Raw genomic sequence first — 72,089 nt, forward strand, 5'->3', positions numbered from 1 at the left:
ACTCATTTATAACAAATTTATACATGCAATAATTTCATTCATTCATTTTCTTGTCGGCTTAGTCCCTTTATTAATCTGGGATTGCCACAGCGGAATGAACCGCCAACTTATCCAGCATATGTTTTACACAGCAGATGCCCTCCAAGCTGCAACCCATTGGGAAACCCCTACACACACACACACACACACACACACACACACACACACACACACACACACACACACACACACACGCACTACGGACAATTAAGCCTACCCAATTCACCTATAGCACATGTGTTTGGACTTGTCAGGGAAACCAGGAGGAAACCCACGAGAACATGCAAACTCCACACAGAAACACAAACTAACTCAGCCGAGGCTCGAAATAGCGACCTTCTTGCGCCCCGGCGCTGCGCCCTTTCAACACTATTTCAGTTAATTTTATGCATTTGGCAGCGTCTAATTTTAAAGACATTTTTTTTGCTTTCTCTGAGCTTTTCAGCACTGTCTTTCCTTTTTTTACGGTCCATCTCTGACATTTAGCTTGTGTCGCACTTACTGTTTATTTGACATTCTTGCCAGATTTTGATTACATCTGCGTAAGCTCTAATTGGGTCAGCCCATCTCGAACACAGCTGATCATTGTTGATTGGGCCAATGCTTAACATTTATTATTATTATTACTAGTATCATCATCATCATCATAATACTCATATCTTGAAAGAGATAAAAGCTGCCTGCATGTAAAAACAATACATATAACAAAATAAATAAATAAATAAAATAAAAAAAAATAGCTGACTGGCCCACATTTAAAAAATGGTCCGGCCCTTCTGGCATTTGCCAGAATTGCCAGATGGCCAGTCCGCCCCTGCTGGATAAGTTGGCTGTTCATTCCGCTGTGGCGACCCCAGATTAATAAAGGGGACTCAGCCAAAAAGAAAATGAATATATTAAACAAATTAAGGAACCATTTCTGATTAACAGTGTTAAAAAATAGTATCCGTTTATTAATAGAGGTCCAACTTGCTGGTTCGTTACTGCATAGAATGCAAAACTAAACACTAATCTTTCCCCCTTTAAAACAAATTCAAAGAAAGCACACGCTTGATGAAAGGCTTAATTTGCAGTAGGGTATAAATAGCAGAGTCAGCAAATGAAACTGCTGTTGACCGGATTTATAAGACTAACGGAGGGAGGCATTCAAAATTCATTTCACCTTGCACCAAAGCAGACGGAGCACTCTTACGATTCAGCTAATTTCCCAGCCGCCATAAACAATCATTCACATTCAATGTAATCCTCCATAAGGAATTTATTAGGGTGGCTTTTACAATGCAACAGTAACTTGCAGAAAACATGGACTGAAAAAAAAAACATTTAATGACAGAGAATGACTAAAAACAATATGCATGATACACCATATTGCTAGTATTATACCACTTACTATTCAGTTACAAAAAAAAAAAGTATGGGAAGAAGGATTTAAGCCTGAAGTTTGACAGAGAAAGTGTCTCACTCCTTCCTGCGTTTCTTCTCATGGTCATAGTCCTTGGAGCGCCCACTAGTGGACGCTCTTTTGGAGCCTCCGTGCTGCTTGGCTTCCTCCAAGAACTTGTCCAGACCGAAAGGATCCTCCTCAAACTGTACAGGACCATCCCGGCGGGGGCCATGGTCAGCACCTGAGAAGTCTCGGTCGGGAACAAACCTGAATAGAGAGAGAAATACTTAAATTAACCAAACACCAATCTGTTACGATACTACCCATATGCAAAAAAAAAACATTCAAAAGAGCATAAACATGTTAAAGAGTACCTATTATTTATTACTTTTCACAAGATGTCAAATAAGTCTATGATCTCCCTAGAATGTGTGTGAGGTTCCAGCTCAAAATACCCAACAAATAACTTTTATATATCTTAGAAACTGCCCCTTTGAGGGTTTGATCCTAAAGGCTCATTTTCACCGACTGGTACAGTACGTTACGGTTCCGATAGGTACGGTTCACCTTTGTCAGGCTTGCATATCTACTACCAAGGGTCCCCTTTTGGTGGGCTTTACGACAGAAAATTTAGGTCGACGTCATTCTCACTCGAATAAATGTCTACAGTAAAGCCGTACAGGTCGTTCCCATATCATATGAGAAGCACTTCTCACAAAACATATAAATAATCTGCATATTATAAATATGCAGATCAAACTGAATAAAATCTTACATCAACTACACAGGGTGAGCAACGAGTTGATAAGAACAAACAATCATATTGGATTACAAAAAACCCAACCTATGCTTTGAACATAAATACACTGCAAAAAATGCTTTTCTTGCTTAGATTTTTTGTCTTGTCTCTAGTCTAAATATCTAAAATTTCTTATATCAAGAAGCATTTTCAAGACAAGCAAAACATATTGTCTCGTTTTGAGAAATAATATGCCAATAATAAGTGAGTTTTTCCTTAAAACAAGCAAAATAATCTGCCAATGGGGTAAGCAAAATAATCTTGTTTTTTCTTTTGACGTAAGATTAATTTGCTTACCCCATTGGCAGATTATTTTGCTTGTTTTAAGGAAAAACTCACTTATTATTGGCATAATATTTCTCAAAACAAGACAATATGTTTTGCTTGTTTAGAAAATTCTTCTTGATTTAGGAATTTTCAGATATTTGGACTAGAAACAAGACAACAAAAATCTAAGTAAGAAAAGCATTTTTTGCATACGCAGCGCACATGAATAGAAAAAAAATTATAAAAAAAAAACGAAGGGTCTGACAAATGACTATGTGTCAGCATAGTGGTAGATTCAAACGCAGTTTTAACATCCTATCCCAATGAGGGAGAGATCATCACTAATGGGTGGGGCTTTCCCACTCTGATGACACGTACAAAGAGAGAATGTTAGTGAAAGTGTTTCTGCAGACTACTTTTATGAAGTGTAATTATAAAATATAAAAATCAAATACATTTTTACCATGAGAAACTAGTTACATGAACAGAATGTTGCCACACAACTGTTTAAAGCTCTTATAAAAGTATTTTTTGCATAATAGGTTTCCTTTAATTTAATTTCTTTAAAAATATATTTTTATTTTGGTTTTGTCTGTAGTCAAAGTGCCACTGTACCTGTTGTTCTGCATGAGTGTGTCCAGGTCATCTCCATACATGTCTTTATCCACATTCTTACTGGGCCTGTAAATATTCTGTGCCATGTCTCTGCCACCTCTGAAGGGCTGATCGTACACATTATACATCTCATCCTCTCCCCCAGCAAAACCGCTGTCCATTCCCTGAAAAACACAAACAACGAGTTTCAAACCTACTGGAAGCACAGCTATGAAACATACATCATGCAGTCATACACGATTGCTGAAAGTAGATATTTTAATTATGATATTTTCTAAATTTGCTGAGATTTGGGCAAAAATAAAGGTCAGTACAATCAATTTATAATTTCGTATCCTTTAGTTGAATCATTAAGATGTTAATTGACATCAAAATATTTAAGTCAAAACATAATATTCAGTGGAGATTGATGTAGACCTGAATTTGACGCCATCCAATATTTAACTGAAAGATATAAAACAGGCTTTAAAACTAAAAAGGTCAAGATACGAAGACAGATAAAGATTTTGGGCAGGGTATTTTTATGCACATTTTCCTGCACAAGCCGGTTCTATAATCAGTAGTAAATCTCAAGCATATGCTTTCCAATGTAGCATAATTTGCTACACAGGGTCATATGTTGTATCCAAAATCACCACTATGTCTTCATTCACTACTCGCTCCATTAATCCACTAATATAGTCCACTTGAAGGAGTGAATGAAAAGAGAGAATGAATTGGAGCACTCCGTGGACCAGAACGAATGGCATTTTTTTTTTGTGATTTGCTGGATTACATCCTCAGACGGATTAGATTTTACACTTCTTGGTCAGACCCTGAGATGGATATTCAATATATAGCGAGCTGCCTATTAGTAATGGAACTGTATTTTGATTTTGGTGATGCATACAAACGTTACTGTAATTAAATATATTTTATTTTAAAACTTACACTGAAATGATTCTACTGTAGATACCATCTTGTGTTCAGATGCACAAATTCATTTAATTTGCAAACTCACAGCGCATTAGGGGTATCTTCTAGTTGTTGAGTGTACATAGGTTGTACACTCGTTATTGTGATGCATTGTGGGATGGATTGAGTCCACTTCAGAATGTTCACTATAGTTTATGACTAGAGATGCACCGATATGGATTTTTTGGCCGATATCGATAACCGATAACTCTTACAATTTGGAGTCCGATAGCCAATATACTTTAGGCGATAATTATAAATATTTCAAAATATTATACTTTTATACAGCGAACAACTGATTTCATTTAAAAACTTCATAAAAAAAAAAGTTTTAACTGATTTTATGAGCTGACCAGCCTACTCAAAGCTATAATTTAAAAATTGCAAGGTGATTATATAGACCTATATTCATGATTTTATAGCATGCCGAAAATTACTTATTTACTTTTCTTCACATAGCAAATTAACTGATGTATAAAAACAATTGGTTAGATAACGAAATGGCACTTAATTGACAAAGAAGTTCAATAAATATGTCCTAAGTAAAATGAAAATGAAAGAAACAAGAACTGAAACCTGCTCAAATGTTCTTGAATTAAACGTGTTACAGTATTGTACATACGTACAAATATACAATGTCAGAAAAGGCATTTTAAGAGCTGTTTTGACAGTTCAGAGCCACCTTACAAGCGAAAAGCTAAATACAGATAGCATTACTTTAGGAATTGCTTTTGTCCTATTTGGCGTTTTAGATTCTTCTGTACACTTTTGTGCTGCTCGTCAATGCTTCTATGTTCGTTCTTGCTGTCAATTGCGGGGAAAATGATCGATGAAAGGTTTATGATAAACAGCTGTGAGTTTCAAACTAACTGAAGGAGCTGTATGAAGCGGAGTCAGATTAGAAAGCCAGATTTTGATACAACACTTGAGCATTGAGCACAGACGACTATGACAAACACAGAGCATAATATAAAGACAGAATGTGACGAACGGTTGAGAACCCCTATGCTGGATTAAGTGACTGGCGCACCTCTCCCCAGCTGCTGTGAAGAGTATGAAGTTAAGGGGCTACTCACACTATGCCATCCGTAGCGTGCCCAGGCCCGCTTCCTCAATCGTTTGAGAAGTGTGAGTGCGCTGAATCAGGCTCAAGCACGGTTCACTTGGCCGGCCCTGGCCCGGTTGGAAGAGGTGGGCCTGAGCGCGGTTTACTTGGGCTTTGGCGAGGTACGCTTGTGTGTGAGTGCAAAACACTCCAAAGCACGAAACTGAAAGCGAGACGTGACTTTAAGGGACTGTTTCATATGCATTTATTAATCATTCTTACTGTTAAGTGAACGCAAACTGCCGTAGTTTATTAAAGACGCAAACCCCTCACTGCACGAAAAGCGTGCTTTGGCCCGGTTCGAGACAACTGTACCTAGTGTGAGTACGGACTAAATCAGTAGCAAAACTTGGCTCACTATGTGTGTGCGCGCGTGTTAATAGCCATCACGAGCGCTTGTTATATTCATTACAAATATGCAGATCAAACTGAATACAATCTTACATCAACAACACAAGGCAAGCAACGAGTTGATAAGACCAAATAAGCATATAGGATTACAAGAAACCCAACCTATTTACTTTGATACTGTTATAAGCTAATTAGTCATGTTGAATCAATGAATGGAATTAAATCTAAAAGGTTATCCTGCACTATAGGACAAAAGTCAGGTTATGTTTACTTATAATTATATTTTAATTTTGATATATTGCCCAGACCTAGTTTGAGCTCAAAAAGTTTCTACTCTAACCAAAATATTTCTTTAGTGACCTAAAATCAGTTAAGTGACCAATCCGAGATTAGCAAAGCCTGAGGTTTGATTACCTTGCTCTGATTGAAGAGTCTCTGGTCATACTGAGCCTCACTAGAGGTGCGCGGGTTCGGCTGGCCGAGAGCAATGAGCTCACTGATGTCCCTGTCTTGGTCCCTCTGAAGCTTCGACCTGGACAGAGCAAAAACCACACTGACATTAGCCAACACCACAATAACACCTCATACAGACAGCCAGACAATTCATGCTACATTACACACGTCTCAAACTGAGTGTTCAGGGTATTCTCACACGAACATCTTTTGAGGAAAAAGCGTGAATAATTCAAGCGCTTACAACTACAGATAAAACCGCTTTAAACAACTGAATGAAAAGCTCGGTCTGAATACAGAACGTGTCAGTTTATTTCACTAAAAGGTGCCTGATGTAAAAACGGACACCTTTGGGACTTGTGTGAGATCAGAGGACAGAAAATAATGCAGAGTCATGCAAGTTAAAACGAAATGTGTGCACCAGTTGGACCGACCCATAAATGTTTTAAGGCAAGAGTATAAAAAATGCATGCACCTCTTATCGGGGGCGGCTCTGGAGATGTTCCTGTCATGCTGCCTATCTTTCCTCCTATCGTGACGAATCTCATCACGCTCCCTGACTTCGGAGTCTTCACCACCTGAGACAAAACCAGACACATAAATGGTGATGTGACAGCATTATGAAGGTCTAGCACAAGGATCAGTTTAAAACCAAGGTTGATCTCAGCTTCAATGACTATTTCATGGCTTATTTCATATTTATACATGACTTATTTATAAAACAAAACAACAAAAATCCATTAACCACAATAAATAACATACAAAATTTTTTAACAGTTTTTTTAAGATCAACATTTGCCAAAACTGTAAAGGATTCAAGTACTGGTCTAAATACTATTATTTTCAGCTTAGAAGCTTTGGTAATAATGAATATCAAATATTCGAAGCTTCAGAAGGTGGGGTAAACATTTTTTTTCTCTAATAAAGGCAATAAACCCTGTCTGTCTGGGGTTTTTTTTTAACGTCGAGAACTGTAATTCCAATCAACTTCATGTGTAGTGGGTGTGTACATTTGGACCTAAATACTTGTTTATACTTCTGTGTTGAACAGGGCCGGATTAACAAATAGGCATTAAGCGATTCACGTCCATCACCGTTTGATTGACAGAGACAACATCACTAAAGAGCACAATAGATAGCAGCGTCAGTGGCGTAGCTCGTAAAGCGCATGGCAACATGTTTTGACGTGATCGATCCTGAACCGAATCCTTCGAATCCAGCATCTAATAAACTCTTCTTTTTTCCCCACTACATATCCGATTTTGCCTACTCCTCATCTCGAGGAAGGCAAGTAGGAATGATTAATAAGTGTGTGTATTATGGAGTATTTTTTTTTATTCTGCTTTAAATGCTTTAAAAATAAGTAAAATCTTTGTAGACTAGAAATATATGTACTGTACATCATTTATTTAAAAAAATTGATCTTAATTTTTAATTCAACTACAGGGGTGTGGCTAGGTAGGGGGCCTACAAGATATTGTGCCCAGGGACCTCTGAATTCTTGATCCGGGTCTGGTGTTGAGTGATCGTTGTGACCCACGGCACAAGCCTTGCGCGCAGCCGTGCATTTATACTTTTGCGCGCGGATAACATCAATATCAGTGATACAGCACAAACATTTAATATCAAAGAGGTTTAGCATGTATTAATTAGATTTTAAACCTTACCATTTGGTCAGAATCCAGTAAGTGCGCTATTCTGTGCTCCTGAATGGTTGTGTTTTAATTTCTGTTGCGTTTCGTCTGGTGCAAACAGCCAAATTGCTTATAACTGCAAATTTTGTCACGTAGCATGTTATATAGGGTATTATATAGGATATAGGGTTGCAATGTAACCTGTTCAACTAATGTTTACATTCGTAATATTTATATTATTTGCTAATTAATAACCTTATGTGGAACTCTTATGTGGAGTCTGTTACTGCTCACCGGAGGTCGCATTTCAGTCAGGAATGCATACTTCGAGAGCCTTCCTGACTTAATAAATAAAATATGCAGTTTTTCACCATGTCAACCCAGGGTGCAAAAATGTAAATGACTAAACTTTTATTGGACGGGCTAAAAGAACCAAAACCAAGATGGCCATTCCAGCACGGAAAGCACATTTTTTTTAGATATCTGCAAACGTATTATGGTAGTTTTATGCTTTAGAAGAGTCAAAAACTTTTATAAAGCACCTTTAAGCGTAAATGATTAATAAAAATGTAGCTGACAATTTAAACATTGACTATCATGAATAAATACCACTTTCAGAAAATGCTGTTTGTAGTGTAAAAGGTAAAATTGAATACTGAAAATATTTATTTAACAATTTGAATGTCATTTTACAATATTAAAACTTGCAACCTTAAGGTTTAAATGATGACACCTGTGTGATCTCTAACTGTTTCTGAATAATACTTAAAAGACATTCCCAATTCACTTTTTAAAACCTAGCCACAATGTTAGCATGGACTTGACATTAAATGAGTCTTTTGGTACCTTTATCACCGTGGGGTTTGATACCAGCTCTCCTGTCTCTGGCCATCTTAGCCAGCTCTCTCAGCTTCTCCTCTTTCTTTTCTTTTTCCTTCTGGGCCATCTTCTTTTCCACTTGAGCTCTCATCTCCACAGCCTCTCTGGCCTATTCAAAAATCACATAACCAACATTACCAAACTCAGCCTTGTGCATACATCAGGTGAAAGTAAAACCCTGTGAAGCTCTACAAAGATTGTTTAATTAGGAACGGTTTGCATTATAAAAAGTCTGCATTCCAGACCATAAATTGCTTTCCAAATTTATTAAAAAGACGCAAAATACTTTCACAGACTACATCTTGAGACAGATCAGTGGTTCAGACATTCTTCAGTCTTTTAGAATACTTTTCTACTTGTAAAAGTTAGTAAACTTAGCAATGTCTGTCAAAGTGTTAAGGGATGCGTAAACAAGAAGCGTACCTTTCTGTCTGCTATGTACAAAGCCTCTGCCAGTTTGGCAAAGTTTTCATTGATGTGGACGGTCTGGAGGCCTCGTCCGTCAGCCGCCAAACGCTTGTCTAGAGGAATGGTGTAACCCTGAGAAGTAACAAACGAGAGATGTGAGAAAGCAATGTGGGTTGTTTTCATGGTCAATATTTCGAACCGACAACAGACAGCTGAATAATTAATGAAGATTCGCCGGTACCTTTGCGTTCTTCCAGTTGGAAATACAAGGAGGAATCTTCCATTCCTGCTGTTCTTTCACTGTCATCTAAAAAAACACACACAAAAAAGAAAAACAATGATGTTTTGAGGTCTGTTGGGATATTCTCAGAAATACTTCAAGACAGGCTTGTATGAATTCGGAGTGTAAACAAAGCTGATGACTGTCGATGTTTGGGATCGATATTTGGAGGAAGCAAAACTCCCACCTTTCTGCTTGGAGAGTGCATGACTGGAGCAGGAGGGGAAGGAGGTCCACGAGGAATTTTCTTATTGATTCTGTAAGAAAACACACACACAAAAAAACACAGAGTTTCTTGAGAGTTTCCCTTATAGATCAAACTTACTTAAAAATTGTGGATGAAAACAACATACTTGAATCGAGGGGGTTCCATTGGATCTTTCTGCATTTCCACCATACGGATGACCCTCTGTTTTGCTCCAGAGTTAAATGCGAGACCTTGCTGAGAGGGTGTGTACCTTTAAGAAATATTAAAACAATTTGTTTTGACAAAACATTTTTGGAACTCAAACAACTAAAATACAGATTTGTTAACATCTTGGAGCGCAAAGACATCTACAGTGCATATGGAAAGTATTCATAGCGCTTCACTTTTTCCAAAATTTTTATGTTACAGCCTTATTCCAAAATGGATTAAATTAATTTATTTCCTCAAAATTCTACAGACAGTACTCCATAATGACAATGTGAATTTATTTGAAAATTTTTTTGAAATAAAAAAAAAAAAAAAACTGAAAAATCACATGCACATCAGTATTAACAGCCTTTGCTCAATACTTTGTTGATGCACCTTTGGCAACAATTACAGTCTGAAGTCTTTTTGAATATGATGCCACAAGCTTGGCACACCTGTCTTTGGGAAATTGTGCCCATGCCTCTTTGCAGTACCTCTCAAGCTCTATCAGGTTGGATGAGAAGTGACGGTGTACAGCCATTTTCAGATCTCTCCAGAGATGATCAATAGGATTTAGGTCTGGGCTCTGGCTGGGTCACTCAAAGACGTTCACCAAGTTTTGTGAAGTCAGTCTATTTATTTTGGCGGTGTGCTTTGGGTCAACATCCTGCTGGAAGACAAACCGTCGCCCCAGTCTGTGGTCAAAACCACTCTGAAGCAGGTTTTCATGCAGGATGTCTCTGTACATTGCTGCCTTCATCTTTCCCTCTATCCTGACTAATCTTCCAGTTCCTTCTGCTGAAAAACATCCCTACAGCATGATGCTGCCACCACCATGCTTCATTGTAATGATGGTATTAGCCTGGTGATGAGCGGTGCCTGGTTTTCTCCAAACGTAACGCCTGGCATTCACTCCAAAGAGTTCAATTTTAGCCTCATCAGAGCAGAGAATTTTGTTTCTTATGGTCTGAGAGTCCTTTAGATGCCTTTAGGCAAATTCCAGATGGTGAGTGGCTTCCGTCTGGCCACTCTACCATACAGGCCTGACTTGTGGATTGCTGCACAGATGGTTGTCTTTCTGTAAGGTTCTCCTCTCTCCACAGATCGCTGGAGCTCAGACAGAGTGACCATCGGGTTAATGATCACATCCCTGACTAAGGCCCTTCTCCACCAAGATAGCCGGCCAGCTCTAAGAAGAGTCCTGGTAGTTTCAATCTCCTTCCACTTACGGATGACTGAGGTCACTGTGCTCATTGGAGTATTCAGAGCAGCAGAAATTTTTCTGTAACCCTTCCCAGCCATGTGGCCAGAGACAATCCTGTCTCAGAGGTCTACAGACAATTCCTTTGTCTTCATGCTTGGTTTGTGCTTTGACATGCACTGTCAACCCTGGGACCTTATATAGACAGGTGTATGCCTTTTCAAATCATGTTTAATCAACTGAATTTACCACAGGTCAACTCCAATTAAGCTGCTGAAAGATCTCAAGAATAATCAGTGGAGCTTCACCGCAAAAGCCTGGTTTATACTTCTGCGTCAAGTGACCGGAGAAACCATTGGCGCATGCAACGCCCATAGCTTTGCATTTATACTTCTGCGCGCTGTCACTGTTGGTCTGCATTAACACTTCGAAATGCTAGTTGGCAGTGAGGTGTAAGTGTTCCTGTGTGAAGTCTCTTCGCTGCTGTTTTGCTTTTCCTGAACACTTCCTGGATGTACCAGCGGCTCAAACTCGCTCATTTTGAGGCAGGAACCGGCGGACGTGTAACAACTTTAACTATGAGGTAAACACAAAATAAAACTTTCCATCCGGAGCTCCTTCACGGGACTCCACACTTGTAAACAATCGCTCCATTGGGCTAGTGCCGTTCACACGGCTCTCGGTCCCGCCCAGACTCGTCAGCGATACCAAGCCGACCAATCACAGAGCTTGCGCTACGTGTTGTTGTTGTTGTAACATGTAGTTACATTTTTTGAGAGGTGCACGTCAGTGACGCCGCCGGCCACGGCGAAGGGCTATGCATCAACGCCGTAGCATACGCCGACGTTTGACGCAGAAGTATAAATCAGCCTAAAGGCCGTGTATACTTCTGTAGGTGGTTTTTCAGGCGTTTTATTTTTTAATAAATTTGCAACAATAAAAAAAAAAACAACTTTTTCACATTGTCATTATAGGGTATTGTGTGTAGAATTTAGAAATTAAAGAAATTGTGTGGAAATAAATTAATTTAATCCATTTTGGAATAAGGCTGTAATATGTGGAAAAAAAATAGGAAAATGTGAAGCACTATGAATACTTTCCGAATGCACTGTATAAAGAAAAATACACTGCCTCCTTCAAATTTTCTCCATCAACAGTATATGCACCATAATCTCCATTACCAGAGAAAATAATTGTCTCTTCAGTCTTTTTATAGCCAAATTAATAAAAAAAACATAAGGGGTCAACTATTCCAACCTCATAAAGGAATCTGACAATTTAAACGCTCAAACAATAAACTGTTTTAACAGTACAAAAGTTTTAACGAATTATTCATGCGTTTACATAATCACAGCTTTTTAACACTAGCTGATATGCTTTACTTTTTGAGAACAAGAAAGACGTTTATATATAGTATATTTTTTTTAAAGTAAATGAACATCATACTGATAAAACAGCCTAACTTGTACTAAAACCAGAACATTTATTTAAATTCGACAATTTCACATCATTCACAAGTCACTCTTACCGAATGTATTGCGCGGGGGCCTGTTTATCTGCAGCACGCACAGGCATAGCTGCCGCGATTTTCTGTGAAACCTGTTTCTCCAGAGCTAATCTGGTCTTTTCTGTAAGCTACATCAGAGGTAAAAAGAAAAGTTAATTCATGCTGGTTCTGCGTAATGACCATTTAATTTCATGAGGATCGCTTGATTAAAACATAAATATTTCCATTATCAATGCTGTTTTAACACCACAGTACAAAAGAGTAATGCAAGTTAAGGATTTCAAGCCAGTGCATGTATATTTAGGGTTTCAGCAGGTTTCTTTAAGTGTAATTTAAGACTTTTTAAGACCCTTTCAAGGCCAATATGAGTGAAATTTCAGCCTTATAGGGACTTTTTTTAATAGCCTGGTTACTTCTGTAAATAGTTTTTATATTAATGGAAGATCATGTAAAGGGATGTGTTGCATTAGTTTTCATTCCCTGATTAGGAAATGTAATTTGGAGAATTTGCTGTAAAAATGTCTAGAAGCTGTTGTGAATTGTATAATTTTGCAATAAAAAGCTTAAATATAAACAAAATAGTTTTAAGATGGATTATTGGGTGTCAGTCCGTTAGGGTAGCTTTACTTGGACACAGGAAAATTAAGACCGGTTTGAAATGACCTATGCCACTATATTTTAGTGAATTTAAGACTTTTAAGGGCTAAATTTCTGCTTTTAAAAGCATTAAGACTTTTAAAACCCTGCAGACACCCTGATATTAGACACTAGTGTGTAAATGAAGACTAACAAACCTAATGTTAATTAAATCAAACAACACTGATAGAAAATTGTTAAGCTTTCTTATTATTCAAAGTTCACTTCAGTAACTTAAGAAAAATGTTAACATTTACATAATTTCAAAATGACATGCATTAATTGTGTAAATATTTAATTATAGTATTTAATTTTTAAACAAAAGGGTACATTATAGCAGTCTTAAGCATGATTGTGAAACTGAAACAAAATTGTGAAATCTATCAGAAACTGCTACTGAATTGTAATCTTACCTCTCTCACTGCCTCTTCATCTGGTTTCTGCAGCTCTGGATCATCTTGGTTTAGCACTTCCTTAGGAAGCATGTCTGTGTATTTACTAAATATGACCTATTCAAAAAAACAAAAAAATTATGAAAACAAATCATATCCTTAGGTAAGAGCCACTGAATATATGAATAAAATATGAAATAACACAAGAGGATCAGGTACCTTGTCTTTGCTTTGGCCTTGTCTAGCAATAGCATCATATTTGATCTTGCCCTCTGCATCCACCTGCACTGCCAGAGCATTGGACGTCCTTTTCTTCCTACCCATTTCCAGAGGATACTGGGCAACATGGATCTCTGGAAAAGCTCCTCCATCTCCAAAGTCCTTTAAAAGAAATATCATTCATTCATTTATTTATTTATTTATTTATTTTCCTTCAGTGTAGTCTCTTATTTATCAGGGGTCAAGACCGCGGATTGACAAGCCAAAAGAAATATCATAACACTTATTATTACCGTTTGTTAATTCACAGTAAAATTATGACATCAGAATACAACTATTCATAATTCTAAAGTTGAATTATTATGTTTGAGACAAGTGCTTGCCATTTGTCATTGACAACATCATTAGAACATTTTTACTGGTAAAATGAGACATTTGTCATTATCAGACTCCTTCTTGCATTATATTTATCATTATATAGGCTAGGGTAGTTATCCTGACATAGCAAACATTCATTTTCATGCACAACACTGTGTTCACTATGAAAGAAAAAAAACATATCAAATGTTTGTTGTAATCAGAACTGTAAAACGCGTTATGATTATATAAATGATTTGCAAGCCGACTTTACTTTCACTTCCGAGTGCGGCTAATGCCTGCAGTCACTCTGAGAAAACAATACACACATGCAAATCTTTCTTTTAGCACGACTCTCAAACGATCGTTCTGTGCAACAAACTGAACGTTATTTACAACTTTATTACATGTTTTTCACAGCCTATGCAGGTTCTGTTCACTAAAGGAGGAGTCATTTTTGTACACGTGCGTGTTCTCGGTAGTAAACAAACAGGTTGCGGTCATTACATCATTACATTTCGACAGTAATGACATTTCTGGGAGAATTATACCTTATAAATATAGTATGTGACACTTTTAACACCATTTGAAGGTGTCAATATTGCTGTGAAGGCTTGTGCGACTGCCTTTACGCTTCTGTCCTGACCTTGAATTGGCTGAATCGTAGAAAAGCTGAATTAAGATCGTGTGTAGGGTCAAATCGAGATCATGATCTTTTTTTCGATTAATCGTGCAGCCCTGATCAGGCCCACTTGCAACCACACTTTCTAAATACACTGGATATGTCATGTGGTCTTATCACTTGACTATTTACAAATGCGGGTATTGGAACAAGCCCATAATGCAGCAGGATATATGACAGCTATCAGCACGTAATGTTTAATTGTTAGTACCTCTAGAGCCCGGGGTACCCATGACTTTCTGAAGCCGTAAGGAGGAGGGTCTCTGCGGGTGGAGACCAAAGCAGTGGACTGGGATCTGTATGCCTGAGACCTCTCCTCTGCCTCCAGCTGGTCCTGGGACAGTTGGGTGGGCGCAGGAAGAAAACTAAAAGAGAATGGGGAAAAGAGCCAAGTCAGATTAAGAGATGTGCAATCTAATAATTTCTTTTAAAAGTCTATCCTATGTGGTGTCACAAAATACATTATTAACAGTAATACTTTTTCAGAATTTTAATGATTTTATGTTTTTATTTTATTTTAATATTACACTACATTATGAGGATGTGGACAAAAACATGAATAACAGCACTGTGTGAAAGTTGCAATCTTAAAAAAAAAACATCTAAAAATATTTCAATTTTATTATTTGAGATGTATTTTTGAAATGTTTTGCCTTTATTAAACAGTAAATCAGAATGACAGGAAGATAAGTGAGAGAGAAGTTCAGGAAAGGTCCACAAGCCTCGAACTCGGGACACCATGAGCACTGTACACTAAACCACTGGGCAATTTTTAGTTTATATTTATACATTCATCATGACGTTATGAATAAAGTAAAGAAAATGATGACTTATGATGAAGTTTGATTTTTGTCTAATGGCCCAGCCCTAGCCAGGATGACATATTATTAAACCATCAGCTAACAATTGAGGTAAGGTTTGTTTTATATTCACACATTCAGACTTTCTCCTTAATAATACAATTTAAGAAAAGTATTCTTTGCAAACTCTACATAAGAAACCATATAAGCCAAGCAATCACCGACTATCAAGGTATACCATTGCACAATCAAAATAAATTGTGCTAATGTTGCTTTCGAGTCATACTTGTATATGATTAAAGACTGAATATTCAAAGTATCATGATAAACAATATAGGGAGCATGTCATAAGTTGACACTAAACAGAATGTGCGTATATAAAACCAACTTTACTGCAATGTAGATGCAAAATTCAACCTATATTCATTGGAACGTGGGTGATTGATGTTGAAACAGTGGCTCGATCTCACGTGAAAATATTATTGCATTAATAGACTAACGTTATTCGAATGGCCTCAATTGTAACATTACGTCAAAAAAAAAAGTTAATGCTACCTAACGTTAAGCATTAAGAGCCACAAACACAGCCGTCTCTTGGGGGTGAGCAGAGCTATGAGTGTGTTGGAATAGTGCATATGTACACTGATAAATAAAATTGCTACGACGATGATAAATAACGTTAGCCTAACGTTACACATTACATCCAGGAATAAATATATATTTTTAAAGTTATAAATAGCTTTTATATAAGCAATTATAATGAATAAAAACATAATAATGAGATATTCAAAGTCCATTTATCTTTTAAATATGTTATTATTTGCTTTTGCTGTGGCTGTAGCTTTAGCTTAGCATTCACTATTATACAAAGACCACAACACAGCAGGCCTCATCGTCTCACATAACACAACTTGGGTAATAACTAACACAGAGTTTTCACAAACTGTAAATGTACATACATGAAAAACACATGTACGCTTTTAAATTGAGTTTCAACACATAAATTGAAGCATAAAACCTTAAAAACAGCTTCTCTGCGTCTTACCTCGTAAGCGACATCTTGGATTCTGTGCGTTCTGACGTCACTCTACTGTCTCATAACTTCTCGCGATGTTTAGAGAATTAAGGGATTAAGCGCTGTCAAAACTGTATAAAGAGGATAATATACAGTTTAGCGTTTTATAGGCTTTATATGTATCGAATATATCTATACATTCTATATATACCTATCTAAACTATAAAGTATAGACTATACATTAGCCTACAATCTTCTGACAGCACATATCATGTGGAAATACCACTTATGGCAAGCCGTTTTAACATTTAAGCTATAACGCATACTAGTAGTATATTATTATGTTACTAGTGATTATTTTTAGATACTAGTATCTTTTCCTTCAACTGTATTAGATAGTGCTTATTTATTAGATACTAGTGCCTATTCTTTAGATAATTGTGCCTCCCCTGTAGAAAAATCCAGCTTAAACCAGCCTAGGCTGGTTGACTGGTTTTAGCTGGTCGACCAGCCTGGTTTAGAGGGGTTTTGCCCATTTCCAGGCTGGCTTCTAGCTATTTCCAGCCTGGTTTTAGCTGGTCAGGTTGGGAAATGACCAGCTAAAACCAGCTTGACCAGTCTAGCCAGACTGGGAGTCCAGCCAAAACCAGCTATGTCCAGTTTAAACCAGGCTGGTCAGGCTGGTATTAGCTGAATTTAACTGGTCATTTTCCAGCCTGACCAGCAAAGACCAGGCTCGAAATGACTGGAAACCAGCCTGCAAATGGCCAAAACCCCTCTAAAGCCTCTTTTCCCTGTGTTTATTACCAATCCAGAATCCTAAAATCTATGCTACATAATTGCACCTTACAGAATCTATTATACAAAATCTTGTCTTGGTGACAGCATTGACAGCCTCATGAGAGCTTGTATTTCATTTAAACTTGGGGGGAAAGCATTGATATGGCTATAAAACAGTTTAGATATGGCTATAAAACAGATTAGAGATGTGTTAATATCACTTCCTCAGCTAATATCTCTTTCCCATTCATCTGTATTAGCTTTCCAGGATATTTCACTGGTTGAAGACAGATTGTGTGTTAATTCACAGGGCTGCCGAGCTGTGTGCGTATAGCCTTAGAATACTGATGTGTTAGACTCTTACACCCTGTGTTAGCCTTGAGCAATAAGACATATGCAAAGAAGACAGTTACTATTATCTGAGCAAAATGGCCACAAGGGACTTTACGAGCCCTGCCAAATGTCAGATTCCATTTAAAACTATTAACATGTTCTGAAGACCTGCTTTTCAGCTTGACAGACAACTTCTTTCTTTAAAGATAATGGCTCATTTGTAGATGTTTATTTCACACCACAGAGTATTGAAAAAGACTGTAGATGTACTTAATCAAATATCGTAAAGCTAATTATTCTGAATTCACTCATTGACTGTTGTGTTCATCAGTCAGCATTGTCTCAGTACAATGCATAAATGTGTGCTCTGTAAAGCCTGAAAGGATTAGTTCAAATCAAATCACTTTTATTGTCACATCAGCAGCAGCACGTGTGCTATGATGAGTAAAAAGCTTAGGTGCTGGCTGCCGACTGACTCCAAAACAACAGTTTAATTCACCCAAATATGACAACTCTGGTAATACTTATGCACACTCATAGATATGTACACTGGATGTCGCCTGGCCTATTGTTGTCAATTGAAAGGAATGCGTCAATGGCGCCGCCATCTTGCTACAGGGTAGCGCTCCTTTGAAATGAATGCGCGACCAAGGTACAGTGGAGGACTGTGGCCATCCAAAGCCAGAGATATACACATATACCAAATATCTATGATCGGGAGTTTCCTGAATGTTAGTATGTAATTTTTTTTCTAATTGCGAAAATTATAATTTTACATCACTTTTCTACATTGATGTCTCAGTGACCGCACGGGCATTCCTGACAAAAAGCTTGTATTTGTGTGTACAGAAATGTAATATCCACCCTCCCTGTTAAATTTAATCTAATCATGTCCTGAAACACAGCTCCTCTCCTGCTTTCACTTCTCATACTGACGGAGGGAGCGATTCGTTTGTGAATGAATCCCCCGAACGACTCTTTCACTAACATTAGCTGACAATAATACAAGTTTCTGGCAGCGCAGCATCTCGTTGTCATATTTCTTTTGCATTGTTTGCTGATTTTATTCAACAAAACTAGCATAAGCCGAGTGTTTAGTGCGAGTGGGAGCTGCTTTGCCGTATGATGAATGCAGTAAGTGACTGTTATCATCAATAACGTTACCTGATTAGCACAAAAGTTCAGAACATACAAAAACAGAAAAAAACTTAATATTACCTATGAAATGTTCTGCCTTTGTGCTTTGTTTTCTTTTTTTGCTCGTTACTACACCCGTAGACAGCGCTAAAGTCCCGCATCTTCACGTAATAACACTGTCTTGACTAGTGCGGTTGAATGACATTTGTCCTGGGAGTACTGTACCAATGTGGCGGCGCTATTGACGCATGTTCAGGGTCCTTATGCAATATCTAGTGTATATATCTATGATGCACACTCATGTCATTTCAATTCTGTGAGACTTTTGTTCATCTTCAGAACACAAATTAACACATTTTAGATAATGTGGAGAAAAAGGAATGTATTTTTTATTACTTTTGTTTCTTTATTTTTATTAGAAAAATGTTTAGACCAACAACAATTTAATATTTTTTTCTTTTGTATGATACCATATATTAACCAGGCATACTTTTTTTTTACTGAGCTGCATAATTTTTTAGAAGAAACTGCTGACAATAGCTGAATAAGAAATAACATAGTACGGGGGCCCTTGTTCCAGACTGCAGTCCAATAAGAAGTCTAGACATGTCACAAGGAGCATGATGCTTGTAAAAGTTGTGAAATATATTGAAGATGTGCTTAATTGTTCAGTTCTGGTATGCAGAAAAGGGTTGCAGAAAGAGGAAGTATGTCTGGGTGCAACACTCAAAGGACTGCAGAATGACTGATAAGTGCAGCCTGATCTCACGGGAAAATGTAAGTATTTTACATTTTGCCAGTTTAGTGAGTAATTCATACGAATTCATAAGAGTTCAGTCGTAGGAAATTGTACTAATTTAAAAAAGAGGCATGACACCTAACCCCACCCCTAAACCCAACTGTCATTGGGGGATGAGCAAATCGTACTAAATTGTGCGAATTAACCACTAAATCAAAAAGTTACGAATTGCTGATTGAGTTGATTGAGATTGAGTTGGATAAGTGACGTTACACCAAAACTTCATTTGTTAATATTAGCTGTGTATATATGCTGGAGTCAGGGAAATGTATGTTAGTTGCAAAGCTCTTGAATGTAATTCTTGTATTGCATTGGGGTAATGTAACCCAGAGCTCTGTCATCAAATTATTCATTTGTATCTAATAAATTACTCACATTTTTGGCATTGAAGAAAACCCTCTCCAGACCTTTTCTTATTGAATACGCATGGAATTTGCTTGATATTCCAACAATGATATCTGAGAACAAAAAAAGTCAAATCATTCCATGTGACTTCAGTGGTTCAACTGTAATCATAAGAAGCTCCAATAACACATTTGTGCACAGGATTTTCATTTTTGGATGATTTTCTGGTTGAACGTAAACTAGCGTGAACTTAAAAATTATCGTCCAGTTTTTAATTGTTTGAATGTACTAATTGTTAATTCCAGCCTGTCCATTCTTTTTAAACTAAACCCACTACAATTTCTGAGATCACATTAATTTTTGCGTCATTGTAAAATTGCCACTTTGGTGGAAAATGGATTGACCTGCATCTTGGAACAGGTCTCAATTATTTGGAGTTATTCTGAAAGTCCAGCTCTGGCTTTTGTTTATGTAAGGGTCGGTCTATTAGTCATTTGACAGATCTAACAGCATGGATGAGGTTAAGGGCCTACTCACACTATGCTATCCGTACCGTGCCCAGGCCCGTTTCCCTGATCGTTTGAGAAGTGTGAGTGCGCTAAATCAAGCTCAAGCACGGGTCACTTGGCCGGCCCTGGCCCTGTTGGAAGAGGTGTGCCTGACCGCGGTTCACTTGGGCTATGGCGCGGTACGCTTGTGTGTGAGTGCAAAACGTGCCAAAGCCCGAAACTGTAAACGAGACATGACTTTTAATGGACTGTTTCATTTGGATTTATTAATCATTCTTACTGTTCAGTTAACGCCGTAGTTTATTAAATATGCAAACCCCTCACTGCACGACAGCTGCGCACCTTCAGCAAACCTCCTAATTTCTGCTGCACGAGGGCTTTATGATTGTTTATGAGTGGCGGATCTGTTCGGCGAAATATCTGACTGTGTGTTACCGCACCCCTAAGGAATAAAGCGATATAACTAAAGAAATCTCCACTGTGCTGAGCGAGAGCGCTTAACAGCGCAGCATCGATGACGTAAGTGTGCCCAGGCCCGATTGTAATGTGAGTGCGGGTCATCGGGGGAGACGGGAGGGGGACAAGCATGCTTTGGCCCGGTTCGAGGCAACTGTACATAGTGCGAGTACAGCCTAAATGCGCGTAAGCCTTCTCTTGCACAGCTGTAGACAAATTATTAAAAATTCTTAAACTTTTAGTTTCATGAGTTCAAGTTTTTACCCTTCTGACTCCAATTTATGATAATTTAAATTTAGATTAATCTATTTCAACCTGATCACCTTATAGGTTGTGATTTAGTGTAATTTGGATTAACCTAGTCATTTCTTATTTTACAGTTAATGGTTTATCGTTTACCTAAAGTCGCTTAGAGCGAGGCAGTGGCGCAGTAGGTAGTGCTGTCGCCTCACAGCAAGAAGGTCGCTGGGTCGCTGGTTCGAACCTCGGTTCAGCTGGCGTTTCTGTGTGGAGTTTGCATGCTCTCCCTGCCTTCGTGTGGTTTTTGTCTGGGTGCTCAAGTTTCCCCCACAGTCCAAAGACATGTACCTAATTGGGCAGGCTAAATTGTCCATAGTGTGTGTGAATGTGTGTGTGGATGTTTCCCAGAGATGGGTTGCGGCTGAAAGGGCATCCGCTGCGTAAAAACTTGCTGGATAAGTTGGTGGTTCATTCTGCTGTGGCAACCCCGGATTAATAAAGGGACTAAGCCGACAAGAAAATGAATGAATGAATAAAGTCGCTTAGAATCAGTATGCTGGCCTGTTAGATCTGCTCACAGACACAACCTATTCAGTTCTGGTTCTTAGATAGAGGACATAACTGTAAACTAATTTAGTTTTAAGTAACTTTAAGGTAACATTAGGCTGGGGTGTCAAGGTGATGCAGTGGGTAGCACGATTGCCTCATAGCAAGAAGATTGCTTGTTCGAGCCTCAGCTGGGTCATTTGGCATTTCTGTGTGGAGTTCTCCCCGTGTTCAAGTGGGTTTCCTCTGGGTGTTGAATTGGATAAGCTGGATAAGCCGTAGTGTATGTGAACACAAAAAAAGAATGGCTGTTTCCCAGTGTTGGGTTGCAGCTGGAAGGGTATCCACGGAGTAAAACATATGCTGCATAAGTTGGTGGTTCATTCCGCTGTGGTGACCCCTGATGAATAAAGGGACTAAGTTGAAAAGAAAATGAATGAATAAATGAATGAACATTAGGCTGCCTCATGCTTGCTCATACATAAAGCATTTTTTGATTTAGCCACTAGAGTATATCATCCTAAGCGATTGTCAGAAATCAACAGGTCTCTAATGCTGTGCCTATGCTCCATTAATTGAGCCTGGCTCTATGAGTAATCCTGGTTGTAGGCTGTAGAAACATCAGCCTAAACAATCAACTAGTTACAATAATTTCATAAGATAGAGTTAACCACTTAAACTCTGCTGCTATTTGGGGATTTCCGCCTGGATTTTGCCTACCCTAATTTAAAAGCTTCCCAAATCCCAAAAAGAGGTGTAAATGCAAATATTTGGTATCATTTTAAAGAAAACCCTTTGAATTTTCATAAAACACTATTGAAAGTGTTTAAAATAACTGTATATTTCGACTGTGTTATAATAAACACCTAAAAAAAGAGGCGCTTTTTGTATTTTTTTTTAATAAACTCAAATTTGAAAGTGTACCTTTTAGGTTCTGTGTGGTCTAGCGTGCTAGAATTAATTTTGTTGGTTCCTGCACATGTTTGTAATCATAGGAAAAAAGAAAAAGGTCTCACCATAATCTATGCAAAAGTTATTGCATTCCAACTGATGAGAGGTGCTATACAAGCCACAGAGACCGATCCTTGTTTTCATATTTCACTATTCTTTTTTTTGATCAAACATAATTCACTGTGTTTGGACCACATCAGACATATAAAAGGATTACTTATGCACATCACCTCAAAAACAGAGGAGAATGGCCCTGAGGCGCACAGCATAAGGTAAGAGATGACAGCTGTCTGTGCTATCTGGGGCTGCTTATTGATCATGAATGTATTGTTTACATTTCTGCGCCACGGAAACACCACAATTCATTCAACAACTGTTTGGCATATGAATATGATTCAGTAAAAAGAATGCTAGAACTGTATGAGCACCGGCAAGAGCTTTCATTTGAGCTATAACTTGTACATGTGTCATATAAAAAAATATAAAAATGAACCAATGTAAAATATCTAGCTCGGGTATCCAAATTACTGTGTATTTAAGTGTAAATAACTTTTATACAGTAGGATAAAAACCAAAGTGATGTGCATAAAATATAGACTCTACACTTTCAAACGACACCACTTACGGGTGTCTGGTGCAATGCTTAAATCTTAAAGCGAAAGTCGATGACGTCACAGACCCGGTACCGGTTAAAGTGGTTAAACAAGAATTACATTTATTTATCAGTTTAAGATTTTCCATGCCAATTCACTTAATCAAATAAGCCAATTCAGAAATGTACAACATAAGTGAACCAATACATTTAAGAGTTAGAGATTAGTACCAGACCATATGTTGCAGCATATACCCCTTATTAATCAAGGGAATAAGCCCAAAAAGATAAATAAATGAATGAATGGTGCAGTTTAGACAACAACAAAGGTAAAATATGGGTAAAACATGAACGCGTACTGCTCACTGTGCAATAGCAGTGTTCAGCAGATCATCCACCATCATGTTTCTGTAGATAGAGGAAAGAAAATTGAATGCTCTGCTGTGTTTAGCGACACTTGGGCTCTTGATTTGTGATGAGCGAGCGCTCTAACCTTGAGCATCCTGCAGCGTGAGCTCCCAGGACTGAGGAGTCTGTCATTCTCATGAGAGACACCAAGTTATTAATGTGACAGTTGGTAAAAGGACGTGTCAGCTGAGATCAATCACACAGCCTCAGCAGGGATAAGCACACTTTTAATAGATCCAATCATCTCCAGACCATATCCTCAGCAGTAAGGCCACACTCACAGAGATTCTCATCAACAGGAATGTTATTTACTTTTTACAAGGCTACTTACCTATTGGACCCAGGTAATTTGATCCTTGTGTTGTGATCAAAACTTGTTGATGAAAAAAACAAGCACAGCAGTAATTAGTGTGGACCAAGTTTGCGAGAAACTATGTCGAGCTCAGACTGCATGATTTTAGCCTCGATTTTGACTCGCCGACAGGTTTTGAGAAAACGCCGACAAATGCCTGAAATCACAGGCAAATCGGTGCTCGTTCACGTGAGTGACAATCACACAGTCTACTATCAAAGACGCGATCTGAGAGAATCGCAGATGAGTCGCCGATGCCTTTGAGATATTTGGCGTGCTAAATATCTGGATCCAGGTATTCAGATAAAGGGCCGGAGTGGGACTTCTTTTCAGCCCTGGAGTTTCAAGCATTAGACCGGCCCACCTCAGTTCACGACTGACTATATAAAAATAAGGTCATTTCCAATTCAGTTTCTAATTACACTATCACGTCTTTTTCAAGAAAACAGCTGCTTTAGAACTTCAAATGTTCAACAACCTCACAGTTTTATATGTCTTAACAATAAAAATGAAAAAAAAAAATAAATAAAGAATTACTCAGGTGAGGATCAAACATGGATCAACGTCGTCATAACGCAACGTGCTGACCACTGGACCACAATGGCGCTGTTAAGCCTGATTTATACTTCTGCGTCAAGTGACCGGCGTAACCCACGGCGCAAGCAACGCCCGTAGCTGTGCATTTATACTTCTGCGCGCTGTCTCTGTTGGTCTGCATTAACACTTCCAAAATGCTAGTTAGCAGTGAGGTGTAAATGTTCATCTGTGTCGAGTTTCTTCGCTGCTGTTTTGCTTTTCCTGAACACTTACGGGATGTACAAGTGGCTTAAACTCGCTCATTTTGAGGCAGCAACCTGCGGACGTGCAGCAACTTTAACTATGAGGTAAACACAAAACAAAACTTTCCATCTGGAGCTCCTTCACGGGACTCCACACTTGTAAACAATCGCTACATTGGGTTCGCGTCATTCGCGCGGCTCTCGGTCCCGCCCCGACTCGTCAGCGCTACCAAGCCTACCAATTACAAAGCTTGCGCTACGCGTTGTTGCGACGTGTAGTTACATTTTTTGAGAGGTGCACGTCAGCGACGGCCACGGCGAAGGGCTATGCGTCAGCGCCGTAGCATACGCCGGCGTTTGACGCAGAAGTATAAATCAGCCTTTACACTCGTGTGGCCGGAATAATAACAATAAACAAGAAGAGCGGAGCTGCGGCAAAATAATGAATAAAGAGTGAGGCTATGGTCAAATAAATAAATAAATGAAAAAAAGTGCGACTGCTGAGAGTGCAAGCAGCTAGAAAAAAAAATGGAACGTAACACCGGGAACTATCCCGGTCCTCCCGATTGGCCAATCCGGGCTTTTCCAGACACATATTGTTTTTCTTCATAACGAGTTTTTTTTTTTTATTATTTGAGCAAATAAGATTTGTTGTTTTCTTTAGTTTTCCTATGTGGATTTCCGCATTTACTTGGAAATGTGAAAAGGGTCTATGAACAAATAAAGTTCTTATAACCAAAAAATAATGGATTTATAACTTATTGGGAATGTATGTACTCATAATAAAACCCTAATATAATGAGAATGCAACTTTCTGTATATGATTTTTAGTTGTCTCACATGTGCCACCAAAACGGCAATGCTTTAATATTTTGATCTCAAATATGAACATTAATGTATTCATTTTAATATGGAGAATTTGACTATATAGAACTGGGGTGTGCAAACTCGGTCCTGGAGGGCCAGTGTCCGGCAGATTTTAGCTTCAACACACCTGCAAGGATGTGTCTAGAATGCCTAGTAAGAGCTCGATTAGATAGCCCAGATGTGTCTGATTGGGGTCGGAAGTAAACTTTGCAGGACACGGAGTCTGGCTGTGTCCGAAACCACCTACAACTCAGTAGGTACTGCATTTGAATTTAAACATACTACTTGGGCATTAGAAAAGTGCGTTCTATACAGTATGTGAAAAGTATGAATGGATTTCGGACGTACTACATCCACCATTTTGTCATGGTCACGTGACCTACTTGCGTCAGTACTCCCATTCATGTATTCGCTCGCAGGGCATCATGGGATAGCTCAGCATGCATGGGATGCGCACTCCAGAATCTCGCCGGAAGTAGTAAGTCATTCGGGTACTTCTCGCATACTGATTTTCGAATTCTAAGAATTCGGACATACTACTCGGCTCGCATACGGATTTTAGCGTACTATATTGTATGGAAGTATGCGGTTTCAGACACAGCCTGGACCTCCCTGATATAGGGAGTGCGGGTGTATTGTTGAAATAAAAATGACATTAAATAAAATGTTTAAACAAAGATTTAATGACAAAAATATAGACAAGAGTAAATAACAATTACAAAAATCGAGAAGATTAAATAATGAATGATGATTTTCATGTGTGGATACCTATTTCTTTACTGCTTGTTTCCTACGACATACAAACATGTGTTTTGTTCATAGCAATCAATGTAAGAAGATTTTATTTGAATGTCTTATAAGCACACCGTAGTTAAATTGAAAATAGGACTACTTGGTGTCATGGAAGCATGCACAGTCTCTCAAGTTTACTTACTGGCCAACTTTAAACCTCTACTGCTGAAGTGTCGAGTTTATAAACCCCTCACATCTTACTGACCTTGTTTAACACTTCTTTAGTGCATGTGCATTTTCCTGGGGTTTGCCTTTAGTCGAAAGGTTTGAAAGCACATTTTGTAGAGGCCACACAGTTCCTGTATGTCAGATCTGATTAATTTCTCATTGATTCACAGGTAAATGCTCCAAGGCTTTATATTACATATAGATAAATGAAGAATGAAGCGTTAGTACAAAAAAATGGGTCATACCTGATGCCTTGGGAACACTTTACCCAGTCCTTTTTCTCAGAGTGTGCCAGCAAGCACCTGCTGTACCCAGTATGCTGTTTTTTTAAAAAATGAAGAAAATGTAAAATCTGTGGAAAAAATAGATGTAAAAACTGGCTTCAGTATTGCCTCATATATCACTGTGATAAAGTTATATAGCTGATATGCTTTCTCAGTTTACTGTAGGTTTAGGTAATAGTGCTCTCGTTTAGCAAGTATCACTACTCTTTTTCAGGATTAGTTAACGGCAAATCTTTTCAAGGGTTAGGTAACGCCAAATCTTTTTAAGGGTAACCCCAAATCAGAAAAAAGTTTAGACAGGATGACAACGCATGATTTCGAAATTTACTTTGACTTGTATTTCATTGCAAACAATACAACAAACCTTATTTTATGCATTTAGCATGATTTTTATTGTTTTTCTTTTCAAAATAAACATCTGTTCCAATTTTGGTTCTTGCAGCACATTTAAAAAAATGGAACAGTAAAGCATTTATTCCATTTCTGTAATGTTGCCATTTCTTGCAATTCTAGAGTCCGTGGTCCAGCCCGATTGTCCTAGTCTCAAAGCTGGACGATACCCTCTGGTTCTGCAATGATTACCGACGCCTCAATGAAGTCTCAGATTTCAACGGCTATCTCAATCCACTAGTGGACGAGCTCCTGGAGTGCCTGGAAAGGGCCCAGTATATCACCACACTAGTTCTTACCAAAGGTTACTGGCAAGTCCCATTCAGTAGAGAGTGATGTGGTAATCCACTCAGAGACATGGGGGAAACACCTGGAAGGTGCTGTCCAAACTCTGCTGGGCTTTACTGACCGACAACCCCTGCAAATGTCATCTAGCTATGTCGGAAGTAAAGTACCTGGGTTACCGGGTTGAAAGAGGCGTCGTCCAACTTCAAGAAAAAACAGCCATTTAAAAAGCACCTAGGTCAATGATAAAGACCCATGTACAAGCTTTCTTGGGGTTGGCAGGTTATTACCATTGCTTCATTCCCAGCTTTTCCTCTATAGCTGCCTCTTCTGACAGACCTGACCAGGAAGGGGCAACCGGAGAAGGTACAATAGACGAATGAGGCAGAAGAGTCATTCAATAAGATCAAGGGAAACACCCTGAAACTAATTGAAATACTGTCATGTACTTATCAGAAGAACCACAAAAGTAAAAATGGCTCTTCTTAGCCCACTCCCTCTTACCAATTTGCAGTGGCTGAATACATCAGGTAATGTTTGCTGCCTGATACTGTAATGTTTAAATACAGTTGATGTCAGAATTATTAGCCCCCTTTTGAATTTATTATTATTTTTTTTTTAAATATATTTCCCAAACAATGTTTAACAGAGCAAGGAAATGTTCATAGTATGTCTGATAGTATTTTTTCTTCTGGAGAAAGTCTTATTTGTTTTTTTTTTCAGCTAGAATTAAAGCTAAACAATTTTAAGGTCAAAATTATTAGTGCCTTTCAGCGTAATTTTTTTCTAGAGTCTATAGAACAAACATTGTTATACAATAACTTGCCTAATTACCCTAACCTGCTTAGTCAACCTAATTAACCCAGTTAAGCCTTTAAATGTCACCTTAAGCTGTATAGAAATGTCTTGAAAAACATCTAGTCAAATATTATTTACTGTCATCATGGCAAAGATAAAACAAATCGGGTCTTAAGGGGCTGTCAGTGAAGATGTCAAACCAACGATCAAAGACCACAGATTTTAGCCTAGGGTTTCAGGAATCCTTTATCTTGAATCGAACTGCGAAACTTGGTGCATGAACTTGCGCTTCCCGTCCGAAGCATTCATGTGTGAATGGAAGTCCATGTGGAGAAAAGTCCAGTGTGACCAGAGCTTATGTAGGATCTGAAGGAGCACTTGGTAATTACAGACAGGTGTGTTTGATCAGGGTTTCAACTGCACTCTGCAGGAAGATAGATCTCCAGGAACAAGATTGAGCACCCCTGACTTAAGCTGCGTCTAAAATGGCACACTATGCACATATGCACTATGTACTTATGCACTTACACACTTAACATCATAGTATATGTATGTAGTGTCGTCCCAAATAGAGAACAAATGTTTTTTTACTAAGCGGAAATTAAAACCGTTTCCCTGATGACGTTTGACGGTTGCCAAACCAGTAAAATAAATGACCAAACTATCGAATAATACCTGCTATGAGTATAACCGCATCCACCATCAAGAGGCACTATAATCGCTCTCGTAGAAGAATTTTGCTTTCACTATACAAAATAAATAAAGTTATCCAACATGTGCGCTCGATAGCTCCTCCCAGGGCCGGAGTCGGACTCCTTTTCAGCCCTGGAGTTTCAAGCCTCAGACCGGACCACCTCAATTCACGACTGACTATATTAAAATAAGGTCATTTCCGATTCAGTGTCTAATTACACTATCACGTCTTTTTTGAGAAAACAGCTGCTTTAGAACTTCAAATGTTCAACAACCCTAACAGTATTATATGTCAACAATAAAAATAAAAAAAATAACATACTCTGACGAGGATCAAACCCGGGTCAGCAGCATCGTAATCTAACGTGCTAACCACTTGACCACAACAATTGTATATTGAGAGGTGACTCATCTGAGTTATATCATCATTAACCTGCAGGCTGGTTATATATAGCTGCGGTAAAATAATGAATAAGAAGACTGTGATCAAGTAAATAAATAAATTAATTTAAAATGAATTAAGAGCAACAGATTCTGGAGCTAGGGACACTGGCCCTCGCAGCCAAAAAACGGACCGGCCCACTGGGAATTCTCCCAGTCCTCCCGATTAGCCAATCCGGGCCTGGCTCCGCCCCTCCAGCTACGTAAGCAAACCTGCGGTCGTTGAGTGCATGAAGTGTCAATCATTCCACACTTCGTTTTAGCACCTGATTGAGTGCATCATCCAGGTAATTGAGGTGCACTTATTATTTTTAGAGTTTACTAGAGTAGTGTTTTTGAACGCACTACTGACACTATTTATACTACAAAATGGCGCAGAATAGTGCATAAGTACGCGATTTGGGACACAGCTTTAGATTCCTGTAGCAAAATTAGTAATAAACTTCACTTAATGCTCCTTACCTCTTTTTGAAAACCTCTCAAAGTGGTCATGCAACTTTTGGCAATAGTTACAGCCTCCACGTGCCAGATTTGAAACAGTCTTTCCTACCTGATAATAGTTGCACAAATCAGACAGCACATGGCCAAAGTCATCGCCATATTTTGACATCGCATCTTGTGTTTGAATGATATTTTCAAGCTCTGTGCTCAATGTCAAAATCGTACTGACATAGTTCTTCCTGCCAGGATGCAGCTCTCCTACAGGATGTTTGAACTGGAACAACCAGGTAAGACTGTTTTGATCTCTGCATAGGAAAAACTTCTTCCCAAGCAGTTAGTGTCCAAACTGTCGGGTGTAGAAGACAGCAGCTAGTAACTCTCATCTCATTACACAGCATGTCCTCTGAACTGGAGAGAGGTGGGTGCTTGTATAAGTAATAACTCTCTCCTCTCCCCACTGAAGTTGTGACAACTGCACCGATAGTGGGAATTGATGCATCAGTGTCCACAATGTATTCTCACTCCACTAAAAAATAGCCAAGCACAGGTGCAGAATGTAACTTTTCTTTTAGTAAAGTTCAATTTTAAACTAGTTTCGAGAGGAGCACGTGCTCATGATTGACCCAGCTGGCCCTCATTGGCTAATCATGATCCTCCAATCAAAAGATCCCAAGTCACTATGGCTGTTTCTTAATATGCGCTCGTCTTGCGTCCTTGTGTTCTTGTGTAACGTCATCAGCAGCTGACAAAGTTAATTTCCAATGCTCAAGACCGCAAGTACGGAGGACGTGTGAAACTTTCCGAATGTGATTTTGATATTGAGGACGCACCGATGCAGACTTGAGCACCGAACTCGCTCTTGAAGTCCCAGAAGTCATTGCCATTGGAGATAGGAAGCGCAGCATTTTATTTAGATTTATTATTAAAGTTCAGAGATATCATTTATTTACCTCAGAAGTTTCCCTAAATGAAAAGGTGAAAGTAAACATTACCATGAACATCTTAATAAAGGAATAAACACATTAAGGGTGTTTGTTTGCTGAAATTTGTATTAAAATCTGTTTTAATTATATTGTGCTGAGTATATTTATAATGCTTTCATGCAAAGTATATATTTTGAAAAGGGAAAAAAACAATAAATCGTTGTATGAATGCTGTAATGTTTAAATAATTCAATAATTAAAAAGTCAGATTAAATTCAGAGCTGAAAACAAATATAAACAAATTTTAATGACAGAATTCTTTTCAGAAGTGCTAGAAAAGGCTTACATGCATTTGACTTTCCACCATTCTGCTAGTTTCATCATTGGCCTAATCGATGGACTTTTACAGAGGTATACAGCTAATCAAGTAGATGTTGATGGACTTAGACATTTGTAATTTATAATACATATATAATATGCTCATTTATTAATTGCGGAAAGTATTTAAAGAGCCTAAATAAGGTGAAAATCATCAAAAATGCTGGAAACATTAAAAAAAAAACTGAGGAGGAAAGGGTTAAAAAGGCTGTAGTCCTTCGTAGTAATATGTTTAGGAAGTAATGTTAGACCCCCTCAGGTAGTTATACAAGCAGTCCACTCTGTAGCCTCTATTTGAGCATTACTTTGGTCTGTCACCCTCTGAGGAATAAGGATCACCAGGATTTGGGTTCAAAAATATGTAAGTGTGGACACTCTTTGTTTGATTGCCTTGTGCCAGTCTCTATGAAGTGGGTAGCTGCTGCAAATTGCCCAATGATGTTGTGTGACCTCTCTGTATTTTCTAGAGTAAATTGTGGATTTGAACAAGGCACCCACCAAATAATTTTATGTTTAATAAATGTCTAATAGACATCTTAGAATAGTCCAAAACTTTTTGTTATCATAGATTTGTTATCAAATACAGATTAGACAGGCTTTACACTTGTAGTCATTCTTTTGATGACTAGTCTAGTTTTGGGCTATTCTTAGGGTGCTTTCACACCAGTGAATCGATTCAGTTGTTCCGAAACAGAGATTACAATTGTTACATTGTTGCTCTTTGCTCTTGGAGCGGTTCGCTTTCACACTGCAAAGTTTCTAAACGGACCAAAAGAGCTAAAACAAGTCATGTGCGAGTAAACTCTCCTTACATTGGTCAGTGTCAGGGTTTATTTTGCAGCGTCCCGCTAAGCTGTCAGGAGAGGTGGTGGTTTGGTGGTGATTGACAGGGTGCGCACGCGCGATGTGTCTGAGGAGAGATGCGGTGGGGAGGGGTGAGAAGGGTGCGCGATGATGCCTATTTGAGTACTGGGAGGGAGACGCAAGATTACCGGGAGATCATCACTCGTTTGCAGGCATCCGGAGACTCGCGAAACTTCCGGCCCTACTCATAATTCTCTCTTCATATAGCCGTAAGCTTATTACATATGCATAAAACACTGTGATATAACCGCGCTCGGATCGGATCGCTTTCTCACTGCAATCAAAACGCTCCAGGGTTTGTTTCAATCGAGCCGAGACCACCTCATTCAAGCGATCTCGGAGCGATTACTTTGGCGCGGAACAGAGCGCGATTGCCCTGTTCACATATGCCAATCGAACCGCGCTAACTGGGCAAACGAGACACGTTCCGAAACAAAAGTGTAGGTGTGAAAGCACCCTTAGATGGCTATTAGATTTTCATGGACAGCCCAAATTTTGCCTCGTTTTAGCCAAGCCATCTATGTTTAGACATCTATTAGACTTCTTTAAAAGACAAAAATACTTGCTGGGCACCCGTTCTCTGTCGATTGGCTGGGATTTCTCCCATATGTCACACCTGGGTGAAGTGAACAGTAGTTTGTGGGCTAGGGAACAACTAGTGACATGAGTCGACATTGGAGCCATCATGATTTGCAGTTGCTCATTATTCTGATTTTGGTCTACAGCTTTATCTTAACCCAGTTTGGGGGTTTGGTCGGAATCTGTGGCTGCTGCCTCTTACACATTTTGTCTTGGGACAAATTTATCTTGATTTTATTTACTTTTTCTCTGTTGTCTTATTGTTATCTTTTTTTCTTTGTCTTCTTTACTTCTCTCACATTTCTTTTAGTTTTATTCTCCTTGTTGTCTCCATCCCTCTGTTTCTTTTTATTTCCTATTATATTGCTTATTGTAGATTTGTTCAATGGATTTTTACAAATGTGCTTGTGGAGCAATCAAGCCTTTTATATCTGACAATCAGTTGAGTCAGCGTGATTCTCATCAGCACAATGACACCCGCCTGTTTGCGCCTCATCCTGGAAGAGTGCTGACAACTTAGCTCACTGTTTATTCACTTCTGCCGTATATGCTGTTTCGCTTGTGCCTAACACTTCCCTTTTTAGCATGCAGCCAAAATCTCTGGATGAAATCTTTGCTTCTGACCAGGGCCGGAGTGGGACTGAATGAAAAAAATAAATAAATAATTACTCGGGTAAGGTTAGAACACAGGTTGGCGGCATCATAACACAACGTGCTGACCACTGGACCACAACGGTACTGTTGCGCAGGTAATTTCAGGGGATTTATTATTGTAGTGTATCATGTGATATTCTTTGAGCAGGTGTAATATTCATTAATAATAATTATTCGAATTCTTATATTCACTAAAGTGCCGCTGTTTGGGGTTGAATGATAGTTACATTATCATTAACCTGCAGGCTGCATTTTGTTCACGTGGGTGCGGGAAAATAAATAGAAAGAGCGGAGCTGCGGCAAAATAATGAATAAAAAGAGTGAGGCTATGGTCAAATAAATAAATAAATGAAAAAAGTGCGAATGCTGAGAGTGCAAGCAGCTAGGGACACCGGCACTCGTGGCCAAAAAATAGACCGGCCCACCGGGAATTCTCCTGGTCCTACCGATTAGCCAATCCGGGCCTGCTTCTGACACCAGTTGTCATACACTGTAAACCCTAATGTTGTTTTCACTTAAACAATCTTATAAAGTTGACTGAAGATTACTTGACATTTTGCATTTTGGTTCTGTCACCTAAAAATATGAGTTAATTTAAACCCCCCACCCCCCATCCAAACCCCCCTCGCCATCTGCAAGATAGATTAATCAGCAGCAGTGGGTCCCCAACGTCAACTACACATCCTGGGGTAAACAAGGTGCACAGTGACCTTTGTTTCCAGACTTTCTGGAACCGAAGGACATAAGCTTCGAGCCAATAAAAAAAATGGTATTTCAGAATGTTCTTCAGCTTCAGCCCGTCCATTACATCAAATATGTTTTATGTTATGTTCAAACTTTTACAGTAAGTTAACTTTATTTCTTCATCTTGTCCCAACACAACTAAATTGTGTGTCTGTAAAGTTTCAACTCAAAATACCCATCAGAGTATTTGTTATATAATGTAGACTCTGCCCATGTTGGTGTCTGAAAACAATGTAGCTGTTTTTGTAGTCTGTGGTTTTAAAGCCAAATGAGCTGCTTCTCCCCGCCCACTGATCCCACATGCTTATCTGCTTCTCATTTATTACTTCAGATAAACAGCCGTCAGTGATGGAGATAGATACGATGAAGCTGAAATAAGGTCACTAGTAGTGATGAGTCGTTCTTGAACGATTCGTTCATTTTGAACGAATCTTCAATATGACTCAGGAACTACGAGTCCTCTCAAGGAGTGATTCGTTCATCCGCGCGTGCGCACATTTGTGCAGGTGGTATCGTTCATTTCAAGTCTTTTTGTCGTTCAAGATTAAGCTTATATGTGACTGTCAGTGTAACGTGAACCAACCACTGACATTTAAAGACATGAAGAGGTGAGCTGAGCTGAGCAAAAAGACAACAATACCTTTGTTACAATAACCAGCGATTGTTCTACTGAGATTGCTGGTTCTCACACAACAACCCATGGACTACACTTCCGCCTTCTCCTGGACTACATATTCATACATGCTCTCCGGTCACACGCACACATGCTCACTCATCTAGACTGATTACATTCTCACCACCTGAGCCTTGTCAGAGACTGATTGCACTCACTATTTAAGCCACTCATTCACCCATCCAGTTTGCAGAGTCTTGTTGATCTGATGATAACACTACAACGTGTTTTCCCTGTCTTGTTTCCCGTGTTTTGACCCAGCCTTGTTAATCCTTGTTCTCCTGTTTAGCTGCCTGCCTTACGACCTATAGCCTGTTTACTTACTACGATTCTGGACTGCCTGTATATACCCGTTTGCACCTGTTTTGACCATGCTTGCCTGACACTGAATAAACCTGCATAGTGGATCTTACCTCCAGTTGTGTGTGTCATCCCCCGTCGTTACAACCTTCATAGCAGGGGCGGACTGGCCATCTGGCAGTTCTGGCAAATGCCAGAAGGGCCAGACTATTTTTTAAATGTGGGCCGGTCAGTTTTTATTTTATTTTTTATATGTGTTATTTTTACGTGGAGGCAGCTTTTATCTCTTGCTAGATGTGATATTATGATGATGATAATAAAAAAAAATAATAATAAATGTTAAGCATTTGGACCAATCAGCAACGGCCGTCTGATTTCAAGATGGGCCGATAAAATCGGAGGTTACCCGGACGCAATCAAAATCTGGCAAGAATGTCATATTATTTCACCATCTGTACACTAAAATAAATAGTGAATGTCCGTGTCCGTGGGTGGGGCTATGTCGGTGTGGTAATGTGGGCTGATGTGGCTACAGTGCCAGGGCTGAATTTTTGTCCCAGTCCGCCCCTGCTTCATAGACAAATGAGCAGGTGAACACTGAATTATTATTTTCTCCTTCGTATAGCATTCTTTTTATGACTTATTTGTCATGTGATCAACCTTTTGGGCTAGTTGTAGATGTGTCTGGAAGCAATTCGTAACATTTTAATATTTTGGCAAACTGAACCAAGTGAACCAAATGACTCGAAAAATATTCGTTCATCTTGATGAACGAGACTCAAATATCTGAGTCAGTACAATGATCCAAACTTCCCATCACTAGTCACTAGTCAAAAATAACAAGTTATTTTATTTGACGTATTTGTGGTGTTAGTTAGTTCGTTTATTCAAGCCTTTCTGACACGATGAGTCACACACAAATGCCAATTGCAGCACAGACACACATATATGTGCGTTTACTGACACTATGCAGCCATGGTAATTATAGCGGTTAAGAATTACATAGCGATCTTTATTATTAACATGCACTAATACTACTAATGTTTTAAAACGTTTTAAACTTCTAAGATTAATTATTGAGGTGCAGCTGATCACAGAGAGCTGTAACATATGTTTTAATTGCAGTTTCTTTTGCAAAAAAATGTTCTGTGGACATGTGCAAACATGTTATAATGGAGACATGGCACCTGTCAATCAATTCAGGGGGCGGAGAAAACCGCCCTCCCACATCATGTTATGGTGGGACTCACTCTCCAATCACAGGGATTTGGGTCCCGTTTCAATGTCAAGAAGTAAAAAAAAGCGGCTTGTTGGGTTTATATCACTCCTATATGACAGTGGACGCACTATACACACACACACAGTTCTGTCCAAACAGCTTACAAAAGTAGATTTTCATCATAGGTGACCAGCAAAGTGAATAAATAATCTGTATAAATAATAATAATAATAAACAAAAATGTTTTGGTAGTACACCATCGAAGTCTGTTTCACAGAGATGGGTTGCGACTGGAAGGGCATCCGCTATGTAAAAGCGTGCTGGATAAGTTGGTGGTTCATTCCGCTGTGGCGATTCCGGATTAATAAAAGGACTAAGCCAAAGAGAAAATGAATGAATGAATGAATGAACGAACAATCTAAGTCTGGCTATTTGGAGTGACGGTTCCTCTGTTGATGTAAATATGAGAGGTTTCATATCAACTGTGTATCAATATCTTTAACCACAATCCCACTTAGAGTTAGTTTGCAAGAATGAAAGAATAACATGCAAAGGAATGCCCCGCCTCTACTCAATATTCAATTTCAGTTGGAAATACATTAACATACTGAAATAAAAGTCTTACCCACTTTGCGTTCACATACACTTTAATACCCACACCTATTTCATAGGTCACACAAAGAGTATTGCTTTATATAATTTATTATATTTTATCTCTTAAGTGCATATTTATGCACTTTTTATAGAACATTGAGGTTCAGATTTCCAAATCTTTGATTACACATGCACCAATATCTATGCCCACATTTGAAGAAGCCAGCCTTTGACGCCTTGTCTTTGTTTTTGCATTGGTATTCTAGTGGTGTCTTCTTCTTCTGATCTAGTTTAAACACACGTCGGGGAGTCTGCCGAGAGAAAAGGCACAGCCCTTGCAGTTCATAAATCTAAAGGGCAGATGAGGAGGGGAACTATACACAGAGTGATACAGTTGAAACACTCTCTCCCTGAGCCGGGGGTGGAGCTTTGGTCTTTCGCTTTCTTTCTGGATCAGAGCTGGCAGGTGTCTGCTCTGCTGCTGGCGTGGTAAGGTAAAATCCCATAAGAAACAAGAAAAGACTTTTGCCCTCAAGAAGAATATTGTAGTGGGTAAAAGCTAACATCTTCTGCTGTTTTTCAGCTTCAGGCTGATTTAAGAGACTAGAAATGTTCAAGAAAACTGATTATGGAATAAGATTTTATGAAATTTGACTTAGGGTATAATACAATCTACATTTTTAGGGGACAAGGTGTTGGTTTCAGTCCAAGAAATAAAATGTAAATAAAATGAAATTCTTTAGGCTTAGTCCTTTTATTCACCACAGCAAAATGAACCACCAATTTATTCATCTGAGATACAGAAGGTAGCATCCTTATTTAATTTAATTTATTTATTTTAGCATCAGATATATTGTGCGATCAAAGCCAGCACCAATGTTTCATTGCTTCATATTATTTCTTTCGTTTTCTTATAAGGGGCAAAATAAATATTCATAAAAAATCTTTGCTTTCTAACTGCTTCAATTAGACTTAATATAAAGCGTAACCGAGTGTATTTACTTGAGATAGATACTCAGGAACGATGGATATTTTGATAATTGTGTGGGCTGTTTGATTTGTCCACACACTGTCTCGGTTATATTGCGTGATGGAAGGATTGTGCAGGCACACGCCGGTTTGAGTCCAGCGGTAACCGCCGTGGTGCTTCAGTTATGAGTCTATTCAGTATGATTCCACCTGTCCCTGCTTCTGTTACTACATGTACAAGTGTCTCAATGATGAAGACTGTTTGAATTACATTCTTTATTCTATGACGAGCTTGGTTAGCCTACCTTTGACTGGCGGTTCTCGGGGTAGTACCGAAATAAGAAACTGTCCTGGGAAAATTGAGACATCTGATCACCCTTATGGGTGAGTAAAACAGGGCTATACAATATTCTGATTAGGCTACAGTCACTCTGAGCCCCAGTTTAGCACTGGCGTCACTGTTTTTGAAGAGAAGCGAACCGAAAGGAGTACTTCACATTATCGACGAGAGAAAGCATAACGCAAAGAGGTGTTTCACGTGTCATTATCACGCAAATTAATTCTTCAGCCAATCAAGGGCCCCCTCCTTCTGTGGGCCCTGGGGCTTCAGCCTTACCTAGCCATTGCATTAATCCAGCCCTAATGCTAATGGATGCCTGTGCATAGAACACGTTTCGTTATCCACAAAAAAGTAAAAGTAAAAGTAAAGGCCGACTGGAGAAGGCTCTTTCTTTATCCTCTCACTGAAGATGGTTTGTTTAACTGTTTTCTCACTAGTGAAGTGTTTAGTTTTTCCACTTACAAAGTCCGCCATGTAAATAGCAAGACTCTTAAAGGGAATTGGAGATGAGACACTGATAGTAACTCAAAGTGAATAAGCTCAACCCTGTTAGACCATGCGCCACGGCGCAGAGTGTATTTTTCCGTCCTTAAAATGGCAAAAGAGGATTCGGACACACCCTTAATGCTTTTGCACCCTGCCCTTTGGACTTTGCACCTAGATCGTTAAAATAGAGCCCCTAGAGCATTGGTCCTGGAGGGCCGGTGTCCCTGCAGAGTTTAGCTCCAACTTGCCTCAACACACCTGTCTGGATGTTTCAAGTATACCAAGTAAGACCTTGATTAGCTTGTTAAGGTGTGTTTGATTAGGGTTGGAGCTAAAATCTGCAGGACACCGGCCCTTCAGGAACAAGTTTGGTGACCACTGCCCAAGAGACTAAAATGGGTGACAAATCACAAAATGACATTTTACATTTGCATATTTTTAAATGTGTGATTTCTTTTTTATTATTATTACATAATAATGTTCCTTAAAATGCTTCAGCCAATAGAAATGCAATTTATTTAGTTGTTGATTAAAACTCTGTATCTGGCATCAGTTCAACTATCGCCACAGCCATATCACCCTGCAGCCCAAGACCGGTTACTTACTGAAGCTAAGCAGCGCTGAGCCTGGTCAGTAGCTGGACGGGTGACCACATGGAAAAACTAGGCTGCTGTTGGAAGTGGTGTTAGTGAGGTAGTCTGTGTGAGTCTTAATGCCCTAGTATAGTGAAGGGAACACCATACCGTCTTTTGGATGAGACATTGAGGTCCCGACTCTCTGTGGTCATTAAAAATCCCATTGCATTTCTTGTAAAGAGGTAAGATGTAACCCGTGTCCTGGCCAAATTCCTTCCATCACCACCACTAAATCGGCTTTATCACTGTCTCTCCACTCCCTCTATACACTGGCGCCATTGTCATGTGGCTGCCGTCACATCATCCAAGTGGATGCTGCACACTGGCGGTGGTGTGGAGAGACCTCCCCTCCCACCTGATGTCTATAAAGCACCTTGGGAGTATGGCCATATATGATAAATGTATATAAATACACTTTGCATTTACACTGCTACTGAGAATGCTTGTTCATGGAGTAAACAAGGAGTTTTTAACCAGGTGGGTGAGTATTCCCTCTATGTACCCTCCACTGAGCTCAGAAGGGACCTCCAAGCTTTAAAAAAAATAGCTGAACATCTGCCCTTGTTTTCCACCACTAAAGAAAGAAGGTCAGTTTAGTCAATTCTTTGAACACCCACCCTATCAAAACAAATGCTAGGCTCGTAAGAGAGAGGAAGGGAAGGTTAGGCGAGGCTTGTAAAAGCTTACAAGGGTAAATAAATGAGAGCTGGAAAAAAACTGGCCTTTAAAGTCAGCGCAACACAAACAGAGCCTTGAAAGAGACCTGTATTTTAGCTCTCATGTTTGTCCTCTTTAGAATTGAATTTCATGCTATTGTTTTTCCTGTAAGGAAGGTTGAAATTAGATTTGCTTTAAAAAGCATGTTTCCCTTACAGTGACCAAGAACTAATTCCTCGAAGCTTATGGTATTATGGTGCAATACTGTAAATACAGTGGCAGATTCCAGCATAAGCAGCACAGATGGCTAAGGCTTTGTTTACCGCTCTCTTTTGTTTTAACAGTCTAGATTACAAGTGTCAGGCTTAAAGCTTTCATTAATGGGAGTCTAGATTAAGTGCATTAGAAATGTATTGCATTTAATTCCTTTAACCTTTAAACGTTTACATCCAAGTATGCTTAAAAAGGTATTGATATACAGTATAAAAGACGAAGAAATTAGCAGTTTTCCAAATTTTGTGATTTTGTTTTTTATTTTTCCCTTTTTATTCATGCTTTTATTTATTTTTGTCAAATAAGTTTTATTGAAGACATAGATTCCAGAAGGAAAGAATTCTGTTTACATATTTGGTCCACATACAACATAGGCAAAGCAAATAAGAAAAATTTAAAGGAAAAAATAAATAAATATGAAAATAAAATAAGAAAACACACCTGTTTGAACAACAGAGTATGATGACAAAGCATATAAATCATTACAGAAATTATGCATTATCATGAGAGGTTTTTTTCAAGGTAACATAGAAGGATTCCAAATTTTGTCAAATTGTTCAAGTTTTCTTTTCAAATAGTATCTAATTCGCACCAAGTTTAACATAGAGGCAATTTCTCCAAGCCAGTTTACATGTAGGAGATTCCTTTTTTTTCCCAAAACAGTAGCAGTAGCTTCTTGGCAGTAGTTAAGCAGGATAAGAGCATGTTATGTTGTGTATTTGACAGCAAATGCGTTTGTTCAGAGAATCCCAGAATTAAAAACATTGGATCTGGTTATAATTGCAACTTTTATTTATGCTTTTAAATTGCATTATCGGACCTTGATATATCATCCGATAACTTTTAACCTTGAAAAGTTTGAAAAGTGACTTTTAATAGCATTTTTAATAGTTTACAAGGATATACTGTTTGGGTTTGTGGCATAAAAAACATCATTGAGTACATTGTATTTTTTTAAACTACTAAAATGTCAAAAAATGTCACTTTTGTTAAACTGCAGCGTTTAACAGAGTGACAAAACCAAGGGTCCATAATGCAATACACAAGGGGTTCTCAACTTTTTCAATTCAAAGCCCACCATTTCCTCCAAAAATTTTTTGAAGGCCCAAACTGAATGTCTAGAGAAAATATTTATTTTGCCTTCTATTATTTTATTATTTTTCTCCATCATTTTATAAAAAAACTAAAACATTGTGCATGCATGTATGTATGCATGTACGTGTGTGTTTGTATATATATATATATATATATATATATATATATATATATATATATATATATATATATATATATATATATATATATATATATATATATATATATATATAAGATATAATATAATAATAAAAAAAAACGCACAAACAGGTGCAAATCTCTTGAATTTTTTACTTCAGTAATTCGAGTATTTGGGCCTTTTCTTCAGTAAAGGCACCTGACAGGACAACAGGAAATAGCAAAAACACTGCTGCTCCTTTGAATTAGACTGATCTCTATTCCTCTAATGATCTATATCCATTAAAATAAACAACCCAACCCTAACCCTAAATGTAAAATACAGTAAAAACACTCTAAATCTCTTGAAACTCACCGATCTAAAGGTGGTTTGGCTTGTAGCTGGACATTATTGGAGTTCGCTGACAGGAACAGTGAACAGCTTTTTACTATTGAAAAACCACCAAGTCTCGCTGGATGTTCCAGTACGGATGCGCATTAGTTATAAAACACACGCAAGACGTTAATTTGGACAACTATGCGGATATTTTTAAGTGTTTACACAAAGAAAGCACGCATAGTTTTTAATCAACAGACTTGTGTGACTCTGATACAGTATGAGTCGCAGACGTGAGATACGAGAGCTGGTTATTATAACTCTAAATATCGTTACCTTTACTTTTGCGTGACTGTTTTGTTATACTACGAAGAACACAGTCCCAGTTGACGCGCAGCGGTTGGAAATTTAAGCCACAGTTAGGTCTGTAATTGACAGTGAGGCTGTTTTTGCAGTCTGAATTAGCCTGTTAAATCACAGAAAAAGGAAATGCCACTACTACTGTCATTTTATTTAATAATGAACTCAAATAATTCTAGTATACTAGAAATACTAGTATAATATTTATGTTAATTTTAAGCTATCTCACAGCCCACCAGGAGAATCGCTGAGGCCCACTAGTGGGCTGTGGCCCACCGGTTGAGAATCCCTGCAATACACAACCATAAATAAACGGAAAAACACTTGTGAATCACAAAATATGGAAACTGTTAATTAACAGATTTATTTTGCAGTGTACAATGCTAAATATGTAACATTTGGGTCTATAATGCATAAGTATTTTGTATTTTATAGACTAGGGTTGACCACTGCTGCATTAATGTTTCATTTATGCTAGTGACCTTGTAAAATTTTAAAGCCTGAAGCAGTTCTTGACTTACCGAAGCACTTAGAAGATGAAGAATTGCTTACAATAAACGAAAAATGCCATGAATCGCTGGCCATTTATAATGCTACTGAGAACTGCATATGCAAAAATGATTTGCATACAGACTAGAACGTTTTCATCAATCCTACGGCAACGTTCATGCACCAGCAGATGGCAGCACTGACTGAAGTGTGACGCCCTACTCGGGTCGAATGACAGATTCCATTCACTCCCACTGTCTCTGTGAAAATTGTAAACATCCAGAAGGCATTTTGCAGGTATCTCACCGCACAGCAATTTCTTTAAGGAAGGAAGCCGAGGAGTCCTAATCTTATCAAAGCCAAAAATGGAACTGCAGGTGGCAGAATGGAGGAAAGCCAGAGTGCTAGAGACAGTGAGAAATAAACAGAATGCAGGGGGGCTGTGTAGTGTTTTACTCGGAGTCCATTTGCCTTCCTCGCTAATCTTCTCAACTCCTACACAAAAGCCAGCGTTCCTCAAAACAAGCCCTCTAAGAACACGCTACCCAATGTGATGAATGCTCACCCCTTGTAGGGAGAAATTAGTCATTTCCTAATTGACTTAAAATTGCTTCATCACTCCACGAGTGCTCATTTGGATGCAGTGAGACGGCTAATTAAAATGCTCTCAGCAAACATTGACAGGCTTTTCCTTCAATTACTTGGAGGCAGATCATACTCAAATAAACAAGTGTACCGCTGCTGCCAATGAAAGTCCATTTGGTTTATGTCTCTGCATTGAAGCTGAGCTGTGAGCTGAGAAGGGCATCTTGACCTTGGGGGTTCTTGCATGAACCTCATTTAATGTGCTTTGAGCACCCACTGAAGCTAATCTCCACCTCGTGGTCACGGACCGCCTACAGACCATTTGATGCGTATTACGCACAGAAACGGCAACTGCTGTTTCAAAAACAGCAATGTCTACTCTGAATATTTGGCAATGGTCTGGGTGTACAGTTTTTTTTTTTTTAGCTGTTTGTTGTACAACAAAACTGTTTACAAGCTGCCCAAAAAATGGGTTAGTCCCTTTATTTATCATGGGTCGCCACAGCAGAATGAACTGCAAAATTATCCAGCTTATATTTTACACAGCGGATGCCCATCCAGCTGCAACCCAGTACTGGAAAACATCCATACACACAAACATTCACACACTAAGGCCAATTTAGTTTATTACATTCACCTAGAGCGCATGTCTTTGGATTGCGGGGGAAACCGGAGCAACCCACGCCAACACAGGGAGAACATGCATAAGGCAACCTTCTTGCTGTGAGGTGACAGTGCTAACCACTGAGCCACCATGTCGCCCCTAATAGACATAATCAACCCAATCTCATTCTGAAAACGTAGCCCCGCGGACGTTTCTGGAGACTGTGATTGAAGTGGCCGGAGGTATGGATTTCGTTTTTTTCAAGCGAACGTTATGGGGCGGTGTGACGCCGCTCCTCTTCGTGCTCGCCGGCTGGGCTGACGGCTCAACTCCTCAGTGTGGAGGGCTTTCCCACCGTAACCAGTTTGTCTGGATAGTTCATTGTGTTAGTCAGTGGAGCGGAAGCCTGGAGGAGGAGGAGCCGGCCACGTTCGACGACCGGGTTTGAGTCCGGGGAAGAGCGGTTTCAGAAATCAGCTAAGGCAAAAAACAGAATCCAAAAAATAAAGCGAACGAGTTCGTAACGGGGCGAGAATGAGATGAAATCCGAAAATAAGGTCAAAATCGGACGAGGGCTTTTCTTTTTCTGGACGGCTTGTGTAAATCGTCGCTTTGGTTTGGGGAAGGAGGAGGAGGAGGGTGGCTGGGTCGGCCAATTGGGCGGCCGCCAAGTCAATCGTTCAGTCATTCATTCAGTCAGTCGGACAGACGGTCGCTCGACATCGGCTGTTTACGCGAGTACAGTGCGGGTGCGAACGGCTTTCGCGGATTCGCGAAAACAAAAACTGCACAAATACGTACTTTCCGGGACGTATTTCGCAGTCTCCAGAAACGTCCGCGGGGCTACGTTTCCAGAATTATCCTGGGTTGGACATAATATTCCATAATTTAAATTATAAAATATACAAATCAGACATAAGCCCCTTTAACACAATGATACCGGTAAATATCCAGAAAATTTACGAAATGACTTTACAGCTAAATTTAAAAGATCGTTCACGCATCCATTGTAAAATACCGGTAACTTCTGACATCATTAACCAGAGATGACCTCTAAACGGCAGGGCTAGTGTTTGTAAACATTTGACTACATCACAAACTCTGTGGATGGATCAGTATTGTGAACAACTTCGATGAAAACATATAGAGAAACACTTGTCGAGATGAACATGATATGTGTGTGTACTTACCGACTCCTTCACGGGCACACGTGACACGTCAAGCAACTGAAGGAAGCAGAGCTTGAAGGTAAACAAACAACGGCTTATTATAAGCATCTGATCGATAATTATTTACACAGTTGGCATTAAGAAGGAACATATAAATATTATCTGACTAACAAACAGCAGCTAAAAGTGTCTGGAAAAGTATTTAAAGCTTTTATTTTTTATAAACCGTGCTGATGTGAATGCGTCTGACAGTTCTGATTGGCTATAGACATTTCACGTCAGCATGTTCTAGACGTGAACGCGCTCTTTCCGGCAATCTTCCTTCTGCGTTCACACAGCACAGCATTTTGGCAAATTACCGGTAATATTGCAACTTGTCTTTCCAAAAAATTGCCAGAACTAATTTACCGGTATTTTTAAAAAGGGCCTGTTCACACATACAGACCTTTCTGGAAAATTGCCGGTCATTTTCCGGAAAGGTTTGTATGTGAGAAAGAGGCTAATGTTTGGACTATTGTTAGATCAGATCTCTACTGTCAGTGCAAATTTTGTCTTGTTTAGCCAAGAGGTTTATTTTTAGATTAGTATTCTCTTAAAACGCACAAACCCACACGGAAAGCTTGGGATTTGTCATCCAACTTAACTTATTAGTTTTAAATATTCATAAATAAGCAAAACAACCAAGGGGCAAATGTAATATAAATGTAGTGGTAATAAATCATCTTTACTAATTTCACCTTTTATTTACAACTTTGAAAAAGGAGGTAATAATTGAAGTTACATTATTATCTCAAAGCCATTATTATGTCGCTTATTTTCTTCTTAATAATATAAATATTCATTAGCCATTTGGTGAGCATGGTGGCTCAGTGGTTAGCACTCTCGCCTCACAGCAAGAAGGTCACGGGTTTGAGTTCAGGCTGGGCCAGTTGGCATTTCTGCGTGGAGTTTGCATGTTCTCCCCAAGTTCGTGTGGATTTCCATTCGGGTGCTCTGGTTTCCCTCACAGTCCAAAGACATTTGCTATAGGTGAATATAGGTGCATGAGTGTTTGTGTGAATGTGAGAGTGTATGGTTTCCTAGTACTGGAGAACATTAAAACTTATGCTGGAATAGTTGGTGGTTCATGCCGCTGTGGACATCCCTGATAAATAAGGGACTAAGCTGAAAGAAAATGAATGAATGAGTATTGACATTGATGACTGGGATATATACATTTTTGGATCAAATCTGATACAAGCTTGCGTACATTCATGAATGCAGATGCTTGTTAAATGACTTGCTATGTGCTACTCCAGGGAAGCAGACAGCACTTTTGCTGCAAATGTGATCAAGTAATGGACTTTGAAAATATGGAAAAAATATGAGCAGTGAAGCACCTGAATCCCAGTAGCTTCACTTACAGTACATTCAGCGTTGAAGAGTTGGCAAAAAAGGTTCCAGAGTGCTTAGACAAAGAAACAGAAAAAAAAAAAATGTCTGCTTGTTTGTCTGTTCTTTCTTTTGGTCACCAAAGCTATTACTGTACAATGAGGTAACTGGATTGTACTTTTAGTAGAATAATGGTTAACACTTTATAATAACTACACATTATGAACCATTTATTAAGCATTATCAAATACAATTCATTATCTGTTAAGCATTAACTCGACATTAATTGTAACGCCGGGGAGTGACACCAACAATAGAAGGTAGGATCCAAATTCAGGTTTAATCGTAGTCAGGCAAGCAATGGTCAATACAGGGGCAAACAGATGTATGAGGGCAATCCAGAGTCGAATTCAAAATAACAGGCAGATGGTCAGAGGCAGGCAGCAAACAGCATTAAATAAATAAACAAGGCAAAGGATCAAAAACACGGCAAGGCAGACAAAGGAAAATGAGTTGTAATGTCACTAACAGTAAACAAGACTCGGCAACATGTGTGTGGAAAAGAGGGGTTTAAATAGTCCAAATAATCATTGTGTGAGTGGCTTCAGCTGTGAGAGTGCAATCAGTGTGGATCTGGAACCGGKTGTGTGTGTGTGTGTGTGTGTGTGTGTGTGTGTGTGTGTGTGTGTGTGTGTGTGTGTGTGTGTGTGTGTGTGTGTGTGTGTGTGTGTGTGTGTGTGTGTGTGTGTGTGGCATGACTGGGTGTTGAAGTCCATAACATGGCAGATATGTAGTTCAATGAGTGTGAATGTTTGTGTGTGAATGTTTACCAGCGACATCTGGTGGTTGTTCGCTGGTGAACATGACATTAATAATGGTAGTAAGCAGTTTATAACTGCAAGTACAAATGCTGTATTCTTGACTTATAAGCACATTTATAATGTGCTTAACAATTGTACTTTCATACTTTAACAATTTATTTTTCATCACTAAATTAAGTATTGTGTTTTTTTAAAAAGCAGTTATATAAACATAGTTAGTTGGTTATTTTTTAAGATCATTCAGAATGAGTTAGCCCATGATTAATACACTATTCAGGTTTTTTTTTGGGGAGGACCCAAATGCAGAATAGACAGGAGAACACAAGTTTTATTTACAGGAGGTAAACAAGGCGATGCAGAAGGACAGTCCACACAATAGTGAAGGGTGATGGCAGGAGAACAGGCGGGCTGGTGAGGGGAGGAGACTCAGGACTTCAGGATGATACAGAGGGCAGTTTCTTGTGTGGGTCAGGGAAGGGTAAATTCCAAATTTCAGGGCTAGCAGTCAATAAGTAGCTAGCCGAACCTCCAGTTTGGGACAGGGGTGGCAATCAGATGGAACATCAAGTCAAGGGGATCCACAACCAGCGAAGACTCAGGAGGCAAGTGACATAAGCAACGCAACAGGACTAGATAGCTGGGGAGACAAGAAAATTAAAAAGAAGAGCAAGCAAAAACTAGAACTAAGTTAAAACACAAAACATTTAAGAGGTGAGGGATGGGGGACTATAAGGGACTAAATAAAACTACAAATTAAGCCATAGCTAGAAACAAATCAGATAGCAAAAAACAGCAACAGAAAAAAATTAATAAATAAAATAGAACTAACAAAAGATTAGGACTAGACTGGGACTGAAGATCACAAAAAAAGCTAAATGAAAAATTGAAATAAACAGAAATAAAATTGAAAATGACAGCAACCTTGCTGAACGGCAAATAAACAAAATCAAAAGGATAAATGAATAAAGATCAAACAGACTAGTACTAGACTAGAGCTGCGTCCCAAATTGCATACTTATGCACTATTCTACGGCATTTTGTAGTATAAATAGTGTCAGTAGTGTGCTCACACTGAAAACTCTAAAAAATAATAATAAGTGCATTTTAATTACCCTGATGGTGCACTCATTCAGCCGCTAAAATGAAGTGTGTAATGATGGACACTTCACGCACTCAACGACCGCAGGTTTGCTTACGTAGCGGAAGGGGCGGAGGTATCGGACGCACATGTTGAATAACTTTATTTATTTTGGATGGTGAAAGCAAACTGCCTCTAGGAGTCGCCAATGGAAATAAAACAAACACCAGAAATGCACGTGCGCCAGACATGCGTCACGTTAGAGTGATCAAAACAGGAACAAAAACGGGTGTAGAATCCAAGTGCAGTTTAATTGATGTATAGTGCAGTGAAAGTGACAAAAAAAATACAAAAATCCAAAGTACAAAGTAACAAAATAGCAAACAAACAAACAAAACAAGAAACTAAGACAGATTAAACTCAAACTAGACCATAACAAAATACAAGAGTAAGGATCAGGAACAACATACCAAAGACGACAACGACCAACTGACAAACAGAGGATAAATATTGTGGACTATATATAGTTCAGGTAATCAACGGAGAACGGAGACACCTGTGGTTGTAAATCAGTGTAGATGACAGACCGGGTGTGTGCACGAAAGAATGTATGGAAGTGTAGTTCTTAAGCCACTGTAGTTCGCTGGGGGTTGCTGGCGAACTACAGTGGCATCTGGTGGACAAACACAGTCATGACAACATGAAGTTGGCATGAGCTAACGCACATTCTCACGTTCATTTCATCGTTAGTAAATCCAAACGTGAGCGGGAAATCTGGCGTACGCCAAGTTTTTGTTGATACATGAGGCCTCTGATGTAATAATGTAGTGTACCTTTTCAATTACTTTATAAAAGTAAAGTAACTGAATACACCTGAATACACTTTGATTACTTTAAGTTTCCTAATGGACATTTTCAACTAAATCACTCTCAAGCATTTACACCGAGCAGGAGTGAGCTTACATTAGCTCTGTTTACTGTTAGAATTAATCACTTGAATTAAGATTAAACAAAAAAAAGTTTACTGTTGTTACAAAATCTAAATTTGAGTTAGTTGTGCAGGGTGATTTTTGTGGCATTTGCAGTAAACAATACATCTCAGCTATTTTTGCTATTTTTCTATTTTCATTTTTAAATCGAAGCAACTTAAATCCAAGTCAATCATATTTTAGTGATCATTAAAACTGTCAATGAAACATATGAGGCAGAATTCATTCATTCATTTTCTTGTTGGCTTAGTCCCTTTATTAATCTGGGGTCGCCACAGCGGAATGAACCGCCAACTTATCCAGCAAGTTTTTACGCAGCGGATGCCCTTCCAATCGCAACCCATCTCTGGGAAACATCCACACATACACACACACACTCATACACTACGGACAATTTAGCCTACCCAATTCACCTGTACCACATGTCTTTGGACTGTGGGGGAAACCGGAGTACCCGGAGGAAACACCAACTGAGCCGAGGATCGAACCAGCGATCCAGCGACCTTCTTGCTGTGAGGCAAACGTGCTACCCACTGTGCTACTGCGTCGCCTGAGGCAGAATTGTTCAGTTCAATTATTTACTGTGGTGTTACAACACACTCTTTACTAAAATGAAGGTGTGTGGCACACTTGATCGTGGACAACTCCTCTCTGTGTCTCAAGTCCACTGATGTACACTGCGAGCCACTGAACAAACTGGTAACAGTGGAAAAGTCGTCCATACAGAGGTAAGAGGTCAGCTGCGTCACTCGCTCCTAGCATTTGTTTTAAAGACGAAATGTAGCCATACATACTTCTGGGTACATAATTCGCAATCTCCACAAATAGGGCTACATTATCAGAATGAGTCCATGTAAAACAGCTTATTTTTCCACCAGGGCAACCACAATATAATCAGGCTTACTGGCAAGTATGCGGAGTTACACAGACCAAAACAAGGACAGTGTAACGAGGGGTCTGAGGCTATGTTAGATTCCATGTGCAGAAGTTTATTAAAGGGGTTAAGCAGAGACATCAACAAACAAACAGGCAGAGAGTCGGCAACATGTCAGCAGTCCAATCCAATAACAAACATAGGAGCAAATCCAGTCAATATAGTGAGAGTGCAGGCAGAGGTTCAGTATAACAACTATCAGTCCAAAACAGATCAACAAACACAGGGGAAAATCCAGAGAACGTGATGAGAAGGCAAGCAAAAGTTCAAGGCAACAATAAGCAGTCCAAAACAGAGCAAGAGGGCAAAGACAGATAACATACTTGATCAATGCAGGCAGGGTCATACACAGGCAAGCAGTCATGAAAGTATCTTGGAACAATGCTTGGTAGGGCAGATGAACTGGCAATACTTAGCAAAGAAGCATGGCCTGAGCTCTAGCTGAAATACAGCACGAACAGGAAATGACTGCAGAGGGAGCAGAGCTGAGTCAGTAGTTGGGCGAGGGCTGCCTCTGCTGGCGTGGGGTTACTGACAGACAATCCAAAACTAAGGGCTCTATTTTGACGGTCAATGTGCAGAGCGCAAAACGCAGGGCGCAAACGCTTTCAGGGCATGCCAGGACGCGTTTTTGCTAATTTAAGGACGGCAAATCTGCCTTGTGCCAAGTCGCATGGTCTAAAAGGGTTGAGTTTATTTTCTTAATGAGTTATAGGTGTGTTTTGAGAAAAAATCAAATAGAGTCTCATCTCCCATTCCCTTTAAGAGCCAGCTGCGTCGCGCCAAGAGCGCATTTGCTATTTACAGGACGCAAAGTAAGTCTAAGTGTAAAAAATGAGCATTTCACAAGCAAACAGTTAACAGTTTTTTAACAGAAAACTGTTAAACAGAGCATCTACTGCGTGAGAATGAGAGATAAATGATCTACTTTCACTTTCGCTCGTGGATAGGGAAACCTTTACGCACAGACATCAATTAGCCTATAAATAATTCATTTCGTTTGTTAAGCGCAAAGATTTGTTTCAAAACTATTTCTAAATTCAGTTCTAATTTCTAGCAAACGAATAAATGAACAATAATGATTAAGTGTGGTCAAAATACTGAGTTATTTCCAAATACACCTGCCATGCCCCATATGGTCTAAAACCTGACAGGTGGGCAAATCTAAGCTTGTTTTTAATAAAACAAACATAAATGTGGATATAATAAATAATACTGCTAATAATAATAACATTATACAAGAGCAAATTGTTATGAATGAACTGAAAAAGCCTCCCGAGATGAAGAAGACATAAAAGCAGTGATTTTTCATATTTATGTAGGCTAGAAAATAATATGTTTTGTAATATTTTAATCCTTTATATTTATATCCTATATCTATTCTTATTATATCCTATATATATCCTTAATATTAAAATTTTTTCATATGTAAAGATATTTGCTTATTGCTCTCTTGTGCGTATTAAGCAGTTTGTAAGCGAGGCGCAACTCTGCGCCGGAGATTAGACCGGGTTTGTTTTGGTCTAATGAAAAATCTATTATAGTTTCTCAAAATATCAACGCGCCAGCCGTCCGCCTCAGAACGCCTTCCTTTTTAGACCAGAACGCCTATGGGCGCACAAATGAGTGCTAATGCATTTGCTATTTAAACAGCGTAGCGCAACGCCTCAAGACGACTCTTGCACCAAGCTGAAACTACCAAAAGACTGTTGCGCCGCATCTTACGCCCCACTGCGCCGGGTGTATGATTTGGGCCCTAACACTTTCAAGAAGAATAACCAACTTCAGCATTGTTTTTCAGGTAAACAGCTATGTTCATTTAGCATTTTTATTACATATCTGCAAGCATATTATGGTATTTTTATATTTTGGAAGACTCAAAAATTTACAGTACCTCTAAAATGCGTGACTAGCATCAAAATGCTGATATTTACTAAATGTGAAGGTCAGAATACACATAAATGCGCTTCTCAGGGATGTGTTTGTTTAAAAACAGGCAAAACAGATTTAGGTCCAGTCAATCAACTGTTTGATTTCGCTAATAAAATATGCATTTCCTAATCAGAGTGCATTTTATTTCTGCAGACGGTGGCAGGGTGCTAGATATTGACTGCAGCAAAACCTAATTTCTTATTCCGTTAATGGAAAAAAAAGCCCAGTAAGAGGTTAATTAATTCAAGAAAAGTGCAGACTACTACATATATATGCATTTAATCTTTGTTCTGCTATCAAACCTTTGTTTAAGTGTCAGTCAACAGCAACCCATGCATTTGGGGCCAGCTGGCCTCTCTTCCTGGTGGCCGTGTGTTTAAATGCCGGCTGTTTTAAATGGAAGCTTCCCTGCTGATGTGCTAGTCATGCCCGACTCTCTGAGAAACACCACAAGGGGCTCGCAGACGGAGTATTTCAACACGTCGGCAGAACATGACAGAAATTAGCCAGGCGTGACGGGAAAATACAGGGGCGTGAAATTAACCGCAGCTCTCTCGCCACTCATCTTCCCCCACACATTGTGTCGTTACTCGCTGACATACTCATTTTAATGTTTTTCTCCTAATAAACACAAGGGTACAGATTCATACATAACTCTGTGCATTTCTTTGAAGGTTGTAGATTATTTTTTTGGTCAGCCGAAATAAGTGCGCTCACACAAAAGCTTCTACCAGTAAAATTCGGAGGGTAGTCTTACACTTTCAGAAATAAAAGTACATGAGCTGTCACTGATGTGGTACCTATTCAAAAGGAACTAATTTGTGCCTAAAAGGTCAATATTGATACCTCAAGGGTACATATTAGTACCTAAAAAGTACAAAACCCTGCTGAAAAATCCAGCTTAAACCAGCCTAGGATGGTTGGCTGGTTTTAGCTGGTCGACCAGCCTGGTTTTAGAGAGGTTTTGGCCACTTCCTGACTGATTTCCAGCCATTTCCAGCCTGGTCTCAGCTTACCTGGTCAGGCTGGAAAGTGACCAGCTAAAACCATCTAAATTCAGCTTGACCATCCTGGTTTAAGCTGGACATAGCTGGTTTTGGCTGGGCTCCCAGCCTGGCTAGTTTGGTCAAGTTGGTGTTAGCTGATCATCTCCCAGCCTGTCCAGCTAAAACCAGGCTGGAAATAGCTGGAAACCAGCCTCGAAGTGGTGGTAGCCTTGTTAAGGTATCAATATGAACTCTTTTAAGTACAAACGTGTACCTTTTGAAAAGGTACCCAACCCAGTGACAGCTCGTGTACCTCTATTTCTGAAAGTGTACATAACATTTATTCCATAAAGAAATGGTAGCGAGTTACAATAATTCATGTCTTGTGTGGGAAAGTTGTTTAGATTTCTAGAGATTTCCACATTGCTAGAACTGCTCGATCGTGCAGATTCGCACTCTATAACATCAGAAAGATCCGACCCTTCTTATCTGAACATGCAGCTCAACTCCTTGTTCAAGCTCTTGTTCTCTCCAAACTGGATTACTGCAACTCTCTACTAGCCGGGCTTCCAGCTAACTCTATCAAGCCTCTTCAACTGCTCCAGAACGCAGCAGCACGAGTGGTCTTCAATGAACCTAAACGAGCACATGTCACTCCGCTGCTAGTCCGTTTGCACTGGCTGCCAGTTGCTGCTCGCATCAAATTCAAAGCTCTGATGTTTGCCTACAAATCGACTTCTGGCCTTGCTCCTTCTTATCTGTTCTCACTTCTGCAGATCTATGTGCCCTCCAGAAACTTGCGTTCTGTGAATGAACGTCGCCTCGTGGTTCCATCCCAAAGTGGGAAGAAATCACTTTCGCGAATGCTCAAGCTCAATCTGCCCAGTTGGTGGAATGAACTCCCTAACTGCATCAGAACGGCAGAGTCACTCGCTGTCTTCAAGAAACGACTAATAACTCAACTATTTAGTCTCCACTTCACTTCCTAATCTGCAATTGCCTCTCTGGATTTCACACTAACTGTACCCAAAAAAAAAAAAAAAAATTACTAATACTTTACTTCTTAGACTTTACAGACCTGAAACTTGCCTATAGCACTTATTTATTGTTGCTCTTATAGTTGTGTAAGTTGCTTCCTTGTCCTTATTTGTAAGTCGCTTTGGATAAAAGCGTCTGCTAAATGACTAAATGTAAATGTAGATTAGGGCTTGTTCTAAATCCAAATCCAGAATACCAAGAATGGGCTCTTCCTGCCTTATGAAGTTCCTCAAGTGCAAATGGAACAGAGAAAGAACAGCACTTATTCACTGTAGGGGTCAAGCAAGACCTATAGTTATGAATGAATGGCTGGACATTAGAGCTTTTCTAGTACAGTTTATGTTAATGCTATTATTTCTGTAATATAAGACTTCCAAATGAATTAGAGTTATGCTGGATATATTTGGTTCATGATTACGGAGTTCATTTTTAGGTAAAGCCACCCGGTTACGCTCAGACTGTCGTCTTCTCACCAGTAGTATGATGGCTTTTAGCAATGATACAATATAAAGATGCCTAATACAGTCCATTCACAAGATCCTATTTTCCATAAACACTTGATACTATTCTGTTGCAGTCACATTTTACAATAGTATCTGGATCTGCAGCCTTTACTATGCAGGCTGAGATTGCATCACTCAGCGATGCAATGTCAGACACAATGCACTCAATGGAGTGAGTGACGTCACTGTGACAGGTAGGGTTAGGGGTGGGGTTAGGTGAGCACATTAAAAAGCATTGGATGCAGCTCAGATTGCACTGCACTGAGACCCTTCTCACATTTTGGGATGACATTTGAAGAAGAAGAAAGAAAAAAAAAAAGGGGGGGGGGGTTAAACACAGTTAAAGGGCCATGAAACCCCCTCGTTTCAGCAGGGTGTTTTCACACCTCTACTTTGGAAAAAGTCAGAAAAGTGGGCGTGTCCAGCTCTGTTTAGGGGGGAGTGTCGGAGGAACTAAAGTTGGATGGTGTGGGAGTGTCTATTTGTGCACGCGCGAGTTTCAGAGTCAAAATACACAACCACAGCGGACAATGTGACTGTGTTTACATGGACATCTGTAGTCGAATTATTTGCCAAATTATTAAAAGTTGGACTTTAACTGCAGTTTGGCTCTTTCATTCAGGGAATTCATTCATGCCTCTCGCGACAAACGTGATATTTGATTCAAGGAACTGCTGCAAGCGTGTATTTTTCATGCAATGTTTGATACCGCACGGCGAATGAGAGAAAAAAAAACTCTGCATTTCCCGGAAACTTAGATGCACACGGCAGGTAGTGTCAGAAAGCCGCGTGTGTTATTCCGGTCACAAAATGCGGTGCTAACATTTCTGCACTCAGTGCAATAGTAACTTAATTCGATACGAACAAACTGAATAAACAAAGAGCACTGGTCGCTCACTTACCAAATCTGTAGAGACAGAACTATCACCAGCAACTAGAGCCGCGTCTTTATGGAGAGAATACTACAAGCGAATTCAGATTTCAGCGTTTGCAGATGAGAACAGCTCTCAGGTAAACAATAATCCTCAGACACGTAAGTTATTGTTGAGCGTCGCGTACACTGTTAATCCACACGTGAGACTGAGCTCTCACAGAGAGAAAATGAAAACAAAACTTAACGGCAGCAAACTATAAAAGCAACACTTCACGCTTGTTTTGCCAACACAACGTGGCGTCTTTGTGGCGTAAACACGGTTACACTAATGAATATTAATGAAGTTCCACAATAGAGCGCGCTGATTGGTTTGAACCAAGCCTTACTCATGCATTAATAAATCACACTGTAAGACGTAATAAGACTCACTCAGGCACAGACGCCCAGTCTGCACGCTGGAATACACGCTATTATGTCATGACCGTGACGCAGCTTCAAAAATTCGTTTCAAACAGGAAGTACGAATTTGCTTGAAATAACGCAAAAACAACCAATTTACACTTTTTAGTGAAATATAGTTGTCCTAGAAGTGTTTTTAGCAGTGTGGGACACATATACGACTGTCAACAGCTCAAAAAATGTGTTTTGGTGTTTCGTGACCCTTTAAGGGTTAAACACAGTTGTCTGTAACAGTGCGTGAATATAACCAGCCTCTAATGGTAAAACTTTTTTCAATCTAGTCTGCAGAAGCACTCCAATTGATGTTCTCCCTTGATACATGTCATCTGAGGGGGAAAGTCCCACCCATTAGTGATGATCTTTAAGGCTCAGGTGAATGTAGCTCCACCCTCTGGCTGGGAGCACTACCTCATTTGAATTTAAAGCCACCAACATGGCAGAATTCGGATAAAAGCCTTAAAGGTGCAGTTGAAGAGTCAAAGAGTTATAAAAATTGTAACTTAGGTTCATTCCCAAAATTTTGTCCTATGTACATTTCTGGAGGTTGTGAATTATGTAGCCAGAAATTTATATGGCTGCATTTCATCTTTAAAATGAACGCTACGAGGCGGTATGACGTCATTCCTTTTCATACTTACCAGCTGACCCATTGCCTCCATATGGACGGCTTTCCCGTTGTTACCAGTTTGTCCAGCAGACTTGAGATGCAGAGAGGAGTTCACCATGACAACGTGATTTTAGTGCAGTGAAGAAAAGTTCCACCGGGTAAGACAAAAACAGAAGTCAAAAGATAAAATGAACAAGTAAATAACAGGGTAATAATGCGGTAAAATCAGAAAACGTGGTAAAAATCAGGCGAGGGCTTTTCTTTTTCAGGATTGCTTTTTAAAAATTGTCAGTCAATTGGTGCTTTTGAAAACACTATTGGTTGGGTTTAGAGAAAGGAGGAGGGTGGGCCAGTCAATCAGTCGGTCATTCAGTCAGTCGACAACAGCCTGGTGGATTTACACGAGAACAGCAGGTGCGAATAGCGAGAGATAATTGAGATCTCAAAAACATACACAGCGGCCTCTGGTAAACAACGTACCTCCTGGGACATATTTGATGCTCTCCAGAAATGTAAATAGCGGTACATTTTCAGAATGAGCCTGGGTTGGCCAATCTTTTTTTGTCTAACACCACCTTTTCCATTATTTATATGATCCCACTTTATATTAAGTGGCCTTAACTAATATGTACTTACACAGGAACTAATAGTTTGCTACAATGTACTTTTTGTGTAAATACATGTATTTACTGTGTACTTATGCTTGATTAAATACATGTAATTACATCTATAATTAACTTTTGTAATTACATTTGTAAATATACTGTTGACCATCCCTTACACCTTAACCCACCCTTAAACCTACCCATACCACCAAACCTGTCCATAACCCAACCCCTATCCCAACTCAAGAGCACCACAAGTGTTCTCAAATACATTATGAACACAGTAAGTACATTGTATTTATTTTTGATGCAAGTACACAGTAGTTAAGGACACTTAATATAAAGTGGGACCTTTTTAATCTGATTACATTACTAATTACATAATTTAAAAAAGTAATCCGATTACTAATTTTAAAGCATATAAAATATACCTATAAAATACAGAATGCAGCTCTTTCTGTAATTTATTATACACCGAAAAACATTACAATAGATTGATCACAGCAGCTTGACATATTCAAAAGAGCTAAAGAGTTCACCCGAAACCTAAAATTCTCCCATTATTCACTTGTTCCAAACCCGTTTGTCTTTTTAGTTTTTAAATTTGAACACAAAAGAAGGACATGAAGAAACTGTAACCTGTAACCATTGATATCCATAGTATGACAAAGCACTGCAGGGTTTGGGTGTTCTGCGTTTGTCTGAGGTAATTAGTCTACCGAAATGTCTATATTCCTTACAAAGTATAAAACTGATAGTGCGCCAGGAAAATGCGCACGCAATATGCACGCACACGCAATAAATACTCCTAATATGCGACAAAAGAAGTGATTATGTGTACGGTCCCATTCAGAAGTTGCCTTTACTCCCAATCCTGTACAAAAATCCAATTTGGGATGCTGTGTTTTTGGGTGCCGGTGTCCTCCATGGTGACGAGTAGCGTCTTAGAAGGCTTTCTGTTCAAATGCTTGAACAAGTTGCTGGTTGAGTTAAAAGCAGTCGAAAGTTCTTTAGAGACTGGACATAGACTGAACAATAATTTCAGAACAATATTTTTGTTTTTACTCTCAATGAAATCAAAGTAAAGTCTGTATTTTCACTTGAAGAAGCAGCCACTCTCAACAGTAGCTCGCTTTCTCCAGCATTTAAAAGCGCATGATTATTAACTGACAATGCAGGGGAAAACGTGATTTAAAGGAAGCATTCTTTCTCCTTCTAAATATTATTTTTGTAACTTAAGTAACGCAATTAGTTGACTTTAGTAACTGTAATCAATTTACACAAATGTAAAATATCGCTGAGGATTTGACATGGACGGCTCACACAGACACAGTGCTGAGGAAGGCACAACAACGCCTCTTCTTCCTCAGGCGTCTCAGGAGGATTTGAATGAGCTCCCACATCCTCCACTCGATCTACACCTGCAGTGTGGAGAGCATCCTGTCTGGCTGTATAACCACCTGGTATGGAAATAAACTGGACGCATAGTAGGAGGTGAGCTTTTCTCCCTCTAGGACATCTACACCAGGTGGTGCATAAGGAAAGCCAAGGGAATTATCAGTGACTCCAACCACCCAAGTCATAGACTTTTCTCTCTGCTACCCTCAGGCAGACGGTTCCGCAGCATCCGGTCACGCACCAGCCGACTGAAGGAAAGCTTCTTCCCTCAGACTATCGGTCTCAGACTCTTCCATACCCCTCACTGCACACCATCAATATGTAGCATGTACTGCACTTTACTTAGTCCATACTTGAAACAATACTGCCTACAACAACTATAAGGACACCTATTCACTGCACATAACGCCTTTTGTATTTTGCACTGTCATTGTATTTGCACTGTATTTGTATTTTGTACAGTCTGGAGCCAGCTCCTAAGCTTTTCACTCATCATAGCACACGTGCTGCTGCTGATGTGACAATAAAAGTGATTTGAGTTGATTTGACGTAATTCGTTACATTACAGCGTTCCTCAAAAATGTAATTAGATTAGAGTAACTGTGAGGGAGCCGTAGGTGAAGATATGGAGGCAGAATGAATCCAAAAGCTGGAGGTTTATTAAACAAACAGCTAGCATCAAACAAAGGCAGAGTGATCATGAACCAGTTGCCTGGTGATCATGAACCAGGCAACGACAAGCAAACAAAGAGGCAGTCCAAAAAAGCAAACAAGGCAGAGTCTAGTGATGTGACGTTGTGCGCTGAGGCTTCGAAGCATGTATCAAAAAAACGATACATCTCGCAGTGAAGCAGTGTACTGGAGCTTGATTTGTTTTGCCATCATCACGTGATCAGTAACATCCGAAGCTTCATTTTCGCCTATACCCACGGGACTGCTTCGAATTTTGATTCAAAGGCTTAAACACCCTCATAGTAAAGTGTATAGCGAGAGATTAGGCGTCGATTACATACATTTGTTTCAAAGCACTGCACCAGTCCCACACACCAGTAATTAAACTAAAATACAATAGTAATTTTTAGTAAAAAGGTTTTGAACCATACTAAAGTGTATTAGCATATTTTTTTTACAACTATCTTTAAAGAAAACCACCGCATATCGTAGTATTGTGTTTAACAAAGACCATCTGGTGAGTGCAACCCTGAAACATCATTTACATAGCCTCCTCCTAGAGCACTCGCCTCCCATGCAGGAATCGCTGGTTCGATCCCTGCTTGGAGCAGGACTAATTGTTTTATGATAAACTTTTGAATACCTTGGATTTTACTACAATCATCAGTTGTGTAGTGTAATATATCTTGTGTAAAAACTACAGTAATTGAGTAATTTGTTTATATTGCTGTTGTTGTATTACTACATGAATGAGTTGGTCAGTTGTGAACATTTGACATTATGGCAACACAGTGCTTTCCCACACTTTAACCAGAAGCTCTGATTTAGAAAGCTTTGAGTAACGAACCTTTTACCGATACAATTGAGTCGAGCGCTTCACTGGTTCAGAAAGCTTCATTTCACCATCACTAGCAGAGTCCAAAATCCAAAACCAGTTGTCAAAAGGGCAGGCAAAAAGGTCATAACACAATGGCAGAAACAGCAGTAGGAAACCACTTAGTAGGCAGTGAAACTGGCAATACTTCACAAAGAACAGACATAAGCCGTGTGCTTATATAAGGTGGCTACCAGGAAGTACCACCGAGGAAGTACCCAGTCAATATTCGGGAGAAAACTCCCTCTGGTGGGCGGATGAATGGTAAACTGCCATATTCATTACAGAAACGTGTTACTGTGGAATGTGTTACACCCAACTCTGATTATCACTCATATAAGTTTACTATAAAGGATGACAAGACATTTAGTTTTTAAACAAACAGTATGTTTATTACTAAATCTAGGTATGTTTCTGCACAAATAATAGCCTAATATAAAATATAAAAGCAAAACATCAGGAGGTCATTTGTAACTAAAAACGTACGCCTTTAAATTGGCCCTATATTAGTTGATAATTTCCTGTCTGTAGCTGTGACGTCCCTCTTCTCATTTTTGATGTGTGTGTCAATTCTTTTGCTTGCGCTCAAAAATGCTCCGGGCGTGTCATGGTATTGAGGATGAGTCGTCTGCAAGTGTCTTATTAATTCGGCCTCATACAATAAATAGCAAGAACTTTGGTGCAGATAATGCACTGTGGCTGGTTCAGGGACTCTTTGCTTCGAGAAAATGAAATAAAACCGTGGTTCAGGCAACTGTTTCGTGTTTCCAGTATTGCCAGCGCTGCGACCCAAAATGTTTGGAGCTTCCTTATCTGGGTCCAGTATGCTTGGCTCATTAGTATTGGCTGCTGAAAGTGAATCAGTGAGACTTTTTTGTGGTGGACGAATTAAAGAGCCCATATTATGGTATTTTGAAAATTCCCCTCCATGTAGTGTATAACAGCTCTAAGTGAAGTGAAGTATCCAGCTAAGGCTTAAATCAGTAAGAATACAGTGTTTAAAACGGTTGATTCATCTATAAAAGAGTCGACTCATAGTGCTTCAAATGAGTCACCTTGATACTGAGTCATTAGGTGTTTCGCCATGACATACGAACGAAACCAAGTTATTCACGTGCATGCGCAAACCCGGGAGATTTCAAACCTGCGGCCCCGCCCTCTAACACAGAAACCCAGACACACGCACACACATCCACAAATAAACGCACACAAACATGCCGGTCGATTGAAGTCACACTGCAGATGGATATTATCGAGGGTCGAAAGATGAAACATCAGCATTATAACCAAGCAGTTGGAAACTACTGGAAACTTCTGGAAACTACATGCTACAAAGAATACTTCATCAGCATTTGTTAAAGGAAGGATCAGTAAAGAGTAACTTACTGATGGACGTCAGGATGGGTTTCTTTCTCCATTTCTCAAATGTCAGTACGTGCGATTAAAGTTGCCTCGTTGACTATAGCTTGCAAATGTATTTAGTTGTGATTTATTACTTGTAACCGCGTGTACTGTATCAGGTTAACTGGCTATATTCTCTTATAGCGTGCAAAGTCACGTTAAAAACGTGACGCGTGCTGCTTTGTTAACGGAGCTCCATGGAAGAGGTCTGTGGCGCGGGAATACATTTCCGAATAAATCGCGGGAGCGGTCGGTAACGGGTTTAATTTGGGACGGGAGCGGGCTGTCTAGCAATATCACGGATATTGCTATGCGAATGAGAAAGAGAGATAGAGCTTTGCTTGTGTGTTTGCTTGGTGCTTGTGTGTGTGTGTGTGTTAGTGCGCACGCGCGCGTATGAGAGAGAGAGAGAGAGAGAGAGAGAGAGAGAGAGAGAGAGAGAGAGAGAGAGAGAGAACTTTGTCTGTCTGTGTGTGTGTTTATACAGACAGCTTGGCTGTCTGGACTGTATAGCTGGGTGATTTTTGGTTTTGTTCTCCCCTGCTCTTTAGCGGGATCGGGCGCGGCGGGTCGGGCACCGGGACAACAAATTCTTCATATAAGCGGGAGCGGTCGGGTTCAGGCTAAATCTGGCGGGTGCGGGCGGAAGCGGGAGCGTTGTTGTCCGGAGGTGTGTGTGTGTGTTTTTGTGTGTGTGTGGCAGCTAAAGTCCACGCCTACACTATCGAGCGTGTATGAACTGTGATTACTTTCTATATTGCTGATTAGCTATTGGGCATTTCACTCTCTGACTGAAGGCAGTCGACCAATCGCGACAGACTGTCATCGGTCCAATCAGCGCAGATTAGCTTCGCGCTAAGGAGGGGTTTGGGAACAAATGAATCACTGGACGATTCATACAAGAGTCGCTGGGATAATTAGGTAAAAATAAATGCAGATTATAAGACCATGAAAGTGTTTTTTGACCTTGCATGCATATTAGACTGTTGTTGGAGACCCTTACAACCAAGATATGACCCTATTTCATGTATAATATGGGCTCTTTAAAATTTGTCAATTTTTTGGTCAGCTAGGGCATAAAATTAATTCAGACAACATGATCATTCTCCTATATGTCCATTGCTAAAATGTTTTTAAAATAAGACATGACCCCCTACAGAGCTTGCTGAGGCCACATTATCAAACACATTTAACAAGGAAAGTTTCATTATTTCTGGAAAGAGCAATCCATAGGCATTCTCTTCAGTATAAGTTGTTTGTCAGATTCAGGTTAAAAAGAAAGCTGAAACTGAAGTAGAGTTGGTCTGAATGGACTGTTCATAAACTCAAAACCTCTTTCTGTCAGTTGCACACATGCAAAAACAACTTTGTATTATTATTTTTAAAAGTAAACAAACAAAACAAACCACAACAAATTGTATTTAATGCTAATCTTCAAACTGACTTAGCCTTTCCCCCGTGTTTTAGACTACAGCAATCCAGAAGACTTTCTCATTATGACCTCTTGACCTCCTCAGGCCTTTAATCAGGATAAATCTTCCCTAAAGACAATGGGGCAAACAGTCATTAACCTCTCCAGAAGTGGCGCACTGGTGCCTGACAGGAATAATGATCAGGCAGAGCTTGATTTAATGGAGTATTGACATCAATCTGAGCATCCTTTAATAACATCACAGGGGACACATATATAGTAAGTGAGCTCTGTTCTGGGGTAAAACAATGTAAAACAATATAGTCTTCTACAGCCAGATGTTGTCCCTCATAAGTCTTTATATAAATGTAACAGCACCTCTTCAACACGTTTTTATTGTTATTCTTACTTAAGCTGCGCCAGTGTAGATTTTGTCTAAAAGCCATTGAAGCAATAAAGTCAATTATAGGCAAATGGCAAGTCAGCACTTCTTTTTTACTGTCTGTTTCTAGATCATAAAAGAGGGTCATGTTGAACAAAAATGAATTAGCCGTTGTTTTTACACAAAACTAGTGCTATTAACATAAGATTTTATTTCACAGACATCATATTTCTTATGTTGTCAAAGCATACCCTACTGAAATAAACAGCTTAAACCAGCCTATGCTGGTTGGCTGGCTTTAGCTGGTCGACCAGGCTGATTTTAGCTGGTCAGGCTGGGAGATGACTAGCTAAAACCAGCTTTGTCTAGATTAAACCAGGCTGGTCAAGCTGGATTTAGCTGGTCATTTTCCAGCCTGACCAGCTAAGACCAGGCTGGAAATGGCTGGAAACCAGCACTTCTTTTTTACTGTCTGTTTACTGTCTTCATAAAAGAGGGTCATGTTGAACAAAAATGAATTTGTTGTTTTTACACAAAACCAGTGCTATTAATATAAGATTTTATTTCAAAGACATCATATTTCTTATGTTATCAACATAAAAAAAAAACAGCTTAAACCAGCCTAGGCTGGTTGGCTGGTTTTAGCGGGGTTTTGGCCATTTCCAGGCTGGTTTCCAGCCATTTCCAGCTTGGTCTTAGCTGGTTGGGCTGGGAGATGACCAGCTAAAACCAGCTTGACCAGCCTAGCCAGGCTAGGAGCCCAGCCAAAACCAGCTATGTCTAGATTAAACCAGGCTGGTCAAGCTGGATTTAGCTGTTCATTTTCCAGCCTGACCAGCTAAGACCGTTCTGAGTCAATCGGGCCAGATGCGGTGGCTGTAAGTGAGCCTACGCTGCCACATCCGAGCCAGAATCGGCCCGCGAGTAATGTGCGCTGCGGCCCGGAGCTGGCACGACTCAGTTTTTATATACCTTCATATAAAACCTTTTGGGATTACATTGGTACTTGATACATGGCATTACAACCAATTGAGTTGATATAACAGCAAACGCAGGCTAAAATGTAAACAAAGTGTAGGCACTGCGTTCAACCTTATATATATATATATATATATATATATATATATATATATATATATATATATATATATATATATATATATATATATATATATATATACATACATATGTATATATATATATATATATATATATATATATGTATATATATATATATATATATATATGTATATGTATATATATATATATATATATATATATATATGTATATGTATATATATGTATATGTATATGTATATGTATATATATATATATATATATATATATATATATATATATATATATATATATATATATATATGTATATATATATATATATATATATATATATATATATGTATATATATATATATATATATATATATGTATATATATATATATATATATACATATACATATACATACATATACATATATGTGTATATATATGTATAAATATATGTGTATATATATATATATATGTATAAATATATGTGTGTATATATATATATATATATATATATATATATATATATATATATGTATAAATATATGTGTGTATATATATATATATATATATATATATATATATATATATATATATATATATATATATATATATATATATATATATATATATATATATATATATATGTATAAATATATGTGTGTATATATATATATATATATATATATATATATATATACATATATATATATATATATATATATATATATATATATATATATATATATATATATATATATGTATAAATATATGTGTATATATATATATATATATATATATATATAAATATATGTGTGTATATATATATATATATATATAAATATATATATATGTGTATATATATATATATATATATATATATATATATATATATATATATATATATATATATATATATATATATATATATATATATATATATGTAACAGTGGTCTTACATCAGTAGGTGGGCATTGCCTGCCAGTATGGCTTCTGAAACTGTTTTCTTACAGTATGTATTTTTTGCCAGTCAGAGCATGCGCTGATACTCTACATCTATTCCATAAAGACTCTTTCAAGCACATATCGTCATTGGGATTTAATGCTCACATTGCTGCGAGGTGAACAGGCCCCAGGTGTACAAGCAGTCAAATAATTCACCATCAGTGCACCAGTTCACTTAGAGCAGACAGAAGGATAGAGTAAAACTTTTGCTATCTGACGAGAAGAACATTAGAGTCAGAACAAGTTTATGTTCCCATAACCCAAACAGACCTCTGGCTATTAGCACTCATTCTTTTATACTTTGTTTATAACCAGTGGTGGAAAGAGTACTGAAAAATCATACTGAAGTAAAAGTACCATTACTTGCCTAAAAATGTAGTGAAAGTAGAGAAAGTATCTGTTGTATTACTTAAAGTATGAGCAAAAAGTAGCTCCTTTAAAAATACTCAAGAGTAGTGATTATAGAGTATCACGCTGTGAAAAGCTGAGGATTTACATGGAATTTGTAGATGTGTGCAAACGTAACATTCTGTAGTGCATTTAGTTATTGCCCAGCAGGCACACGAAGTCATAAGACATTGATATTAGATTAGATTTAGGTTGTGATGTCAGGTGACCAAAATTCAATGTCTAGCCAGCATCTAAAGACGTTATTTTGACATCCAATAACGACATCAAATGATGTTGATATTTGGTTGATTTTAGGTTGTGTTGGAAAGTGACCAAAATCCAATTCAACATCTTAAACCAACGTTACTTTGACGTCAAATACTGACATTTAATCATCAAGTATGGCAACCAAAATCCAACAGCTGATAGACATCATAGTAAAAATGTCCACAATGTATCAAGCTGTAACATCATTAGACGTTAACATTTAGTTGATTTTAGGTTAGATGTTGGACATTGATATTGGCCTGAGGTTGAATTCTGATGTCAACCTGATTTTCATTTCCAAACAAAATGCAACCCCCTAACAACTTTAGGGGACAACGTCAATCTGACATCATGTTGATGTCTTGTGCTTGCTGGATGTTTAAGGCCATTTTGGTCATCATACAGTAAACATTCGTTATCTTCTCATCAGTGACATGCATCTAAACAGTCTCTGGGACAACATCTTCTTGGACACTTTTAATGACTCCAAACAGTTTGCTTCAATTATAAATCACCCATGTCTTGAAGTAGTTCATTATGATGTGATTTACCTTTTATTGGACGGGAATCACAGGACAGATTTTTCTGATCCCCATAGAGAAGAAAAATGAAGTAGTGACTGCAGGTTGAAGGAAAGTATTGGAGTACTACACATAGTACTAATACAGCACTAAAAATGTACTTAAAATGTACTTTCACTACACTGGTAATTACAAATACTCGAACTACTGTAATTGAGTAGTTTTTCCCAGGAACTGTAATTTGCGAAGTAGTGACGCTACTAGCTTAACTACATTTCTCAGTAGTGTGGTGGTAGCGTCGCTACTTTCTAAATCAAATAGCTTTTCAGTAGCAAAGCTATTTTATTAGTCAAGTAGCGCAGTAGCGTCAACACAAGCTACATTTACCGACCGTGGATCAATAAGTGACAGCACCGACATTCACGGAGCTGTGAGGCCGGTGTCTAGACAATGAAAGTAAATCCATATGATGGCGAGCCGCGAGACTGAGGAATTCTTCTTTTTCCTGTTTTACGGTGTTCTTCCAAGTTTTCGGTGCGTTACTGCCACCTCTGGTTGGCAATGTCGCCAACCGACACTTGCTTGATGGAAAGATGACTGAGGGAGAGGAGTTATTTCTGAAGCAGGATTCCTTGTGACCATAGCTCGAGAAGTACATGTTAAAATGCAATAACTTAATTTCTGGTGCTGTGCTCAAAAATACTTTATATATATATGCGAGGCAGTGGCGCAGTAGGTAGTGCTGTTGCCTCACAGCAAAAAAGTCGCTGGGTCGCTGGTTCAAACCTCGGCTCAGTTGGCGTTTTTGTGTGGAGTTTGCATGTTCTCCCTGCCTTCGCGTGGGTTTTCTCCAGGTGCTCCGGTTTCCCCTACAGTCCAAAGACATGCGGTACAGGTGAATTGGGTAGGCTAAATTGTCCGTAGTGTATGAGTGTGTGTGTGGATGTTTCCCAGTTGTAGCTGGAAGGGCATCCGCTGCGTAAAAACTTGCTGGATAAGATGGCAGTTCATGCCGCTGTGGCGACCCCGGATTAATAAAGGGACTAAGCCGACAAGAAAATTAATGAATGAAATGAATATATATATATATATATATATATATATATATATATATATATATACACACACACACACACACACACACAAACACACACACACACACACACACACACACACACACACACACACACACACACACACATGCAATATCAAACTTATTCCAAAATATTTCCCTTTACTATAAATGACCAGAGTATTTTAAATGTGTAACACCTGGTTTTATTGGATTTTTTTTTTGTTTTAGCTGTTATATACTATAATTTGTTTCTTTTTAGTACAGCATATTATTTACAGTAAATAACTGAACTGAACTATTATGCCTCATTTGTTTCATTGACAGTTTTAAGATATGATTGACTTGGATTTAAGTTGCTTCGATTTAAAAATGAAAAATGCAAAATAGCTTTGATGTAGCCAAGCTACTTTTGCCATGTAGCTTTTAGCTTAGCTTGCTACATTTCCCAGAGGGTAGCTTTTAGTGTAGTTAAGCTACATTTTAAGTAGAGTAGCTAATACCTTAGCTCACTACATTTTTCAAGTAGCTTGCCCAACACTGGTAATTACTTCACACCACTGTTTATAACTAAGGGGACATATTTTGTAACAACATAGCATTAGTTGTTCTCTATAAAGACCAAAAAATATATATATGTTTTCACACTGATAATGGCCTGTTGGGGAATTTTTGAAGTTTTAACTAAGAGAACGTTCCCTACAAACTCAAGGTGACTGCAGATATGCAGTCAAGTTTAGCAGTCATGTCTTTGATGCCTGAGTTTGCCTGTGTGCTTGGTTGTTGTGATTCCTGAGGGGAGGGAATTAGGGGATTGCTGTGACTGCACCCACAATGCATGACGCCCTAATATTCTCTCAGGCTGGCACTGTACCCTAACCAAGATAGATGGTGACATACCTTTCCCCATTTCACATTATCATTTCCCTTCCCTTGATTGCCAGATTCTGAAGTGTTATGTGCTCCCTTTGCACAATATGGTCGGTTTTCCCTGGTTCTTGGAATCTAATAAGAACCTGAAATCACACAGCAGACTAACAATTACATTAGAACTGTTAATTTCAGCTAGCTCATGCTAGTTTTATGCAAAATATGAATCAGACTACCTGGGTTTCAGATTGTTACAATTAGACATCAAATAAACAAAAACAGATTGAGAGCAATCGAGCACCGCAGGAGCACATGGTTACTAATACAGCCTCTTCTCAATCTGTTTAAAGGTGAAGTGCTCGATTCTGAGCCACCAGTATCACCAAATAAACTTTGCAACCCCAAACTTTGTAACCCCACAGTCGAGAGATTCATTAAACGCTATAATTAACAAATGCCCTCTCTCTCTGAAGGGTTCCTCTGCAGATAGAAAGAGGAGAGTCTAGCTTTGAAAAACACTCTTCTAAACACTCTTTTAATCCTGACTCTTACCAGCTTTAATAACGCAGTGTGCTCTCAAAGACACAAATGTCACCGCTGCACACCCTCGGCTCTTATCTACCTCTGCACACGACGAGAAATAAATGATTAATCACATAGGCTCATCATGGAGACGGCTCATCAAGCCACGGCATGATAAATGCTCCCCTCAATATTAGTGGAATAAACTATAGTGCTCCATTCACATGGAAATAAATGACGGCAATGATGGGTGATGATGACGATGCTGGAATAACGTCCTTACCGATAAGACTGACTAGCTGAGAGTTGGCACCAGAAGATGAAGTGGAACCGCATAGATAATGACTCACATTACAGCCATGATGAATCGAGGCAAACATTGCACATATTCTCAGGGTAATCCTCAACAGGGATATTTCAAACCACTGTGCATGTTTTGTTATTCATTTTATTTTTATCGCAGATTCGTGATGGTATATTTGTATGCTGTATGGCATGTAGTTTAGTCAAATACCGAAGTGTGCGCTTTCTCATCGTACACATCACTCACAACAAGATTGTCTCAACAACCCTGGCTTGATTTAAGAGGGCTTGTTTTTGTAGCTTCACTAAGTTGATATTTTTTTTGCCTTTTACAGAAGGTAAATATATCCTTCAAAGGGTTTTACACTCCAGAAATTACATTATCACTAGTTTTATCTAAGACTACGTGTACACAACATCATGATGTAAACAAAATACCCTTTTGTGTCAGAAAAAAATTCATGTTTATGCAACATTTTTAAAATAATCTCCATTTACACATCCAAAACAGGCCAAAACTCCTGTATTACATATAGTGATGGGAAGTTCGATAATTTTACTGACTCGGATCTTTCAGTCTCGTTCATCGAGATGAACAAATCATTTTGAGTCATTTCGTTCATTTGATTCAATTTGCCAAAATATTATTAAAATGTTACGAATTGCTTCCAAACACATCTTCAACTAGTCCAAAAGGTTGATCACACGACAAATAAGTTAAAAAGAGAATACTATAAGAAGGAGAAAATAATAATTTAATGTTTACCTTCTCTTTTGTCTATGAAGGTTTTTTGTCTTCTAGCCAGGCTTGGAGTCCAGCCGAAACCAGCTATGTTCAGCTTCAGCCAGGCTGGTCAAGCTGGTTTTAGCTGGTCATTTTTCAGCCTGACCAGCTAAGACCAGGCTGGAAATGGTTGGAAACCAGCCTGGAAATGGTCAAAAACCCTCTAAAACAAGGCTGATTGACCAGCTAAAACCAGCAGGGTAGTATGTCTAATTCATAGAATTTGAAAATCAATATGCAAGAAGTACCCGGATGACCTACTACTTCCGGCGAGATTCTTGAGTGCGCATCCCATGCACGCTGTGCTATCTCATAATGCCCCTTGAAAGAATTCATGAATGGAAGTGAAGCGACGCAACTGATGCAGGTAGGTCTCGTGACCATGACAAAATGGCGGATGTAGTACGTCCAAATTCTATTCATACTTTTCACATTCACACAGTATAGAACGTTCTTTTCTAACAGCCAGGTAGTATGTTTAAATTCAAATGCAGTACCTACTGAGTAGTAGGCGGTTTTGGACACAACCTAGACCGTTTTTTGGATGGGGCTTTTGTATTAAATCAAAATTACAATCACCTGTGTAAATCACCTGTTTCAACTCACATCAATATTTAATTTACCTGATTACCAGCCCTAAATTGCTCTAGTCCCAACTTTTTTAGAATGTGTTGCAGGTCTGAATGAGTGGAAAGGATGTTTATTTACTGATGAAATGAAGTTGAACAGAAAAAACATGAAATAATTTTTGTTTATAAAGTACATTTGGAAATCACTACTATCTTTTTTATTTAAATTTTCCTTGTTGTTAACTATTTTTAATTTGGGGTTGTGTTTGAGAAAATTATGTAACCAATCGACCAGGGTGTAATAGTATTGGTAACAGACTCCTCATTGCAAGTGCGACCTAACCAAGAAACGGGCAAGAAATTCCAACACTTTGAATCTTATTATATAAAACTTTATTTAAAAAAAAAAAAAAAACAGTTAGATTAAATTTAGATTAAATGGATAAAAACTAGAGGTGACCAAATAAAAAGCTTGAGATTTATTCAAAATTATTCCATAACAAGAAAAAGTACCAAACCAGTCAACTCAATTAGAGCAGGTCAGGAGCTGATTTCTCAGACTCCGCCAAGAAAAAAAGCAATACATCATCCGGATATAGCACATCTTATGATGTATTTGTCCTGTCTGCAAACCTGAAATAGATGTTGCTGATCTGATTGCTTCAGCAGGAGGCTCTATGGTGGCGTCAGGGGGCGACCTGTGCCTCTATGCATATGAAAACATTCAGATCTGGGGCAATTCATCAAGTCAGCTGAGCATGGATTTGTGCACAGCTCTTTGATCCACTGCACAAAACTTTCACCTAGGTCAAATTTCTTTAAAACGTAGAAGACAGAAGCATTCAATATGGTCAAATACCCTTTTTGCATCTAAAGACAGAACAATGCTAACTATGGATTTCACCCAAAGATATAGATGTAAGGTCCAGGGGCTGCATGGTGGCGCAGAGGGTAGCAAGTTTACCTCACAGCAAGAAGGTGGCTGGTTTAAGCCTCGGCTGGGTCATTTGGCGTTTCTGTGTGGAGTTTGCATGTTTACCCTGCGTTCGTGTGGGTTTCCTCCGGGTGCTCTGGTTTCCCCCAGTCCAAAGACATGTGGTTCAGGTGAATTGAGTAGGCTAAAATCGTCAGTATAGTGTATGCATGTGAGTGAGTGTGTATGGATGTTTCTCAGAGATGGGTTGCAGCTGGAAGGGTGTTCGCTACTCAAAACATATGATGGATAAGTTAGCGGTTCATTCTGCTGTGGTGACTCCAGATTAATAAAGGGACTAAGCCGAAAATGAATGAATGAATGTAAGGTTTAACCAGTTGGCCCAATGAAGGAGTCATTTCAACATTCTTGGAACGTTACAGATAACGTTATGAGAACGTTCTTACAACTAAAATTTGTTAGCTGGGAAGTCTCGGCTGGGCGTGCTGGATTTCCATGTTCTCACGTGTTTGCCTGGGTTTCCACCAGGTTTCCGGTTTCCTCCACAGCCCAAAGACATGCGGTCTAGGTGAATTGAATAAGCTAAATCGGCTGTAGTGTATGAATGTATGAAAATGAGAGATGGTGGGGACCCCTGATAAAGCAGGTTA

At 38.9% G+C, this 72,089-nt stretch overlaps 1 protein-coding gene and 2 long non-coding RNA genes across 3 annotated transcripts; 1 reads left to right on the forward strand and 2 right to left on the reverse strand.

Annotated features, from left to right (window-relative positions):
* Nucleotides 1-1,429: 1,429 nt before the first annotated feature.
* On the reverse strand, nucleotides 1,430-16,427 carry snw1 (SNW domain containing 1). The gene is given in 14 exon segments (NM_001002864.1): nucleotides 1,430-1,690; nucleotides 3,105-3,268; nucleotides 5,929-6,046; nucleotides 6,443-6,545; nucleotides 8,448-8,589; nucleotides 8,904-9,020; nucleotides 9,130-9,195; nucleotides 9,356-9,425; nucleotides 9,522-9,626; nucleotides 12,292-12,398; nucleotides 13,320-13,415; nucleotides 13,518-13,679; nucleotides 14,768-14,921; nucleotides 16,402-16,427. Coding segments are annotated over 14 exon segments (1,611 nt in total). The 5' UTR covers nucleotides 16,416-16,427; the 3' UTR covers nucleotides 1,430-1,497.
* A 9,277-nt stretch (nucleotides 16,428-25,704) lies between these two features.
* Nucleotides 25,705-30,587, forward strand: LOC141379526 (uncharacterized). The gene is made up of 3 exons (XR_012396335.1): nucleotides 25,705-26,794; nucleotides 26,957-28,147; nucleotides 28,422-30,587. It is a non-coding gene; the product is annotated as an uncharacterized lncRNA (long non-coding RNA).
* Nucleotides 30,588-38,283: 7,696 nt separating this feature from the next.
* LOC141379543 (uncharacterized) lies at nucleotides 38,284-41,093 on the reverse strand. Its single transcript, XR_012396377.1, has 3 exons — nucleotides 39,086-41,093; nucleotides 38,860-39,038; nucleotides 38,284-38,673 (listed from the first exon to the last, which is right to left on the reverse strand). It is a non-coding gene; the product is annotated as an uncharacterized lncRNA (long non-coding RNA).
* Between the last annotated feature and the right edge of the window lie 30,996 nt (nucleotides 41,094-72,089).

This window comes from Danio rerio, chromosome 20 (genome assembly GCF_049306965.1).
Source record: "Danio rerio strain Tuebingen ecotype United States chromosome 20, GRCz12tu, whole genome shotgun sequence".
NCBI lineage: Eukaryota > Metazoa > Chordata > Actinopteri > Cypriniformes > Danionidae > Danio > Danio rerio.